Genomic DNA, 72,089 nt, shown 5'->3' with positions numbered 1-72,089 from the left:
TGGAAAATAAGGCAAAGTTTGTATGTTACAGTCTAGTGGCAAAATTGCTTCTTTTTCATCAAATCCTGTCTTTGCTTTTAAGTTCTTCAACTGATGGGATGAAGCCCATATACATTAGGAAGGATAAACTGCTTCACTCGGTCACCTGATTTAATTGTTGATATACTTTAAAAAATGCAACATCTAGACAAATATGTATATATCCTTGTAAGTATTAACCTATAATAAGTATTATAGGAAATAGAACTTCAAGGGTGATATCATTTTAATAACTTTACCCATTGCTTTTGGCAACCCACTACAATATTTCTGCCTGAGAAATCCCATGGACGAAGGAGCCTGGAGGGCTATATTCCATGGGGTCTCAAAAGAGTAGGACATGACTTAATGACTAAACAACATTGTTTTTTAAATGGAGAACCCATGGTGATAATATTGCTTTGTTATAGGTGGCAATCCTTAGATAGATATATATAACATATGAGGCTGGTGAAAGGAGGAAAAAGCAATTAGAGTTCAGATACAAAGAATCATCAACCTTGGTGAGTTTGCGCATATGAGTATGTGCACATGTTAGCATTTAGAAAAGTAATTTTGGAAAAAACATAACTAATGCTTGTTTTTAAAATGGGAACTTTACTTTTAAAAAATTTTACATGGGCCTGGATATTTTTTTTTTCCACATATGATAATATACATGTTTCAATGCCATTCTCCCAAATTATCCCACTCTCGCCCTCTCCCACAGAGTCCAAAAGACTGTTCTATACATCTGTGTCTCTTTTGCTGTCTCGTATACAGGTTTATCGTTACCATCTTTCTAAATTCCATATATATGTGTTAGTATACTGTATTGGTGTTTTTCTCTCTGGCTTACTTCACTCTGTATAATAGGCTCCAGTTCACATGAAAAGATGCGCAACATCACTCATAATCAGAGAAATGCAAATCAAAACCACAATGAGGTTTCATGCCAGTCAGAATGGCTGCTATCCAAAAGTCTACAAGCAATAAATGCTGGAGAGGGTGTGGAGAAAAGGGAATCCTCTTGCACTGTTGGTGGGAATGCAAACTAGTACAACCACTATGGAGAACAGTGTGGAGATTCCTTAAAAAACTGGAAATAGAACTGCCATATGACCCAGCAATCGCATTCCTGAGCATACACAACAGAGGCAATCAGAACTGAAAGAGACACATGTATTCCAATGTTCATCGCAGCACTGTTTATAATAGCCAGGACATGGAAGCATCCTAGATGTCCATCTGCAGACGAATGGATAAGAAAGCTGTGGTACATATACACAATGCAGTATTACTCAGCCATTGAAAAGAATACATTTGAATTAGTTCTAATGAGGTGGATGAAACTGGAACCTATTTCTTTTTTGTTTTTTTAAGTTTTCTCATGTTCATATTTTCTAACAATTTAACCATTTTAATGTAATCTCTGTGGTGTGTGCTAACTCACTTCAGATGTGTCCAGTTATTTGTAACCCTATCGACTGTAGCCCGCCAGGCTTCTCTGCCCATGGGAATTTTCCAGAGAAGAATACTCGAGTGGGTTGCCATGCCCACCTCCAGGGCATCTCTCGACCCTGGGATTGAACCTGCCTCTTCTGTGTCTCCTGCTTTGGCATGCAGGTTCTTTACCACCAGTGTCAGTTGTGTTACATAGAACTGAATTAATTTTTCTAAGTAAATTAAAATGAAATGGATGAATTACATTATGACTACAATTTGTTTTCCCTACTGTCAGACTTAAATTTTTATGGCCTGTATTCTTTCTTTCTTTGAGAAATGCTTAGCCACCCTGTGAAAGTTAAATCATTTTTAGCCATATTTTTGTGTGGCAAATCAGTGAACATCCCATATTAATGATCAGTGTCTTTTCTTTCTAGGAAAGTGTGAAGCAAAGGCTATTCATTTTGTTTATTATCATCTTCCCCTTTAGTATAGAGCCTGGTAATTGGGAAAATGTTCACATACGCCAAACTCATTTCACATGTGCTTTCTTTCATCACTGATTAGTGATTCTGTCTCTTTTCCTCTAATGTGTGAAATTAGGTCTCTTTACTTTGACATGGCTTGTTAAAAGGGAGAGAAACAGTATGTTCATGTGGGTTCATGTGGTCTGATGAGCTCTAAGTATTCCATGAAGCAATCATTTACAGGGCCAGGCGACATGGGTCAAGTCAGGCATAGGGAGAAGTGCGCTATGATAATCTGAACTAAAATTATATTTTTTTCAAAATACGTTAATTGCTTGATTTTATAAGTCAGTGAGAGCTATGACTAAGGCAGGGACTGCATCAAAATTCAGTTTTACATAGCATATTTAAGGAAAATGAAACGTCACAACATAAAAGTGCCTGGGGCATACCATGGTTTTAAAACCAGATGATTCTTAGAAGCTGTTGCTTAAAATGCATATGCTTCCATTATAAATTAGTTTTTTAAATAACAAGATATTTAACTTAAAATGAATGTATACACTTCAATTTCAAAATGGGTTTTAGGGCAAAGGATTTGTGATTCTACTAAATATAAGCTATTATTTTTGTGGGGTACTATGTTCTGAAAATATTCATTAAAATTTTGAAATATTCTGCATTCAGACTATTTAATCTTATCTTTTAATTTTTATTGGAGTATAGTTGATTTACAATGTTGTATTAGTTTCAGGTGTATTACAAAGTGCCTCAGTTATACATATACATATATCCACTCTTTTTCAGGTTCTTTTCCATATAGGTCATTACAGAATATTGAGTAGAGTTCCTAGTTTGTCCTTAGTTATTATCTATTTTATATATAGTATTGTGTATATGATGTCAATCCCAATCTCCCAATGTATCCCTTCTCCATGCTGACCCCCAAATAACCATAAGATTATTTTATACTTCTGTAAATCTATTTCTGTTTTGTAAATATGTTCACTTGAACCTTTTTTTTTTTTTTTAGATCCCACATATAAGCAATATCGTATGATATCTGTCTTACTCAGTATGACACTTTCTAGGTCCATCCATGTTACAGCAAATGGCATTATTTCTTTCCTTTTTTTGGCTGAGTACAAAATGCTACATTCACCCCTAGAGATTAGTGGTTTCAGTGCACTGGAAAATTAAGGATCTTTAAGTGTTTTTCAACAACCTTTTAAAATATGAAGTGACTTTCATTTCTATTAAAATAAGCTTTTCCTAACAATTTTGATTCACACAATGGCTATAATAAAAATAAAATTTTAATATGTGTTGCATTGTCTGTGGAGTATGTGTACTTGTTGGGAAGGGATATGTGTAGGTTGAAGCCTATGGGGGAAATAGGTGAATAAGTCCATATTTTTTCATAATAGAGACAAAAATCTAAGACCCATGAATTTGTAAATATCACTACAATTCCAAAGAAAACAGAAGCACAGCAGGTAAATACTATTTAATGAATCTCAGTATGTTATCTAAAAATGTGTGTCATATGATTATATCTATAATACTTTATAGGTACAGTATATAATAAAATAGCATGAGATAATATAAGAGCACCAATCTTCAGTGGATATTTATATCTATATAAATAGGTGAATAAAAATATTTGTATTCAAGGTATAAACTTGAGGGCATTGCTATAAACATAGTTTCTACAGCAGTAGTTCATACATTATAACCACTCAATAATGGGCTTTGAGCAATTATTATTTCCTTCTATCTCAATTTATTGTGATATTTTTACTCCATAATATACTGCTTATATCACTGACATGCACTTAGAGTATAACTGGCAACGATAGATTTAATTTTTAGTAACATGAATTCATTGCTTCAGGATTAATGTCAAAAGTCTTTACAGTACTTTGTCAAAAATCAAAATAAGTAGGTAGAGTACTAAAAAATTAATAATAATTGCCTCTCTTCAGTATTAAAAACATGATTCTGTCATGAGTGAAAGACACCAAATGTTGAAAAGAGATAATCAACCATTCATTCATTAAAGAAACCTGCTTGTGCACTAAGTAGCTTCAGTTGTATCCGACTCTGCGACCTACAGACTGTGGCCCACCACACTCTTCTGTCCATGGGATTCTCCAGGCAAGAATACTGGAGTGGATTGCCATTTCCTTCTCCAGGATAAGTAAACCTACCGTGGTTAAAAAAATAACAAAAGACATACTATTTCCTCAAGAGTTTTACAGCTTAGTAGATGATACAGACATACAGACACTTAAGTGGCTGGAAATGTTAGAAATGTGCAAAAAGACACAAATTGACTAACTAATCAAGATTTTGGACAGCAGTAGAAAGGAGGAATCATAGAAAGAGATGAATCTTGACCAAGACTTTAAAAATAAACAGGAATTAGCAGTATTATTTCAGTCATTTCAAGATATGTAGATCATAAAATATATATATTTTGAAATCTGAAAGAATATTCAAACATGCATCCCCCCTACTTCCTATTAATAAAGAATATTGAAGGCATTAGTGGAGAAGGAAATGGCAACTGATTCTAATATTCTTACCTGGAAGATGCTATGGACAGAGGAGCCTGGCAGAGTACAGTCCATGAGTTCACAAAGAGTCAGACACTACTTAGTGACTAAGCAAAAACATAGCAATGCACTAATCAACACTCAAAATTATTTTAAGCATTAAACACATGTATAGTTCTAAATAATTTTTGCCAGCCACAAATCTTGTCATCATTCTAGGTAATTTTAATGCTTTTATAGAAAAACAACCAAATAACAAAACAAACCTGCTCTTCATTCTTTTGAGCAATTAAATAGAAGATAACTCTTAACCTCCATTGTACTTAAGTCATCCATTTTGTTGATTACCATGAAACCCAAATGCTCTATCTATGAACTCTTAACTTGAAAATTTAATCTTGTTTATAAGCACCTACTAATTCTCTAGTATGCTTTTGTAATTATAGCTATTATCATGTTTATGAATTTTGCTTTCCTCTATTTCTTTATCCAGCCTGGGTTATATAATGTGAAACTTAAACCACTTTTTTGATAATATCATGTTGCTTGCTATATGTTAAAGTATAGATGAAGGCCCAGTAGGAGCGTAGACAGAGCAGGTGGAGAAGGAAAAAAAAATCAACATATAAGAGAATGGAATCCCATGATTTCATACAAGTGTTGCGGAGTAAATATTTGTATCCTCTTCCCAAATTCATGTGTTCAAGCACTAGTTTCTAACGTGCTGTGTTTGGAGATGGGGTCAATAAGGAAGTAATTAATATTAAATGAAGAAATGAGGGTAGGGTCTAGTTCAGAAAGGTTAATGCCCTTATAAAAAGGGACATCAGAGAGCTCACATTTTCCTCTTTGCATGTGAACAAAGATGTCACGTGAGTACAGGGCAAGAGGGTGGCCCTCTATAAGCCTGGAAGAGATTATCATCAGAGTTCTCATCAGAAACCTCTCATACTGGACCTTGACCTGGGAATTCCAAAGCAATGACAAAATAAAGGTCTGTGGTTTAAACCACCTAAAATACAGTATATAGTTGTGGCAGCTTAAGCCGACCAGCATAGCCAGCATCATATGAACAACTGAGCAAGAAATTTATAAATTATGAGGTTACAGTTGGAGAATAGTCTATGAGCTTAATGTTCAAGAAAAGCCAAGCTGCAAAGAATGCTTATGAGAATGAATGGCTGCTCACTTGTAGTGATGGTCACTGGATGTGACAAGGTCAAGAGGACAAGGGATCAGGATGGGGTGGGTGAGACTCATAGGGATAGGGAGATGAGAGAAAGGAAGAGAATTTACATTTCTGGCCAGTAAGCAAGGATAACAGATATGGCAAAGAGATATTTATTTATCCTAACTGTTGCCAAGAGAATTTGTGTTAGTTTTCCTTCTTGTGAAAGCAAATAAGTCTTCTGAGAATGTGGGCTCTGCCATGATAGATGGCATTTATAAGAGTGCCACTGCAATCTTCTGATAGTGAATATTTCTTCTCTTAGAGTTGGCAAGGCAACTGTCATCTGCTTTGATGGTGTGGATACTAGGGTCAAGCTATAAGATCAAGACTCCATGAGTATGTTATCCCAGGAGAGAGAACAGACATGGTCTGTTTGCATGCAGTAAGTTGAAAGTCATAATGCTGGTGGCCAGAAGTGTGACCTCTGTGATAAAAAGCCAGCATACAGTAATACAGAGTCAGAATATTCACATCCATCAGGAGCACCTTGAGATTAGAGCCCATTTGGGTAGCGTCAGAAAGATCAGAGTGCTGTCTCCAGGGGTGATGTAATTTCTCAGAATACTGCACACATATTCTTTACATAATAAGAAGGTTCATGCTGTGATAAACCTATTTGCAATGGAAACACCAAAATTTAATCTAGATTTCACATATAAGTGATATCATACATGGAATCTACAAAATAAAACTAACTAGTGAATATAACAAAAAAGAAAGTGAAAAAAGTGAATGTCATTCAGTGTGTCTGACTTATTGCAACCCCATGGACTGTAGCCTGCCAAAATCCTCTGCTCATGGAATTCTCAAGCAAGAACACTGGAATGAGTAGCCATTTCCTTCTCCAGAGGATCTTCATGACCCAGGAATTGAACCCAGGTCTCCTCAGTGTGTTCTCAGTCTTCCCAGTTGGGGAAGACAAAGGGGAAGAGCAGAATAGGGGTAGAGATTAAGAGGTAAAAAAGTTATGCATAAAATAGGCTATAAGGATATACTGTATAATATGGGGGAATATATCCAATATGTTATAATAACTATAAATGGAGTATAAACTTTAAAAGTCATGAATTACTCTATTGTACCTATATAAAATGTAGTATTATATAGCAATGATGCTTCAATAAAATAATCTCAAAAATCTCTTTAATCTATTACCTATGTTAAGCTATTTCTTCAGAGTTATCTTTGTAAATATGTCATTGGACATTATATTTTGCTTTTTGGTTGTTTTATTTTCAGGGCTGCAGAAAAGTTTTTCTTGAGGAATATATCCCAGCAATAAAAATTAAACAAAAAAAAAAAAGGAAAGAACTCAATAAGTCTATTTTTCAGACAAATTTCCTGTACACTGTAAGTGTAAAAACATGAAGCTAGTCGTTCATCATTAGACTTCCTGTAGACACATCCCAGGATTTCACTTTTGAATACATATTTAGATAACCATCTAGCAGTCAAAGCAACCATCTACAGTGTGACTCTCAGCTTCTGAGAATATAGATTTTCTCGTTATCCACAGGTAATTATAGAGGAGCCTGGTAGACTACAGTCCATGTGGTCGCAAAGGGTCGGACACGACTGAGTGACTTCACTTTCACTTTCACTGATTAAGTTCAGATACAAATACTGAATAAACAAGATGGCTGTTTATTAATGAAGAAGGTATACTTTTCAATTGATGAATACAAATGACTTTATCAAAAGCCTATCAGTCATTTCTCATAGAATGAAGTATTTGAGAAATCCTGTTACTTATCAAGGTTTCCTTGGTATAGCAGAATTTTTAAAAAGTTCCCATTTACAACACTTGCCTTCTTCCTCCCTCTATTAAGAATGTTATCTAAATATCCTTTTGCAGAAATCCTCTATTATATGTGTTCTTGTCAACATGACAATCTCTGAAACCTCTCACTACTGCCTCTCATAAAAGCTAAGAAGGAGCTAGACTCTCCCTCTGCTCCTCTGTATGGCGGACACAGGATGTCCAAAGTGAGTCAGAAGGATTAAGGAGATCTTCTGTCCCTGATCTCCAAATGGTAACTGATTAATGAAGAGATGGATCAAATGGTGGAGCACCAAGCCCATGGGGACATGAGTATTGGCACAGGGAGCAGTGTTCTTAAAGACCATCTTGGTTTGGCTCCTGCTGCTTAGATTGTAGACCCCCAGGGTATTTTATCTGTTTTCTGTTTCATCAGCCTTCCATCCATTTTGTTAGCCCACTATTGACTGAATCCATTTTATTTTATAGTGTTAAGATTTTGCTTAAAATCTCCTTCATAATACTCTTCAGTTCAGTCCAGTTCAGTCGCTCAGTCGTGTCCGACTCTTTGTGACCCCATGAATTGTAGCATGTCAGGCCTCCCTGTCCATCACCAACTCCCAGAGTTCACTCAAACTCATGTCCATTGAGCCGGTGATGCCATCCAGCCATCTCATTCTCTGTCATCCCCTTCTCCTCCCACCCCCAATCCCTCCCAGCATCAGAGTCTTTTCCAGTGAGTTAACTCTTAGCATGAGGTGGCCAAAGTATTGGAGCTTCAGCTTTAGCATCAGTCCTTCCAATGAACACCCAGGACTGATCTTTAGAATGGACTGGTTGGATCTCCTTGCAGTCCACGGGACTCTCAAAAGTCTTCTCCAACACCACAATTCAAAAGCATAAATTCTTCGGCCCTCAGTTTTCTTCACAGTCCAACTCTCACATCCATACATGACCACTGGTGAGCATAAAATCAAAATATGAGAAAGGAAAAATCAGATTTCTTTTAGCTTCCAGATTTAGTATATTTTTCAGCTGGACAGCAGGAGATGAATTCTGAAATCTTTTGTTTCTGTACTTTTGATTTCTGTATGGAGATTTCTGTATGGAAATCTTTTATTTCCATACTTAGTAAACATTTCTTTGGGTATTTTTTGTTTAGTTCTTAGGTAGGGTGTTCCTATAATCAAGTTCCCATTTTGCGCTAAAGTAAAATTTACCCTGATATTCATCACTGTTCATATGGGCAGAGAGAAAGCTAACTCTTCCCATAATGAGTTAATTTAATTCAATGTACTTGAAGAGATGGACATAATGTTCACTGATGTTTTCACAGTCATTAATGCAAATAATCTCTCTAGGTAATTTAAACATACACTTACTAACTTAAAAAAACTATATATATATATACATATATATTTTATAATATATATAAGAAAGTTTAACATTGAGAACTCTTTGAAAACCATCCACATATAGGACACAGTTCTGCAGCAAACAATTTTTATAGGTGTCTTATAAACAAGAGAGCATCCCCCCCACACACATTTTAAAGGTGCTAGTTAATTTTTCTTCAAGTATTCCTGCACCACAAAGTACACAAAAATTTATGGTGTTTTGTCATCTTATCTATCAAGTGATTACTTCATAACAATTTACACATGAAAGAAATCCCTCAATGCATGTGAGTAAAATGTTAATCTGATTATAAATAATAGATTTAAAGACAACTTAGAAATATATTTACTTATATATCCTGAATATTAGAGCAATATACATATATTGAAAAGTAAATGAAGCATTAAAAAAGCAAATAGAGTAATAAATATCACAAACAATTCTATCATCCAATAGCAATTACATGTTATTTATAATTCAGTTTTGTCAATAACATAATGACTGACCCACACACATCATATATATAAAACTTTAACAGTTTATTCATATGTCACAGAGCATATATACTTGCCATGGCTCATTGTGTAGTGTTAAAACTGCTTTAGAATCTCAGTACCTATATGAATTCTGTCTTAACGTGAGTGTCTACTTGTAACTTCTCTGCTTGCATGTTAGTAATGTTCAGTTTAGATGTCTCCAATTTTGTAGACTAAATACAAGATTTAATTATAATTAAAACTATTGGAATATTTCTTATATTTTCAGTTTTCTTATTTGTGAAGTATCTAATGACATGGTATTTATTCTTACCAATGAATGCTTAGAGTTGTTCATACATTAAATATATATTATATAATATATATTTCTATTGTTTGATTTTATTATGCATGTGTGTGTTCAGTCATGTCCAACTCTCTTGCAACTCCATGGACTTCAGCTCACCAGCCTCCCCTGTCCATAGGATTTCCCAGGTAAGAATACCAGAGTGAGTTGCAATTTCCTCCTCCAGAGGATTGTCCCAACCCAGGGACTGAACCAGCATCTACTGTGTCTCCAGCATTGGTAGGCTGATTCTTTAGCACCGTGCCACCTGGGAAGTCTCATCATTACTAATATCATAATACATTAAAAGAATAACTGAACTGTGGATAACAAAAAGTATTAATATAGCAGTGTATATTAATGCAATTTTCCTTGTTATTAATTGATTTAGTGCATATGTCAATTCACTAATATTAAACATTCTTGAAATACACCTGAGTACCGTGTACTTTTGATCTACTCCTGGAATGCACATCATATTTTGGACCCTATTTTTTTTTCATCTCAAATACAGAGGAAGGTTTAAGGTAAATCAGTGATGTGTATTATAGTAATTAGTATTACAAACAACTCAGGCACAGCTAATTTTCTATTTTGGTAGCAATCAGAATTTTTTGCCTAGATACTTTTAGTATGCTTTTTTTTTTTAACAATTTGATATTATATTGGTGTTTAACTCTGTATTATTTGCTCCCAGTAAAACTGTTTCCTCAAATGTGTGTAGAGCTTGTACAACTGCTGTAATTGTTATTGTATTTGTTGCTTAATTTTTTTAATATCTTGTTGCCTAATGTGTTATTGATATGGTATAATATATGGAAGAAAATCTATGCCAAGCTTAGTGTATTAAAAAGCAGAGATATCACTTTGCTGACAAAGGGTCCATATAGTCAAAGCTATGGTTTTTCCAGTAGTCATAAACAGACGTGAGAGTTGGACCACAGAAAAGGCTGAGCACTGAAGAATTGATGCTTTCAAACTGTGGTACTGGAAAAGACTCTTGAGAGTTCCTTGGACAGCAAGGGGAGCAAACCAGTCAATCATTAAGGAACTCAACCCTGAATATTCTTTAGAAGGACTGATGCTGAAGGTGAAGCTCCAATACTTTGGCCACTTGTTGGGAAGAGTTGACTCATTAGAAAATTCCTTTATGCCAGGAAAGATCGAGGGCAATTGGAGAAAGGAACAACAGATGATGAGGTGGTTGGATGGCATCACTGACTCAATAGACATGAGTCTGAGCAAACTCAGGGAATAGTGAAGGACAGGGAACCCTGGCGTGCTGCAGTTCATGGAGTTGCAGAGTTGGACACGACTTAGCAACTGAACAACAATAAATCTTGATTTATGAACATTTTCCAGAGAAGGTAATGACAACCCGCTCCAGTACTCTTGCCTGGAGAATCCCAGGGATGGAGGAACCTGGTAGGCTGCAGTCCACGGGGTCACGAAGAGTAGGACACAACTGAAGCGACTTAGCAGCAGCAGCAGCAGCAGCATGGACATTTTCTATATTTTAATTTTTTCTTCTGCCACAAAGCATCTTGTGTGTATGTACATCAATATGCATATGTATAACTATTTCCTCCATCTTGGCGAAGGAATAGATCCCCAGAAGTGCAATCATTAAATCAAAGGTACATTCAGTATTGCTTTTCAAGTAGGCTATAATATCTTTTATTTCCACATGAAAAAGTACTATTATTCCTACATATCTTATGAAAGGTATTTTAATCTGTTTTTAAAACTGCAAATCTGATTAGGTAGGAATCAGCAAATGGCTAAATCTAACTAACCACATATTTTATCAGTAAAGTTTATTGCAACATGATCACACCAATTTATTTACTATTAACTATGGCTACTATGACGGAGACATAATATAGTCAAACCTATGGTTTTTCCACTAGTCATTTATGGATGTGAGAGTTGGAATATAAAGATGGCTGAATGTCAAAGACTTGATGCTTTAGAATTGTGGTGTTGGAGAAGACAACTGAGAGTCCCTTGGACTGCAAGGGTATCAAACTCAGTTAATCCTAAAGGAAATCAACACTGAATATTCATGGGAAGGACTGATGCTGAAGCTGAAGCTCCAACACTAAGGCCACCTAATGTTAAGAGCTAACTCATTGATAAAACGCTGATGCTTGGAAAGATTGGAGGCAAAAGTAAAGTGGGTGGCAGAGGATGAGATGGTTAGATCTCATCACCAACTCAATGGACAGGAGTTCGAGGAAACTCTGGGAGATAGTGTAGGGGCCTGTTTTGCTGTTCCATGGAGTTGCACGGTCAGACATGACTTAGGGACTGAACAACAATGACAGAATCACAATATATGTCAGAGAATTCATGTGGACTTTAAAGCCTGAAATACGTATTACTTGGACTTTTACAGAAAAAGTTTACAAACTTCTAATAATTATTTTAATTGATTACCCTAATTGACTACTGTAAGTTTCCAATAACTTTATAAATGAATATATATTTGACTACTTTGATTAGGTCTTTGATTCCTTACCTATATCTTTGCCAATATTTATATGATAAGGTTTTCCTGGTTAAATTCTTAAAGATTATCTGTAATTGATTGCAAATATTTTCTTAATACTTTATTTTCTATTGACTGTGCTTTCGAAATTTTTAAGTTTTAATTTTTATAAATGCTCCTTTTTTTTTTTTTTTCTAAATAACTACTCTTCCATGCCTGGCTAATATATTTTACTAATCTGAGCAAACAAAGAGATTATAATTCAATGAAAAAAAGTCTTTTAATTCAATAAAATTTAATTTTAATGGTTTGTGATGAGTTATAAGGGTCCAATTTTATTTTCATCTGTGGTTTCATCTGGCTTTTGAAATAATCTGTTCATCTATTGAAATCACAAATAAACACAATCCCATATATACAACTTCTCTAAAACCTTATAACATAACATAACTCCTTTTCATATGGTTAAAAAATTACATGTAAAACCTAAAAATGATGTTTTTCAATATCATTTCCACATAAAGCCTTAAATTTTATTGACAGCTATTTTTCCCTATTGAAGATTATGTTATCTAAATTTTTATATAATTTAAATGTAAAGTAGCATATAATTTTTTCTACACAAGTAAGCAGTTTATACATTTGTTACATAAACACTGCTTCTGTGAATGAAAAGGACATTTGTTTTTTTACATTATTGACTCCCAAACACTTAGCATAATGTCTGGTATAGAATGAGCTTTTAATAGATTCATTTTCAAGCACTGTTATTGCATATCTAATATTAACAATCTCTCATGACCAAAAATACTGAAACACATTTTAAACCAAGCCTAGAAATATAATATGCTGTAGGAAGTTGTTGCCTAAAAAATTTAATGGATTTTAAAATAAATTTCCACAAAGGAGGTTAAAATAACGTCCTTTAAATCACATAAAATAAAAATATCTCTTATGAAGATAAAAGTTATTATTATAATAGCTATAAGTTTTGAACCCATATTTCGTGCCAGATGTGTGCTAGAAGCTTAATGGGAATTACACATGAAATTATGTGCAGCCAAACACTAATTGGAAGAAGAAGGCGGGGCAGGTTGGGTTATTAAAAAAATGGAGAAAGTGATACTTTAAATTTGGCAGCTGATTAACTGTATTAAGCAGATTAAAAAAAAAAAACAGTTTGGAGACTGGTGACATTTTTCATCTTTGTCCAAGCATGTGTTACTCCAGATGATACTAGATAGTGGGAAAAAACCTTTTAGGAATGTAGATTATCAGGTTTATAATCTGGTAAATAAGAAAGCTTGTAATCAAATTGGTTTTTCATTGCATTCTTTGTAGTATAAATATGCATATATTAAACATTTTCATGTCATAAATATGATAATTTCAAAAGCTCAGAAATCTAGTTTTCATCTTACATTTCATATTCTAGATGACAAAAAAGTTAAGAGTATCATTAAATATTATAATGGAACATGTTCAAGGTATTGTTTAGAAAGCTGTGAAAAACTGACATTAAAATTTGATTGTAGTTTGGATCTGAGTCTTTTTAAGCAAAGTTAGATTTTAAATAAGCAAGGGTTGGTGAAACATTTCACATAGAGTAAACTTTACAGTTTTAAATTTTAAATTCTAATGTTTCATAAATGTATTTAGTTACTTAACCACCACATATTCTCAAAACTTCCCATTTTTCACTCAGTCTCCTCAGTCCTATCCAAACCCTGTCAACCACTGATCTGAATACTTTCCAAATAGCAAGCATATGAATGGAATCATAAAGTAGTAGCCCCTCTGGGATTCTTTCACTATTTTTGAGATCCATACCTGTCAATATGTCATTCTGTTTGGTCTTCTTTATTGTCAAGTAGTATTCTACTGTATAGATGTACAAAAATTAGTTTATCCATTTGTTGGTTGAGGAACATTTAATTTTTCGCAATCTATGGTGATTACAAACAAAGTTATTATACATTCAAATACAGGTTTTTGTGGATATACGTTTTTATGTCTCTTAGGTAAACAATTAGAAATAAGATTAGAGGGTAACAGAGTAATTAAATGTGTTATTTTTGAGAGGCTTTTCCAACATTTTTTTCAAAGTAGAAATAAGATTTCAGGTACCTATCAGCAATATATGAGAATATCAGTTATATTATATTTCTACCAATGTTTGATATTTTGTAGTTATAGCCATTTCTATAATGTCTAGTGATATCTCATTGTGGTTTTATTTCTCATTTACTCAGTGCTTATGGGTGTGAACTGTCTCTTTATATGTTTATTTGCAATTATCTTCTTTCGTGAAATGTCTGTTCAAAGTTTGTACCCAAACTTTATCTTATATCGAGTATTAAATGTCCTTTTTCAGAGCCATAATCTGTGACTTGATTTTTCATTTTCTTAATGGGTTCTTGGAGGCAAAAAGTTGAATTTTGATGAACTATAATTTATCATTTTTCTTAAGATCTAAAATTATGAAATCTATACTCAAAGACACATACTTTGTAATTATTTCAGTGGGAAAACAAAAAGATCTAAAAGATGAATTTTGAGTGTCAACTTGTCACTTATGCCCAAATACATGCAAAGATGTCACTGTCTTTTGTCACAGTAATAGAATGTTTGCATACTATAAATTTATAAGTATATCTACAGTGTTAAACTTTAATTACAACTATTTCTCAGAATATTCTAAAGATTACAATTATAAATTCATAAGATTTGGTGGGCATATTGTATATATTTATTTTTTATATATTTTATGGTATAATAAGCACAGGCTTAGGGATTCAAAGATCTTGAGGCTATAATTTCAAGAAGTCATTTGAAAGACACACAGCTTTGGGAAATTTAATTATATTTGCAATATCTTAATCTGTTAAATAAGATGTTTCTAATTATCAGAGTTCTGAATGATCATAGTAATATTTTTTTTGTCCTGACACATGTAACGCAAAGGAAATATTTAAAATTTCAATTTATTAAGTAGTGAGTTCTAGCACAGTTAAAAGTATTTGTCTTGACAACTTTATGGTCGAATTATTAACTATAGCAAATATTTCCTTTTATTCAGTATATCAAATATTCCATTACAAAAACTACCAATACCTAAATACTGTTCACTCTCTAAGACTAACATTCTACAATATAGATAATATAGCCAATATTTTATAGTTTAAATAGGATATAATATATAAAAATATTGGATCACTATGTTATTCATCTGAAAATAATATATAATATTGTAAATCAATATACTTCAATAAAAAATGTAGATTTGAATGGAAAAAGATCAGATGTACATTGCAGTACATGATCTATGACAATGCCAGGCTATGAGACATTTTTAAAGCAATATTGGAAGCATCATGACAATAAGAGAGGGATGATTTTATTCCTTCTGAGCAATAAATTCATGAAGAACCTTGCCTATGTCCATATAAGGAGAGGAACTTTTGTTTAACTGCAACAGCAACAACCCTATGTAAAATCTTAATCTCCTATACCTCACTTTTGGGATATAGTAGATAACTTCTAATCCATGCTGATTAAAACTCTATATATTCTTTAAGATAGAGCTTATTTATAAAATTCAACCATACAGTAAAGATGAAATAATTTTCTGAGGAATATCTGCATAATCCAATATGAATTCTAATGTTAACATGTTGCCATACTTGCTTAATCACCTGTATGTATACTCAAGCTTCTATCCATGTATTTGTCCACCTTATTTTCTGAAGCATATCAGAGTAAACTAAAGACTGTCAATATGCTTACTCCTAAATATTTCAGAATGCATTTTTAAATTAGAGTTCAATAAATGTTGAACTTTTTTTTCTTTTGGTGTAAAATTGAGTATGAAAAAGTTCACAAATATCAAGTGTATGCTGGCTGAGTTTATATACATAGTTAAATACATGTAACTATATATATACATATGCTTTTTTATGTATTTTCTTCTCAGTTCAGTTCAGTCGCTCAGTCGTGTCTGACTCTTTGCGACCCCATGAATCACAGCACGCCAGGCCTCCCTGTCCATCACCAACTCCCGGAGTTCACTCAAACTCATGTCCACAGAGTCGGTGATGCCATCCAGCCATCTCACTCTCGGTCATCCCCTTCTCCTCCCGCCCCCAACCTTTCCCAGCATCAGAGTCTTTTCCAGTGAGTCAACTCGTCGCATGAGGTGGCCAAAGTACTGCAGCTTCAGCTTTAGCATCAGTCCTTCCAATGAACACCCAGGATTGATCTCCCTTAGAATGGACTGGTTGGATCTCCTGGCGGTACAAGGGGAAATAGATGGAAAAACAGTGGAAACAGTGTCAGACTTTATTTTTTTGGGCTCCAAAATCACCGCAGATGCTGATTGCAGCCATGAAATTAAAAGACGCTTACTCCTTGGAAGGAAAGTTATGACCAACCTTGATAATATATTGAAAAGCAGAGACATTACTTTGCCAACAAAGGTCCGTCTAGTCAAGGCTATGGTTTTTCCCGTGGTCATGTATTTTCTTCTACTAACTAATTAAATTGCACCTTGAAATATTTAATAGGAAATATTTTATCAATGTTCAGTTATAAATATGCCAAATTTATACTGTTGTTTCTTCTTTGAATACTGCATTATTTTGAAGTTTAAGTTCTGAGATTTAAATGTGTTTATTGTTTCAATTGCATTTTTATCAAATAGCAAATTCAGATGCTTGCTGTTATTTGAACACTGATAAGATTTTCTTTATGGTCTAGCTCATGTTAAAAGTGCTCATGTAATTGAAAACCATCCATGTTTCTATGCATCAAATGTAGTGATTTACCTATGGTACCTTCAATCATTTTTATTATTTTGTTGCAGTTGTCTAGTGTTTGTGTATTAGTTGCTCAGTCTTGGCCAACATTTGAGACTCCATAGACTGTAGCTCACCAATCTCCTCTGTTCATGGAATTCTCCAAGCAAGAATACTGAACTGGGTGGCCATTTCTTTCTCCAGGGGATCTTCCCTTTCCAAGGATAAAAGCCACATTTCCTGAACTGCAGACAGATTCTTTATCAGCTGAGAAAACAGGCAAGCTCACAACTGTCTAAATTCTTACCAATTTTTGTTTCTGATCTATTACCAAGAGACGGCTATTAACATTCCTTCATTCCCATTGCATTTTAATCAGATATCTTCGTAATTGCTTTTTTCCCCCTTTCCTTCATATAGTGTTGAGTATTATTAGCTAAATGTTAGATTTGGGTTGTTACAAATTTTTAAGTAATATTTTATTTTTTGTTGTTTTTCTTCAGTCACTCAGTCATGTCTGACTTCTTGCAACCCCATGGTCTGCAGCACCCTAGGCTTCCCTGTCCTTCACCATCTCCTGGAGCTTGCTCAAACTCATGTTCATTGAGTCAGTGATGCCATCAACCATCTTATCTTCTGTCCTCCCCTTCTGCTGCTTTCAATATTTCCCAGCATCAGGGTCTTTTCCAGTGAGTAGGCTCTTCGCATCAGGTGGCCAAAGTATTGGAACTTCACCTTCAGCATCAGTCCTTCCAATGAATACTCAGAGTTGTTTACCTTTCGGGCATGGTCTTCCCTGATAGCTCAGTTGGTAAAGAATCAACCTGCAATGCGGGAGACCTGGGTTCAATCCCTGGCTGACAATTTACAGCCTTGACCTGAACCTTTCCCAATTTGGAAGATCTCCTGGAGAAGGGAAAGACTATTTACTCCAGTATTCTGATCAGGAGAATTCCATGGACCATATACTCCACTCATAAAGAGTTAGACACAACTGAGCAAGTTTCACTTTCACTTGGGCGTCCCTGGTGGCTCAGATGGTAAAGAGTATGCCTGCAATGTGGGAGACTGGGGTTTGATCCCTGGGTCGGGAAGATCCCCTGAAGAAAAAAAATGGCAATCCACTCCAGTATCCATGCCTGGGAAATCCCATGGGTGGAGGAGCCTGCCATGGGCTCACAAAGAGACACAATTGAACGACTTTCACTTTCTTTCACTTTCCTTTGGGACAGACTGGTTTGATCACCTTGCAGTCAATGGGACTCTCAAGAGTCTTCTCCAATACAAAGCATCTATTCTTTGGCGTTCAGCCTTCTTTATGGTTCAAATTTCACATACATAATACATGACTACTGGAAAAACCATAGCTTTGACTATATGACTTTTGTCAGCAAAGTAATATCTCTGCTTTTTAATATGCTAAGTTTGTCATAGCTTTTCTTCCAGGGAGCAAGTGTCTTTTAATTTCATCACTGCAGCCACTGTCTGCAGTGATTTTAGAGTCCAAGAAAAAAATGTTTGTCACTGTTTTCATTGTTTTCCCATCTATTTGCCATGAAGTAACGGGACTGGATCCCATGATCTTGTTTTGAATGTTGAGTTTTAAGCTAGCTTTTTCACTCTCCTCTTTCACCTTCATCAAGAGGATATGTAGTTCCTCTTCACCTTCTGCCATAAGGTGGTGTCATCTGCATATCTGAGGTTATTGATATTTCTCCTGGCATTCTTGATTCCAGCTTGTGTTTTATCCATCCTGTCATTTTGCATGATGTACTTTGCAGAGGAGTTAAATGAGCAGGGTGACAATATACAGCCTTTGCATACTCCTTTCCCAGTTTGGAACCAGTTTGTCGGTTCAAACTGCCGCTTCTTGACTTACAGAAAGATTTCTCAGGAGGCAGGTAAGGTGGTCTGGCATTCATATCTCTTGAAGAATTTTCCACAGTTTGCTGTGATTCATACAGTTCAAGGCTTTTGCATAGTCAGTGAAGCAGAAGCAGATTCTTTTTTTCTGGAATTCTCTTGCTTTTCTAGATCCAGTGGTTGTTGGTAACTTGATCTCTGATTGCGCTGCCTTTTCTAAATCCACTTGTATATCTGAAAGTTCTTGGATCACACACTATTGAAGCCTAGCTTGAAGGATTTTGAGCATTACATTGCTAGCATATGAAATGAGTGCATTTATGCAGTAGTTTTAACATTCTTTGGCGTTTCCCTTCTTTGGGATTGGAATGAAAACTGACCTTTTCAGTTGTGAACAATCCCTCATCCTCACTGCATTTTTAAAAATTATCTTTGTAATTATGTTTTTTGTTTGCTTTACATATTTTGACTTTTATTAGCTAAATTTTACACTTGCATGTATGCATGCACGTGTATGTGCTAAGTTGCTTCAGTCGTGTCCAGCTCTTTTGCAACCGCAAGGACTATTGGCCACCAGGCTCTTCTGTCCATGGAATTCTCCAGGCAAGAGTACTGGAGGGAGTTATCATTTCCTCTTGCAGTGGATCTTCCCATCCCAGCGAACAAAGCCACATCTCCTGCATCATGAGCAGGTTTGTACCCACTGAGCCACCTGGGAAACTTACATTTGTGTCATTATAATGTTTTAAGTAATTTAATATTTTATTTAATTGTAAAGATTTTCTTCATTTTGATACTTAATAATATCAGTAATTGTAGAAGATTATGTTACTAATATTAATACAACTTATTCAGCATTGTTTGGTTTCTATTTTTTAACCTGAGGTATATGTGGTGGGTAGGTATGTGTGTGTGTGTGTATCTATCTGCCTGTCTGTGTATCTTATATCCCATGTCTTTAAACGTGTATCATTTTGATTTGGATTTGTCTTTAGTAATTTGAATATTAGTTAATTTACATTTTTATTCAGTTTGTTATTTATCTTTATTAAATATCATGGCATTTGTATTTATTATCACTAATGTAGTTTTAATAATGTATACATCTGACCTTGTACGACTATCACTCATTTTCCATATAGTTTTTCTCCTAATGGATTGATCAAGTTTTCTCTTTTCTTTTACTTGCTACCTAGTACTCCCAGCTCTAAAGATTTGGAATGTCTACATCTATCATGACTCATGTCAATGTATGGCAAAACCAATACAATAATGTAAAGTAATCAGCCTCCAATTAAAATAAATAAATTTTAAAAAATAAATAAATACTATTTATAGAAAAAATAAAGTAAATTATCTCTCATAACTAAAAAAAAAAAAATACATGCAGATTTTTCTTAAAGGTGAAAATCTAACTAGTATCTAGTCTTTACAGTTAAAATCTTTAAATCTGTTCATTATGTCCTGTGAGCCTCATAAGGGGTTTCCCAGGTGGCACTGGTGGTAAAAAGCCCTCCTGTCAATGCAGTAGACATAAGAGATGTGGGTTCGACCACTGGGTCAGGAAGATCCCCTGGAGTAGGCATGGCAACTCACTCCAGTATTCTTGCTTGGAGAATCCCGTGGACAGGGGAGCCTGGTGCACTACAGTCCATGGGATCACAAAGAGTCAGACATGCCTGAAGTGACTAAGCATGCATGCAGCCTCATAATGGTGCATATTACATTAATGATATCACTTTCCACCTCCAGAATTAATCTTTTAAAATTCCTCTATACTGAGCAAATTTATTTTCTCCAGATTTCTTCTGAAATTTTATTCCTTCTATCTGGTTTCATTGTTGCTTTTGTTGAAATGCCATCTTTATCAGTTCATGTAGTTCAGTTATCTTAGTGCTTTATGCTGATTTTTACTGAATATAGTTTATTTGATTCTAAGTTGGTAACATTTTGTATGAGGACTTTAAAGACATTATTTTATATTTTTATATTTTTCTGGCTTACATTTTTGCTTACATTTTTACATTTTTGCTTTTAAGAAATATTCTATCAGTCTAGTAATCTGCATTTTCTTTGGAGCTGCTTTTAACTTGATTTCCTCTGTCCTACCTGACTGCTGATACTCATTTACATTTACTATTGTTGCCTGAAACCACGTTTCCTTAGCCTGAGGACTCAGGTTTTCCATTATTTCTGAAATATTATTTTAATATTGCTTCTTCCCTAGCCTCTCCATCTAGAGTCTTTATTATATGCTTCAAGTCTTCTATTCCTTCTTTTTAAAAGATTCTGAAGCATGATCATTTGAATCATGTAACCTCCCTTTTTCAAACTCTTCCAGATTTCCCAAAGAACTTGGATCTAAAACACAGATCTTGGCTATTAATTGCAAGTCAGGGTCTGGCCATTTGCTCATTTGCACACTTCATCTCTCCTCACATCTCTTTCTAAGCACAGGACAGCACAGCACACACACCACAGCTATTTAATGATTGATACTTAATTTGGAAGATGAATTAATTAAACAATAAGCTAATAAACAGCAGAAATTACATCAAATGTTGTCTTATCTTTTTGGTCATGAATAGTACCTTGTACATTTTAAGTACTCAATACTGACTCAGAGAAATGTAATTGATTTTGATGGAATAGAATTTTTAATGAAAACTGTCTGCAGGTATCAGGAAACATGAGAATTTTAAAGGCCACAAATGCAGTTAATACGGGAAAATTCACTAAGCTTTGTGCATTTTTTTAATTGAAATAGATCTGACTTATTCTGTAAGTGCAAGGTATGTATCATTAAATTTTGAATTTTCCCAAAATACTCAACTAGTAAGTGTAATATTATGAGAAAAGCAAATAAAAATCTGAATATATCAGTCTTTGAGATGAGATAGACTTACCTTACTTTCTTTTCTATGGAAAATAATGAAATTTATATTATCCCATAGTTCAAACTCTGCTGCATAAACCGTACTGGCAATTACCATAAAAACATACAGTGCCTAATAAAAGTGAATCCACTGTTTGGAATAAAACTTGCCTTTTTTTGAAGTCAGAGTCATCACATTTCTTCTACCCAACTTCTTGAATAATAAGGATTTCTACTTTCTTTAATGTTCTGAGAATTTTCTTTCTGAACAATATAAAGGCTTATATTATCATGCAGAGGAAAAGGTATAGGCTTCTATTGTGAATGTGCTGCAATAGTCCATTTAAATAAAGTTGATTCAGCACAAGTTCTCTAGATACTAGCAATTTTACAGTTTGAATAAATGCAAAATGTTTGCCTGGGTTGAGGCTCACATTATATACAAGCTTTCTATCTTGAGACTTTCTTGGGATTTTTTTTTTTACAATACATTTGGAAAGAAAGACTGAATAAAAAGATATTATTGCTACTTTTTTTTATTTTGTGGATGTGATGTAAATATATTTAAATACACCTTTGGCAATGATCAAATAGTAATCATGGATTCAAGAGGCCTCTATTGTTTAATACTTTAAGGCCTCAAATGTTTTTGCATAAGATTAATTTGAGCTTTGAATATGTGTAAGGGTTTATAAAGTCATTAAATTCAGAATATTTTGAAGACTTCTTTATGTGGTATCATTCAAACCCATATAAATTATTAAATCTAATGCCAAATTATTTGTTTGGCTTAATAGTAAAAATGATTGGGATGTTTTGAAAGCAATTTTTTTCTCATAACTGAATATAACCAAGTTCATTCACACTGAAACATGAATATCTAAAAACATTAATGCATGGAATGCAGTGAATATAAGTAAAAGGAAAATCACAAGAGAATGTTTTAAAAATAATGAAGTGAAAATGAGATCTCTCTTACAAAAATCTATTTCTTTAAGGGGAAATTTACCTGTTTCAAATACCCCATTAGGCTAAAAGTTTAATACTAGATAAAATACTTTTAAATCACACTAGTGGTGTTATCAGAGAAGGCAATGGCAAGCCACTCCAGTACTCTTGCCTAGAAAATCCCATGGACAGAGGAGCCTGGTGGGCTGCAGTCCATGGAGTCGCTACGAGTCAGACACGACTGAGCGACTTCACTTTCACTTTTCACTTTCACACACTGGAGAAGGAAACGCAACCCACTCCAGTGTTCTTGCCTGGAGAATCCCAGGGATGGGGGAGCCTGGGGGGCTGCTGTCTGTGGGGTCACACAGAGTCGGACACGACTGGAGTGACTTAGCAGCAGCAGCAGCAGTGGTATTATATATAGTGCCAGCTGAAACATGAACTTTTGTGTCAGAAATTTCAAAAGTTCATTAATTACATGTATTTTACTAAGTTAATCTCAACCTGATTAGTTTTACATCCTTAAATTTAATAAAAATATTAGTACTATTTCAAAGGATTGTTGTGGAGTTTCTTTGAAATAATATTTATAAACACAATTATAAGGGGAGAATGGAATTGTAGCATGTATATTATCATAAGTGACCAGTCCAGGTTCGACGCATAATTTTTCCTCTGTTCATTTCTTTGCATTTGTGCTTTTTTAATAAAAATACTTTTAACTGTAAAGAAAAAAAAAATTATAAAAAATAAATAAATAAATTTTGAGAAAGTCAAAAAAAAATAAATAAATAAACACAATTAAAACAACACTCAGTTCAGTTCAGTTCAGTTCATTCGCTCAGTCGTGTCCGACTCTCCGCGACCCCATGAATCACAACACACCAGGCCTCCCTGTCCATCACCAACTCACGGAGTTCACGCAAACTCATGTCCACAGAGTCGGTGATGCCATCCAGCCATCTCATTCTCTGTCGTCCCCGTCTCCTCCCGCCCCCAACTTTTCCCAGCATCAGAGTCTTTTCCAGTGAGTCAACCCATCACATGAGGTGGCCAAAGTATTGCAGCTTCAGCTTAAACACCAGTCCTTCCAATGAACACCCAGGATTGATCTCCTTTAGAATGGACTGGTTGGATCTCCTTGCAGTCCAAGGGACTCTCACGAGTCTTCTCCAACACCACAGTTCAAAAGCAGCAATTCTTCGGCGCTCAGCTTTCTTCACAGTCCAACTCTCACATCCATACATGACCACGGGAAAAACCATAGCCTTGACTAGACGGACCTTTGTTGGCAAAGTAATGTCTCTGCTTTTTAATATACTATCTAGGTTGGTCATAACTTTCCTTCCAAGGAGTAAGCGTCTTTTAATTTCATGGCTGCAATCAGCATCTGCAGTGATTTTGGAGCCCAAAAAAATAAAGTCTGACACTGTTTCCACTGTTTTTCCATCTATTTCCCATGAAGTGATGGGACCAGATGCCATGATCTTTGTTTTCTGAATGTTGAGCTTCAAGCCTACCTTTTCACTCTCCTCTTTCACTTTCATCAAGAGGCTTTTTAGTTTCTCTTCACTTTCTGCCATAAGGGTAGTGTCATCTGCATATCTGAAGTTATTGATAACAACACTAGGTACAGATTAAATACTCAGTAAATGTGAGCTTTTTTACATCCTAATATTTTTTAAAAATCCACTCTGTCAGTTTATTCCTGGAAAAGGCAGTTAGTGCATATTACATAGATTAAGAAAAATAAGAAGGAGAAAGTTGAATCATGTAAATATTAGAGTCTCAGGGGGAATACTGAGTTGTTATGTATTTCAAAGCAGGAAAATGCTTGTAGCAGGTTCTGTTGTTCTTGTATAGAAAAGAGAACTCTGCTTCTGTTTATGGGGACCTCTGTGGTCAGTTAAACATATACTCCAATGTTTCCCTTCTTGTGAAATTAAATATGACCACATTGTAGAGCACTTGGCAATGGTAGGTGTTGGAAGCATTCTTTCCTATAGCCTCATTAAAAGACTGCTTTTACTTCTCTTCTCCTTCTTCCATCTCCAAGTCTGAAAATATAGCAGTCATCACAGAGAGGCAACATATATTGAGACAGCCTGGAACCTGGGACCTGGGACTCTACTACAACACATACACTTGAACACATGTCTCCTCAAACTAACTACTGAAAAACTATAACAGACTAAAAATAATTGTGTGTAGGCAGTTGGGGCAAATTGTGGACAATATACAAAAGGACCAAAAAGTCCAGCTGCCACTTCTGAAATGCCAGGAGCAAAAGCGGGCACTGCATATGCTCCTGCATTCAACACCACCAAAGAAGTGGGCAAACCACCTAGGTCATCCCACTGGCCTGACCCCTGGACACACCTCTGCTTTCATCCGATATAAGGAACCAGCTTATCCCCATTTGGAGAGTGATTGAGTGAGCAAGGGAACATGTGACATGTTCTTGCCCACTGCTCTGTCAAGGGCCCCAATAAAGCCTTGTCTGAATTTCTTCTCTGGCCTCCAATCAATTTCTATTTATTAAGAAAGTCAAGAACCCTGGTCAGTAACAGTATTAAGATGGAAAATTACAATACAAATGCTGGACAAAAGATGGAATCTGAGTCCTTGTTAAGACAAAGTGGCAGAGATGAACTATCTATAGCTAGACCTCATTTTATGGTAGTAAAGCATATATCTCTGTGATCAAGCCACTGTAAAAGTTCCTTTTCGTTATGTACAGTTAAAAGTAACCTGAAAAAATACAAAACTGATCGATGAAGGAAATAGCAAAGGTACAAAGATACCCCATCCATACCAAAAATGTAACCTTTTGTTTTATTAACAGTACTCTGGGGACTTCCCTGACAGTACCATGGTTAAAACATTGCCTTCCCAATGCAGCAGGTATGGATTCGATCCCTGGTGGGAAAGCTAAGATCCCACATGCTTTGTGGCCAAAATATTAAAAAAAAAAACAAAACATAAAACAGAAGCAATACTGTAACAAATCAATAAAGACTTTAAAATGGTCCACATTTAAAAAAAAAGTACTATTTCACCCTTACAATCTTCCTTTGTCATTTGCAATTATTTCTATTTTTTTCTCTAACACTTTAGTCATCTCTTTTCCATCTTTGCTGGTTTACTGTCCACTTGATCATTCAGGTTTACAGCAGACAGTTACTGAAGTAGCCCACAATGTATTATGTGTCCCTGTCTCCATACTCGTGTAACTTCTTCCCAGACTAGCTGTGATTGACCATGTGACTTTCTTTGGCCAGATATTTTAGCAAATATCATTCAAGCAGAAGCTTGAAAAATGTGGGTATTGAAATCATCTCTTTTTTTATTTTGGGACTATGTTCCCATGTAAAGAATCCCAGGCTAGCCTGATCAAAATGTGTGGTGTGGGAAATAGCTAGGATCAACTCTCAATCAAATGAGTAAGCTTATTTTAAAATATCTAGACAAAGTCACAGTGCTGAGTAATCTCATTTGACACCAGCCAAAAAACACCTAGCTAAACTCAATACAAATTGTTGACATGGATGAAAGTAAACAAAATTACTGTTAATTTTAAACTACTTAGTTTGGGTGTTGTTTACTACACAGAAACAGGTGATACAAGTTTCATACATGTTTTTATGTTCTTCCATTATATGGTTATATTCTCTTGCCATCACTCCCAGATAGATATCATCAAATTATACCTCTCATTCAATCCTCCAGACCCTCACTTACAATCCTCTTCTCAATATCCCTTCTAAGAGAATACCTATTTAGGGACTTCAAGCTAAACATTTTTGTTGTTTTTGTTGCTGTTCAGTCCCTGTCATGTCCAGCTCTTTGCAACCCCATGAACTGCAACGCGCCAGGCTTCCCTGTCCTTCACTACCTCCCATAGTTTGAAAAACTCATATCCACTGAGTTGATGATACCATCCAAACTTCTCATCCTGTGTCACCACCATCTCCTCCTGCCTTCAATCCTTTCCAGCACCAGGACCTTTTCCAATGAGTTGGCTCTTTGTTATCAGTGGCCAAAGTATTGGAGCTTCAGCTTCAGCGTCAGTCCTTCCAAAAACTACTCAGGGTTGATTTCCTTTAGGATTGACTGGTTTGATCTCCTTGCTATGCAAGGGACTTTCAAGAGTCTTCTCCAGAACTACAGTTCCAAAGCATCAATTCTTTGGCACTCAGCCTTCCTTGTGCTCCAACTCTCACATCTGTACATGACTACTGGAAAAACCACAGCTTTCAGTTTATGGACCTTTTTGGGCAAAGTGATGTCTCTGCTTTTTGATACACTGTGTAGGTTTGTCATAGCTTTTCTTCTAAGGAGCAACATGATAGTCGCTGGTCCAGCAAAAGTCCTAAGAAGTGAATAAATCCTGAACAGTTAACAATCTGTTCTCACGAGCTGCTACATGCTAGCTGCAGCATAACACTTTCTGCAGAGCCCTTCATTTCTCTGACAGAATGCCCAGTGCCCTGTTAATGTAATGGGGTCCCACAGTGCTCGGTCCATTTCTTTCCTCCTCACTGTTGTATTTTTAGTGGTGCCACAGTGCTCAACTTACAGAATGCAACTTAGAAAAATGTATTCAGTGGAAGAAAGAAGGAATACATGAATGTTGATGTTTCCCTGCCTTCCAGGGCAGCAACAAGGGATAGAGAGTGTCTGAAATTAAACATCTCCACCCTTCTGTTCTGTAAGACTCACATAAGAACACTTGGGGAAGATATTGAAATGTATTTGTGTAGGTGGAGAATGCGTAGCTGGTGATTTTGATTTGACCTGTGTTGAAAAACACTATTTTAAATTATGTATCCTAGGTATATACATATTAGTCAAAAAGAGATGGCATTGAGAAGCTATTTAAAACAGTTTTTAAACCACATTATGCAAAGGCCATGCTTGCATTAATGTTGAAACAAGTAAGCTTCACAGATATTCAATTGCACACCTAGCTAACTGGCAAAGAAAACATTGGAAGTAAATGATGATGGATGCATAACCCAGTCTTTTTCAACTGCTCTATCGTTTGTAGTCTGAAGTATTTGAAATAAAGTGACGTTGATTACTGTAGAAAAGTTGCTTAAACAAGCTATAATTTTCTGAAGATTGACTATAGAATAGGAAGTCAACAGGAAATTCAATGAATAAAAGCACATCTTAGAAACTTTGGGAGAATAATTCCAAGATAATTGCACATGGTCTGAGCTCCCATGAAGTTGATGCTGAGATATTAGTGGTCGTGCATGCAAGTTAAATGATACAGTTTCTTTCATAAACAGTTAAAATATTATGTATTAAATAACCATATTTTCATGCTTCTAAAATGAGAAGTAAAAGTTTTGGGTCTCTTAAATTCATTTGCAATAAGTAAAACAATTGAATTACAATTTAACTGGTAGCATTTGATTCCATCTTAGTAAAAACTCAAAAATAATGACATCATCAATGTGATAAACTACAGTAATGGTGTTATGCCATAGCAGATACATTTTGCAAATAGGAGATAAAAATATAAAAAGTCATTTTTCAAAATCCCGACCTTGAACAGCAAAACAAAAAAGTCAAAGCTAATAAATATTAGATTAGACTTAAAACTGTAAGGTCAAGAGGACTAAAAATATTACAATGCTTAAAATATTTCGTGTTTCCAATGTGGTGTTTTCTAAGTATTTGGTGTTTCCAACATGATTCTAAGGCATCAGAGTAAGAATTTACAAAAAAGTGCTTGTATTGTGGATGCAGAAAAATTAAGATCACTTAATTTGTTTTGCTCACCATCCAACTTTAAAAGGATTAACTCATAATCCACTACATCCCTGAACACAGTGCAGACTGAAAGGAATTCAGGGTGAAAATCAAGATGAGGCACTCTGTACTTTGGAAGAGCATGAACTTAGGTAGCTAGATGGATACCTCAGGAACAATTTGAATGTCCCCTGATATTTGTGTATTCCCATATATTAAAAAAAAAAAAAAAGATACTAAAATCATTAACATGAAAGTCTGTTCTTTGTATCAACAGGAATCTTTTATCAAGATGCACGTTTGACTGCATACATTTCCAAGTCAAAAATCATATATATACTGGCTTCTCCTCTACTTCTTCAGAGCAGTTTTCTCAATGCTGAGTAGCTATCTCCCAGGCTACAGACCTCAGCAAGAACCTGAATAAAACAAACTCACAACTCTTCTGCTGGATTTTTTCCTAAGTAGACAATGTATATAATCAATCAACATTCTACTTTTTTGCCACAATTTTTCTCAAAGCTTATCCCACAGAGAAAGAGAGAGAAAGACAGAGACAGATATGGAGAAAGAGAAAACAAGTCTGAAATTAAGTTGATGTTCAAAAGCATGAGCAACTAAGATAAATAATATTTTTTTAAATGTGGTCCACAAATCATATCCATAAAAACTTCTGGCAAGCCTGTTAAAAATGAAGATTCTTTGGTTGTGACCCAAACCTACAGAATCACAAAATCTATGGATAGAAACTCAAACTCTTTATTTTCAACAAGCTTTTCAGCATGTTTTATGCATACTAAAGTTTGAAAGAAATATTTTGTAGGAAAAAAAAAGATTGTCCAAAAAATACAATAAACATAAGATGTTACACCATAATTTTAATCTTTCACTAAGCAAGGAGATCCAACCAGTCCATTCTAAAGGAGATCAATCCTGGGTGTTCATTGGAAGGGCTGATGCTAAAGCTGAAACCCAATACTTTGGCCACCTCATGCAATGAGTTGACTCACTGGAAAAGACTTCGATGCTGGGAAGGATTGAGGGTGGGAGGAGAAGGGGACAACAGAGAATGAGATGGCTGGATGGCATCACCGACTCTGTGGACATGAGTTTGAGTGACCTCCGGGAGTTGGTGATGGACAGGGAGGCCTGGCGTGCTGTGATTCATGGGGTCACAAAGAGTCGGACACGACTGAGCGACTGAACTGAACTGAACTGAAGCTGTGTCTGACTCTCTGTGACCCCAAGGATGGCAGCATGCCAGGTTTATCTGTCCTTTGTTGTCTCCTGGAGTTTGCTCAAATTCATGTCCATTGAGTCGATGATGCTAGGAAATTGCTAATAATAAGTGTGCTGAGTAGGCACTTAAAATTGTAATGCTTTCCTATGGAAATCTATTTAAAATGTGGATATATTTCAACTGAGTCATGAATAATTGTTCACTGAAAGAGTGGTGGTACAGAAAGCTAGGTAATATTCAACTGTATATATTGTTGATAAATCTAATGTAGCACTATGTTTCATTCCCACTGAGTAAAGCTGAAAATTCTAATATAAATTGCTTTTTTAGTTTTAGGAAGATTTACATATACTTCACATATTTTATCCAGTTTACAGCCTATGCATTTTGTCAATATGAAGTTATCTACAACACCAACATTTCATTATAAAATTAACAGTTATTATATTTGTCATATTTTAAAACAAAAGTCTAGTCATAAATTATAGTCTTTTCTATACACATATATTTGCAGTCTAAAACTTAATACTAGCAACAAAGTTATAGTTAACTTATTAACATCAATTAATGTGCTAGCTTGAATTAAAAAAACTCTTAAAATTTGTTTTTCTTAAATAAACAGTATACTAGTATATTGAAAAACATAATTTAAATATTGAAATGTGTCTTAAGTTAATCAATTACATTTTGCTTAACTACTAAGGATTATTGTCTGAATTAGAAAAAAAAGCCCTGATTTTCTTTACTCATCCTCAATTGTTTGCTATTTTGCTGTAGTAAAGAGATAATCATTATTATTTACATATACCATTGAAATATTTCAATAAGAAATTGAATATCCAGCACATTATGGAGAAAATGCAATCAAAAGTAATTTTTAAATGAATTGATTATTTTTAAATACAAATTTAATCTTTTCTTTACCTAACTGCATATGTTACTAGTTTAAGTTTTAGTAGGGGAGAAAATATTTAATGAACATGCTGTAAGACTTCTCTACAATTCAGAAGATTTAAATTAGCATAGAAAAGAGTTAAGAACAAAATTAAAAACCAAGTGAGGAAAATAGAATATCTTTGGTCTACTTTTCCTGAGTGAAAAACTTTGGGACCACATATATATTGGTACAATATATCTCTCATTTTGCTGACCAGCTTCAAGGAAGAGAATATCTTCTCAGGTCAAGATTATACAAAGGTAACATATTAGCTATGAATTGATTCAGACAACTTTCCAGCCATTTAAAATTGTTCCAAAATACATAAAAGCCATGGTTATTCAAGGGAATGCTCTTTTCTAAGTTTGCTATGCTCTTGATTTATGAAGTAGAGTAGCTAAAAGGATGTTTACATTTAAACAAAATGTGTCTTTTTTTAACTTGAACTTATTTAGTAAAATTCTTACAAGAACAAGACTACAAATACAAGAAAAATGACAGAGATAAGTAAATATTGTTACATTTAAGTAAGTATGGTTTTTTTGATACTTGTAAGAAATTGATTTAATATAAATTAGGACTAAAGTGAGTGCCAAAGTCATTTTTGCAAAATTATGCTTTTGTTGATGGTCTTTTTCTTATATTTGCAATGGTAATTTTCTTATATTGTGTTATATATAAATCCATATACAAATATACATGTACAAACATACAGAAAGGAAAGCACTAGAGTCTTGTTATTTTACATTTTAACTTTCTATGAAAAGATATTTTCCTCTTTTCTTATCATCAGAAAACCTCACACATCTACACTGTCATTATCACACTGAACAAATTTTGCCTCTCTATGGAGAATTCTGCTTTGTTTTAGCAGATAAAATAGATCCATGAGCTTTCAGCAATTGTCATAACACTCTAGTCTTGCATGTCATTTGGATGAATATCCATGTCAAAAATTTAAGTTAAAATTTATTTAAAAAATAACCTCAACACGTATTTTATGTCATTTCTGGTTTTCCACTACAAAGATGGAAAAATCTTATTTTGTATCAAAAATAATAAAATACAAAATCCATTTTACATGTTACTCCTCTCTGGTTGTAACTGACTCCATGCAGTCACTCCAAAGTTGATTTATAAGAAAATGATACCTTTGAACTGTGAAAGGAAAATTACACCAGATGGAGTTAAATAGCCAAAGAAGACATTTTCATGGCTATTACAATAGGGAAGAAGGATTGAACTCAATTCCATTAAATAAAAAGAAAATTTTTAAGCTCCTGGGTATAGTAGTGAAAAAAATACTGGAGGACCTTAGAGAAGAGTTTGGTCACTGTGGTTAGGTCATCTGCATGTGCTAACTAGTGTTCAGGGAAAGCTAAGCTTCTTCAGGCAGATAGCAGCCCTATGTTTTTAATGACACATTTCAAGGGGATGGCTCCCAGGTACCTGACAGAAAATTTAGCTGGTTATAAAACTGGCCAAAGGACTGGAGATTTACATGTTAAAAGGGTGGAGAAATTTACAATAAAATATTGTCTTAGATAATGATTTTTAAAAAGGGAGGTAAGGGTCCAGGGTCAGGAAGAAGCCTGTGTAAAGTTTAGTCAAGCAGGCCATCATGGCTACAATAGGAGCAGTATCTATCTAGTCTACACTCAGTTCAGTTCATTTCAGTCGCTCAGTCGTGTCCGACGTTCCGCGACCCCATGAATCACAGCATTCTCCGTCGTCCCCTTCTCCTCCCGCCCCCAACCTTTCCCAGCATCAGAGTCTTTTCCAGTGAGTCAACTCGTCGCATGAGGTGGCCAAAGTATTGCAGTTTCAGCTTTAGCATCAGTCCCTCCAATGAACATCCAGGATTGATCTCCTTTAGAATGGACTGGTTGGATCTCCTTGCTACAGGTTCATTTAAGTTCTACCTATGGTTTCTCCAGCAATCATGTACAGATTGGAGAGGTGGTCCATAAGGAAGGCTGAGCACTGAAGAATTGATGCTTTTGAACTACAGTGCTGGAGAAGACTCTTGAGAATTCCTTGGATAGCAAGGAGATCAAATCAGTCAACCCTAAAGGAAATCAGTCCCGAATATTCATTGGAAAGACTGTTGCTGAAGCTGAAGCCCCAATACTTCTGCTATCTGATGTGAAGAGCTGACTCATTGGAAAAGACCCTGATGCTGGGAAAGATTGAAGGCAGGAGGAGAAGGCAGTGGCAGAGGATGAGATGGTTAGGAAGCGTCATCGACTCATTGGACATGAATTTGAGCAAACTCTGGGAGATAGTGGAGGATAGAGGAGCCTGGAGTGCTACAGTCCATGGGGTCGCAAAAAATTGGACACAGTTTAGCAACTGAATAAAAGCAAGTAATACTGGGTGGGGGCAATGTATCCATATAGACAGGTTGGACAGCTAAGCCTTGAGGTCCTATCCTCCACTGTTTTTCCTTTGTAAGTCAAATAGTTTGTCTTCTCCAAGAAACTTTAAAATACTACCTCCACTCTTCCCCATCTGACTTAGAACTCTTTTGTCTGTTCCCAGGTAATCCAGCAGTATCTTTTTCAAAATACGTATCATCAGAGATTTAATTTGGGGAGGTAATTTTGTCTTCCCCATCACACTTCAGCCATTTCTAGGACAAGATGTTGTGATTTTTATCTCTGTTATCCAAGAAACAAGCTAAATGTCATAAATAGAACATAGAACACTGCTAAATAACAGAAACATACTTTTTTCATAGTAAATAGTTTAAAGTCAGCTAGGGCTTTGCAGGTGGCACTGGTGGTACAGAACCCACCTTCCAATGCAGGAGACAAGAGACAAGGTTTTGATCCCTATCCCTGGGTCAGGAAGATCCCCTGGAGGAGGGCATGGCAACCAACTACAGGATTTTTGCCTGGAAAATCCCATGAAGAGAGGGGCCTGGTGGACTGCAGTACATGGGGTCTCAAGGAGTAGGACATGACTGAAGCAACTTAGCACACAGGATAAAGAGAATCATTGATGGACAAAAGGTTTTACAAAGTCCCTTAAATCTTGAATCTTAAAGCATTTATTCTGTCTCTTTGAGCAGTAAGGCCAACCCTATTAGAGAGCATTATAAATGAAAAATATGCAAATTTTTAAAAATAGCCCAGTTTTAATGGGGATTATAACAAAATCGAATATGAGCTTAACTTTGAATTTCCTGGCTTTTATGTTTAACTTAAATCCAAGATACCATTTGAAACTAACTATCTTTTGGAATGCAAATCAGCACCAATACTGCTGAGCATAGTGAAAATGAAGAAAATGATAACAGAAAAAACTTTACAAACTATACAGAATCCTGTTTTAACATAATAAGTAGATTTAGGTTTAATTATTATTATAATTAATGGAATACAGACTAAATCTTACTTATCATTTAATTTAAATTTATATATAAGGAAGACTGTATAATATTGGCAAATAAAAATGAATACAAAATACTCTAAGCAGTCAATATATCACATTTAACATATTACCAAGATGATCTTAAGAATAAATATTTCAAATACTTTGTTTGTTGAGAAAATACTCATTTGCCCTAAATTCACTTTTAAACACTTTTTTCCCTTTAATTGTGTATGAATTTTAAGTTACAGAAAAAAAATCATTGAATGTTAGGTCAATGTTTTGCATTGGTATTCTCATAAGAAACAGTAAATGACAAACAAGATTTTTCCATTGCATTTATTAATTTTCAGTTCAGTTCAGTTCAGTTCAGTCGCTCAGTCGTGTCTGACTCTTTGTGACCCCATATATCACAGCACGCCAGGCCTCCCTGTCCATCACCAAATCCTGGAGTTCACTCAAACTCATGTCCATCGAGTCGGTGATGCCATCCAGGCATCTCATTCTCTGTCGTCCCCTTCTCCTCCCGCCCCCAACCTTTCCCAGCATCAGAGTCTTTTCCAGTGAGTCAACTCGTCGCATGAAGTGGCCAAAATATTGGAGTTTCAGCTTTAGCATCAGTCCTTCCAATGAACACCCAGGATTGATCTCCTTTAGAATGGACTGGTTGGATCTCCTTGCAGTACAAGGGACTCTCAAGAATCTTCTCCAACACCACAGTTCAAACGCATCAATTCTTTGGCGCTCAGCTTTCTTCACAGTCCAACTCTCACATCCATACATGACCGCTGGAAAAACCATAGCCTTGACTAGACGGACCTTGGTTGGCAAAGTAATGTCTCTGCATTTTAATATACTATCTAGGTTTCTCATAACTTTCCTACTAAGGAGTAAGCGTCTTTTAATTTCATAGCTGCAATCAGCATCCACAGTGATTTTGGAGCCCCAAAAAATAAAGTCTGACACTGTTTCCACTGTTTTTTCATCTATTTCCCATGAAGTGATGGGACCAGATGCCATGATCTTTGTTTTCTGAATGTTGAGCTTCAAGCCAACCTTTTCACTCTCCTCTTTCACTTTCATCAAGAGGCTTTTTAGTTCCTCTTCACTTTCTGCCATAAGAGTGGTGTCATCTGCATATCTGAGGTTATTGATATTTCTCCTGGCAATCTTGATTCCAGCTCGTGCTTCTTCCAGCCCAGCGTTCCTTATGATGTACTCTGCATATAAGTTAAATAAGCAGGGTGACAATATACAACCCTGACGTACTCCTTTTTCTATTTGGAACCAGTCTGTTGTTCCATGTATAGTTCTGACTGTTGCTTCCTGACCTGCATACAGGTTTCTCAAGAGGCAGGTCAGGTGGTCTGGTATTCCCATTTCTTTCAGAATTTTCCACAGTTTATTGTGATCCACACAGGCAAAGGCTTTGGCATAGTCAATGAAGCAAAAATAGATGTTTTTCTGGAACTTGCTTGCTTTCTCCATGATAATTTTAGATAATCACAAATTTGAAAAATGAATTTAATTTTAAATAATTATTAAATCTATCATTAATAACATGTAGAAGCCCAAATGATTATTTTTAACAACTATTTTTCATGAAATTTCACTTTCTTCTCAGATGTTGTATTATAGTCTTTCAAAGTAAACATAAATGATTTTTAAAATACAGACTTGATTTAAAGTTTTCTTTTATAACCAACACTATTTTGTGAATATTTGATTTCAATGAGACTGAATTCAGACAATGAGGCTATCCCCCGACATGATCATTTATTTACATAGTTTTATTTTAGAAAGAAATTTAATTTGTATAAACGTCTGGTCTTAAAATGATAAAAAAATATGTCATTTTAAAAAAATATCATCCTAGATAGAGAGACATTGAGAGAAACAGAAAATGTATCTAAAACTCTATAGGTACAGATATAGGGCATATATCTTAACTAGGTTTTGGTTTTGAACTGTTTGCTCTCACAAATATTTTCTAAGACATTAAAATTTTTAGATATCAACATTTTAATGCCTTCATATTATTCCATATAATAAATAAATAATGCCTATTTAATGAGTCCATTATTGTTCGGAATTCATATTGTTAACAGGAAATTGTTACTATGCTTCCACTAATAGTGTATGCTAAAACTTACATAATCAATGACCAGCAAATAATAGTTGTTAAAATAGTCTGAAACAATGAGGCCAGAGGCAGTGTAGTTACACAGTGGTTGATTCTATATTTCGGAATGTCATGGACAACTTATTGCCTCTGTGACACATTTTTTTTTATTTTAGATTCCAAAAGTGACTACAATAGTTATAGATAGCATATGCTGATAACTGCATTAACCAGTTATAAACATTTCCAGCAAAAAAGAAAGGAATCTTGCTGTTTTGTCTTCCTTCAAAAGAATAGCAAAGAGCATCCCAAAAGAACTCAAAAAGGCTTCTGTTTATATTATATTGAAAATACTCTCAATACTGACCATACCTAAAGCTTCCATGTCATGTGAATGACTCTACAGTAACAGTTTTGCAATAGTAAGATTCTATACCTGGAATAGGACAGAAGCCTCATATCTGCAAAGAGTCAGTAACAGGAGAGTGAACAAAATCAGAGTTCTGCTGGGGCTGTCACCTTGGATTTTGTGGCTGCTATTTTATGTGACAAATTTTAATAGGTGATAATGTTGTTATACATACTAAACATAGAAAATTCATATAAGTTAATAAAAAATAAAATATTAATATTTTACCATAGAAAGTGAGGGAATTTTCTAGGAAACTAATATTTCTGAATTCTACTGTTACACAGAACTTGGCAGGCTCTTTGCTTATAGAGTTCATACAAATCACAACAAATGACTCATTTATTGCATTAAAAAATACTTTCACTAATAATCATCATAATTGATTTATTCATGTTTTAACAGAAATACTTTCATATAGAAAACAGATTTATAGGGAGAAAATGACTTGTGTCCAAGCTGGGATGATGTTAAGATTGCTGGTTAATTTGAGATTCTTTCTTTGTCACTATCAACTAAAAAATGATGCACAATGTGAGAGTTAAAGTTAAGTTTTATTTAGGGCAAAGCGAGGACTTCAGCACCAAGCACCGCACTTGGAGAGTTGGAGAACTCAGGCCCAGATGAATTAACACTCCAAGCTCTGAGCCCCGAACAAAGGGATTACAGAGTTTTTATAGACACACTACAGTGGGCAACAGTTCAGTTCAGTTCAGTTCAGTCTCTCAGTCGTGTCCGACTCTCTGCGACCCCATGATTCACAGCACGCCAGGCCTCCCTGTCCATCACCAACTCCGGGAGTTCACTCAAACTCATGTCCACAGAGTCGGTGATGCCATCCAGCCATCTCATTCTCCGTCGTCCCCTTCTCCTCCAGCCCCCAACCTTTCCCAGCATCAGAGTCTTTTCCAGTGAGTCAACTCGTCACTAGCTGTTAATAGGCTGGTTTAAACTAAGGGGTTTCGCACAAAGCAACAGCAGTCAAGGTGGGGAGGGGGATGCCTGACCTTTACAGGGACAGGCAGGATTAAGCAGGTTTGCAGGGGCTGGGTGATTGCAAAGAGCAGGACAAAGGTGAGTGAGATAAACTCCAGTTCCTAGTCAAGTCCCCACTTTCTGAGATTATGTGACCTACATGATCCAGACTTTGCAAGGGGCAAGGTAAGTTACAGAGGCAGAAGCAGGTAAAATTTTAACTTTTCCTCTTCAGTTTAACAGTCAGGGAGAGGGGCAGGGTCCTTTGTGAGTGTGTGTTAGTCTCAGTCATGTCTGATTCTTTGAGACCCCATGGACTGTAGCCCACCAGGCTCCTCTGCCCATGGGATTCTCCAAGCAAGAATACTAGAGTGGGTTGCCATGCCCTTCTCCAGGAGATCTTCCCAACCCAGGGATTGAACCTGGGTCTCCTGCATTGCAGGCAGATTCTTTACTGTTTGAGCTATAGTGGAAGAGGGTCCTTTGAGGCAGGCCATTATGTATGACTGTAATAACAAAAGCAGCTAAAGTCAAAGAAACAGTTCCAACGTGGAATCAGAATTGGCTTCTTCTCTGCAACATGTATATATATTTTTGAGTATTTTTTGTGTCATTAAAATATTAAATTTGTCACACATTTTCTGAGCAGGTCGTAAATTCATGTGGTCCTATTGTAACTTTTTTAAGTAACCACAAAAATCAGCAACAAAAAACATGGTTTTATGAATTATATATAATTATATATACGTTATTTTAAAGGCAGTAAAGCAGTAAGTTTACTGATATAAGAATAATGTTAGCATTAGCTTCTGAGAATAACCCACTAATGTCTTTCAGTCTTCCTGAGCAATCAATCCATAAAGCTGAAAGATTTACTTATAGCTTTTATTTCAACTTTTGAACTCACTATGAAGGTGATAAAGCTATAAAGAAAGCTGTGTCAAAGAATTGATGCTTTTGAACTGTGGTGTTGGGGAAGACTTTTGAGAGTCCCTTGGACTGCAAGGAGATCCAACCAGTCCATCCTAAATGAGATCAGTCCTGAATATTCACTGGAAGGGCTGATGCTGAAACTGAAACTCCAATACTTTGACCATTTGAAGGGAAGAGCTTACTCATTGGAAAAGACCCTAATGCTGGGAAAGATTGAAGGCAGTAGGAGAAGGGGACAACAGAGGATGAGACGGTTGGATGACATCATTGACTCGATGGACATGAGTTTGGACAACTCTGGGAGTTGGTGATGGACAAGGAAGCTTGGTGTGCTGCAGTCCATGGGGTCGCAAAGAGTTGGACATGACTGACTGACTAAACACTGTCTGCTTATCTATTAAATTATTTTAATTTTGTGATAAAGAGTTAATTGGTACCCAATGATATGTTTAGTTTCTAAAAATGTTTTTTAAAATAAAATTACCAGGAGATATATATATATATATAATATTTATAGAATAAAATATGAAGTAGGAAAGTACATAGTAACAGTCTTGATTTTTTGATAGTACATAAGCAAAGGAAGTTGAAACAGGAAGCATGAATATGTTAATCCTTTGCTTTGTTCTAAAGATGATGTTTGTTTCTTGCCCTTCCACAAGCTTGTTCTGTCAGACAAAGACTGAAAAAAGTGCAATGTTCTTATGATTTTCGTAGTTTGAGAACTGGAATTAAAAATCTGGCAAATTGGCTAGCCTGAGTATAGATTACAATGATCTACCTGGATAGTTGTCTAGTCAATTCAGGCACGATAAGAAAGTTATATTAAATTTTGAACTCCTTCTTCATTTAAGTTCAACAGAATGTTTAGATAGCATGCTGTTGTACCTGAAAAAGTGAATGAAAGTCAACATGCAAAAATGCTGTTATATGGGTTCGCCAAAAAACATATTCAAGTTTATGAAAAACCCCAAACAAACTTTCTGGACAACATAATGTGTATGAATGAACATAAATATGAATATGAACAAATGTAAGTATAAAAAGTGAGTGTAGAAATCTGAAGCTAATGCACACAAACGCATAGAATTAGTGAATGGAATTTTGAAGAAAGCATTTTATATTTTTTATTTTCTGTCCTTAAGTAATGAAAGTTCTTGCTTTGTATCTGGCCATGACAGATAAACCGGTATCAGACTTGCCCTTGAACTGTAATGAATTAGAAAACTGGATAAGTCATTAAGAAAAACAACAACCAAAAAAATCTGTTTTCATACATTTAGTAATTAGAAGGAAGCTCAGAAATGTGATCTCTGAGAGAAGGGAAACAAATGAGACGAACATTATGATTTCACAATCTTTGTGGGACATTTCCTGAATTGTGGCCAAAGGAGGCATTCCAATCTAAGTAGTCTCCACAGTGGAGAAGAAAGACTGAAATTCCAAGAAGCTGAGATAGTTGAAATTTGTGGGGCAGAGTATCAGAGACGTGAAAGCTACACTGTTCTCTGAAATATGTACAGTGACTACTTGATTCTTTGGATCATTTCTAAGCTGTGTGTTCATAGAGTGAGAACAAACAAGTATGAGTGGTGCAATAGATTCTTAAATTCCCAGTATCAATTTTAAGAACAACTAATAGGAAGCTGGTACCTAAAATACAGACTTCCCTGGTAGCTCAGTGGTAAGGAATCTGCCTACCAATGCAGGAGACACGGGTTTGATCCCTGTATTGGGAAAATCTGCTGGAGGAGGAAATGACAACCCACTTCAGTACTCTTACCTAGAAAATCCCATGGACAGAGGAGCCTGGCATGTCAGTGTCTGTGGAGTTGCAAAGTCACACACAACTTAACGACTGAGCAGGAGTACACACCGAGAAAATGACCATAATACATACAAGGATGAGAGGCATTCAATTCACAGTGAGAGTGGAAACACGTTGTTGAACACTCAGCGTATTTATTCCATCTAAAATCTTAACTCATTGAATATTTTATGAGGGCAATGTTCTATGTACCCATAGCTCCTGTAAATGTAAACTTACAAATTTAAAATCAAACATTGAGGGTTTCAAATAACTCAAGTAATTTGGATTCATGTCAAAAGAATATAAAAAAGCTTAAAAGATAGAAAATAATTGTATGCCCCCAAATTACCAACTTTAGGAATTAAAGAGGGCATCACAAATAATCCAGATATCAAAGGGAAAATAAAGACTTATAATGAAAATGTTTAATGCAACACTGACTTAAGAAATAGGAAACTTGAATATCCTATAACTGTTTTGAGAAATGAAGTCATAATTAGTAACTTTCACATTAGGTAATAAACTTTAAGACCAGAAGACTACACCAGTTAATTCTATAAAATATTTGACAAGGAAATGGTACAAATCCTACACATTTTTTTTTTTTTTTTAGAAATCGAAGAGGAAGGAAACGGTGTCTTCTTTCACGAAAAGTGATGATAAATTTTCAAAGACTATAAGTAAATATCCTTAAAAATCCTTCCAGACAGATCAATAAGATGGAAGACCATGCCAAAAAAGTTCTCTGCTTTCATGAAAAATGAACCATTATTAAAACAATTGAACTTCAATGAAAGATGATGAAAAGAGGTTATTAGATTTTTAGAGAAGTTAGTTCTTTGTTGTTGTTCAGTTGCTATGCTGTGTCCAACCCTGCTGCACCTGCATGGACTGTAGCACACCAGACTCCTCTGTCATGGGGATTACCAGGCAAGAATACTGCAGTGGGTTGCCATTTCTTTCAGGGCATCTTCCTAGACCGAGGATCAAACCCTTGTCTCCTGCATAGGCAGGTGGATTCTTTACAACTGAGCCACCAGGGAACAGATAATAAAGCTAATAAAATGGATAGCTGAGCACATGTGCAACAGGAGAACTCAAGAGCAGAGGGGCAAGCATGTTTGCATGAGGTGGCATTTCTCTGAGATCTGCATCCAGATCTCTGCCTGTAACATCAATTTGTCCAAAGGTAATAAAGAAGGAATGGGATTAAATCAGACTATGTCATATCTTGTAAAAGTCAAATATCAAGCAATAAGATAAATTGTAACATGTGTCAGACAAGCCTAAATTAAGAACCACGGCATAAATTTAGGAGCCCCTTTGTGTTCCCTTTATTGATACTTGGGAGAAAGGTGAACTACTTAGGTCTTCAGGTGGAAAGAGAACAGGTCTAACTATTAAAGAGTTTTAAGAACAAAGAATGCAAGAACAAGCTACTACTATCAGGCAAGAGAAATAACGACAGTATGTGTGTGTGTTAGTTACTCAGTTGTGTCTGACTCTTTGTGACCTGAGGGACTGTGGCCCACCAGGCTGCTCTGTCCATGGGATTTTCCAGGCAAGAATAGTGGAGTGGGTAGACATTCCCTTCTCCAGGGGATCTTCAGGGATCTATCAAGGGACCAAACCCGTGTCTCCTGTATTGTAGGCACATTCTCACATCTGAGCTACGAGAGAAGACCCAACTATAATAGATAAGGATCCAGTAAATTAGTCACAAAGACTCCAGCTCTGTTTCAAAGGTAAAGATTAGCTTGACATACATTCTTGAGCCATTTTCTAGAAAATAAACCTCCCTTGAACACTCAACCACCAGACTACCTTGAGCCAAAAAGAATGATGATGCTGACCTTCTTTGATCTCATACCTTCACTCAACAAGGTGTCTAGATCTTGTCAACCTAGAGAAAACTTTGTCTCATTTTAGAGCTAAAATCCCCACCCCTAGGATGGGAATAACTGCCATTTGGGGACATGCAACATACGTCTGAGCACTGTGCAAGCACATGTAGAACTCAATTCTGCATGAAAGATTACACTCAATCTTTCATGAATACACATACACCTTTGATTGAAAGTACTTGTTATGTTCACTGGCTATGCATTCCAAGCAACAGACCCAATGAGCATCAACACAACCCCTCTGGGGAACTCACAATTTCTCATAACTTAAGTCTACACATACTGTACAGCCCAGAAATTTCAGTATACACAAGAGATGAAAACATATGCATTAAAAACATGCATACAAATGTTCGCAGGGGTTTCATCACAATAGCAAAAACTTGAAAACCTTAAATCATTACCAGCATTTAAATGGATAAAGAGTGATGATCTATACAATGGAATACCATTCAGTAATAAAATATAATGAGATATGGATAGAAATAAAAACATGAAGGAATCTCAAAACCGTAACACTGAGTAAGAGAACCCAGATGAAAAGGGACTTTCTATAATTCTATTTAAGTGAACTTGTAGAAAAGGATCTAGGGAAATAGTAAGCAGACCATTGCAACTGAGGATGATGGTGTTGGGAAACAGTGATTGCAGAGAAAAACAAGATAAATTCTGGGGACAACAATCTTGATTCCATCTAATGCCAGCTTATCTCATAGCAGGTAATGACAATTCATCACCACTTATGTTTAACAATAAATAAGTCTTGACACAAAAGAAAATGCAAAATCAAGTAAAAATCAAAAGAAAAATATTTCCAATAGGAAAATATGTTAAGACCTAAAGTCACTAATTATATAAGAAAAATATTTTTAAGAAGTAAAACCTCTGTATTTTGATTATATAATTAAATGTAATTATAAATTTATTTATACTATTAAAATATAAAGCTGAAAGCTACTTCTTGGAAGAAAATATTTGCCATATCTATATTTCAAATACAAATTGCCCCATGATATTTAATATAACACAATTTAATGAAAAGAGGAAATCAAATAAAATTTAGAAAAATTATTTGAGCAGTTACTTCATAAATTATGGCATTCATGACCAATACATGCATAAAAAACTCACTGTAATTATTCCTCAAGGTAATGAAATATAGAAACACAAAGTACTACTACTAAACATACACTGCTGCTGCTGCTGCAAAGTCACTTCAGTCATGTCCGACTCTTATGGCAACCCCATAGACAGCAGCCCACCAGACTCCCCCGTCCCTGCGATTCTCCAGGCAAGAACACTGGAGTGGGTTGCGATTTCCTTCTCCAAAACATACACTAGAATGGCTAAAATTTAAAGGAATAATAACATCAGATACTGTCAAGGGTAGGTTCCAATTTGAAGTCACATTTTGTTCTTTGGAATGTACAATTAATTTATATAACTATGGCATTTTCCTGTGAATATACAAAACCCACATAATATTGTAAATACATGTGTTGTATTACCATTAATCCATTTGTAGGTATTCTTTCAAGACAAGTGAAAACATTTGTCTACAAAAATTAATCATATGTGAATATTCATAGGTGCATTAATCATAAGAAAAATATTACAACCCAACTCCATCAATAGATAATTGGATGAGCATATTTCCATATATTCATCTATTCAAATACTGCTGCTGCTAAGTCACTTCAGTCATGTCCGACGCTGTGAGACCCCATAGACGGCCACCCACCAGGCTCTCCCGTCCCTGGGATTCTCCAGGCAAGAATAATGGAGTGGGTTGCCATTTCCTTCTCCAATGCATGAAAGTGAAAAGTGAAAGTGAAGTTGTTCAGTCGTGTCCGACTCTTAGTGACCCCATGGACTGCAGCCCACCAGGCTCTTCTGTCCATGGGGTTTTCCAGGCAAGAGTACTGGAATGGGGTGCCATTGCCTTCTCCGATTCATATACTACTCAGGAATAAATCAAAATGTTTAGGCAATCAAACGAATGAATCTCAAATCTTATGCTGAGTGAAACCAGTCATACAAAAAAGAATGAACATTCTGTAGCTTTACTTATTTCAAATTTTAGGCCGGTGAAATTTATCTATAACAATAGAAGCAGACTAGTGCTGGTGAACATAAATTTGATTATAAGATAGCATATTCATGGTGACAGCATTGTACTCTATCTTGATTGGTGTAGTTGTCATACAAATGTAATACATTTGTTGAAGGAGTCTAATGATTCACATAAAATGTGTTGTGTTTCCTGTAGAATATGCCTTAATAAAAATTTAAGAATAAATAAATAAGGAAAAAGTGGAGAAAAACAAGTAAGTGCTTTCATGGAAGAATATGTGATTAAATAACTGCAAGTGAAAGAAAAGCTTAAATGAAAGGAATGGATTATTTGTGAAACATCACATGGAGAACTAGAAACATCATTTATTTGTTTTTTTATTGATTGATTTTATACTTGAAATTATAATAAAATTTGGAACTTTTTTCCTAGAAAATAATTCGGGTAGTATATTTTCCCTCTGTTTCCTGTTGAAGTGTGCTGAAACCTGGAATAATTCATTCAGAAACAGAAGCCAGCTAGAGAAAATACGTTTTTAAATGAATTTTCTCCAAAAATTAGCCTGGAGAGATCTTGTCCAAATTGGCATACACAACCCCATGAAAAACAAAGCAGGTTAGTCTTCTACTAAAATAATGTTTTATAGCATGTGTTGTTGCTGTTCAGTCTCTAAGGCAAGTCACACTCTTTGTGACCCCCTAGACTCTTGCCTAGAAAATCCCATGGAAGGAGGAGCCTGGTGGGCTGCAGTCCGTGGGGTCGCTAGGGGTCGGACACGACTGAGCGACTTCACTTTCACTTTTCACTTTCACACATTGGAGAAGGAAATGGCAACCCACTCCAGTGTTCTTGCCTGGAGAATCCCAGGGAAGGGGTAGCCTGGTGGGCTTCCGTCTATGGGGTCACACAGAGTCGGACATGACTGAAGTGACTTAGCAGCAGCAGCAGACTGAAGCATCTCAGGTTCCTCTGTCCTTCACGATCTCCTGGAGTTTGCTCATATTTATGTCTACCGACTCAGTGATGCTTTGTAAGCATTTCATCCTCTGCCAGCCCCTTCTTCTTTTGCCTTCAATCTTTCCCAGAATCAGGGTCTTTTCCAATGAGTCTTCTCTTCACTTCAGGAGGCCAAAGTCTAGAATTTCAACTTCAGCATCAGTCCTTCAGGATTGATTTCCTGTAGGAGTGACTGGTTTAATCTTGCTGTCCAGAGTCTTCTCTAGCACCACAATTCAAAAGCATCAATTCTTCAGCGCTCAGAATCCTTTATGGTCCAACTCTCACATCAATACAGAACTACTGGAAAAAGTATGAAAATGAAAGTGAAAGTCACTCAGTTGTGTCTGAATCTTTGCAACCCCATGGACTGTGGCCCACCAGCCTCCTCCATCTATGGGATTTTTCCAGACAAGAATACTGGAGTGGGTTGCCATTTCCTTCTCCAGGGGATCTTCCTGACCCAGGGATCAAACCCATGTCTCTCTCATTGCAGGCAGGCTCTTTACCATCTGAGTTACCAGGGGAGTCCCACTGGAAGAAGTATAGCTTTGACTATATGGACTTTTGTTGTCAAAGGTCTATATAGTCCATGGTCTCCAGGCCAGAATACTGGAGTGTGTAGCCTTTCCCTTCTCCAGGGGATCGTCCCAACCCAGGGATTGAACTCAGGTCTCCTGCATTTCAGGTGAATTCTTCACCAACTGAGCTTCAGAGAAACCCAAATCCCAATATAGGGGTGAACAACTAGTGATGTAATTACATTATAAACTTGTTATGCTTGACAAAATAATTTTAAATTTTTGTAAACAAAACTTCATAGTAAAAAATACTTTAAAAAGGTTGGCTATTAATTTCTTTAGTGAAATATGCTGAGACATTTTATTTTTCCTCCAAAGCAAATTTCGATTCAACTTTCATCATGTAGATAGCAATTTAGTTTTCATTATGTAAGTTGAGGATGTAAGATGCATTTAGAACTAATACCTGTGACTCAAATAAATTGTGTCAGACAGTGTTATGAAATTGACAGGCAATAATTGGCATTTTTATACTGGCTTTAAATACTCCACAATATTGAAACCCTTACTTCTCCATGAAATGAGTTTATTTAGATGCCTACTAAGATGATAGCTTACATCACAATGAGTTATTCATTAAAAGTACAGTTTAACACATGATACATATCACTATGAAGTTTCAAAATTTTACGTAAGTATGAATATGAATTTGCAATATTTATTATTTAATATGTAATATGAAGTTGAAAAGTGAACGTGCCAGTAGCTCAGTCCTATCTGACTCTCTGATTCCCCATGGACTGTACCCTTCTTGGCTTCCCTGTCGATGAGAATACTCCAGGCAGGAATACTAGACTGGGATGCCATTTCCTTCTTCAGGGGATCTTCCAGACCCAGGGATCGAACGCAGGTGTTCTGCATTGCAGGTGGATTCTTTACAGTGTTAGTTGATCAGTTGTGTCTGACTCTTTGTGACCCCATGGACTGCAGCATGCCAGCGTCCTCTGTCCATGGGATTTTCCAAGCAAGATTACTGGAGTGGGTTGCCATTTCCTTCTCCAGGGGATCTTTCTGACCCAAAGATTGAACCCTGGTCTCCTGCATTGCAGGCAGATTCTTTACCATCTGAGCCACCAGGGGAACCTCAGATTCTTCATAGTTTAACAGTAATTAGTAATCGAGAACTTTTATGTCAGACATCGTACACAGGTTCTTCCATATGACCTTAAAAATGACTCTTAGTCACAGTCATATTGTACACTTTCCATATGAGACAAATGAAGTTCAAAGTTAAGTCATTCACCCAAGGTCAGTAAGTCGGTACCCAACTCCTGAGCCTGTGCAGTGTTGTTCCTCAATCAATATGCTGCCAGGTTTTGTGTTTCTGAAACAAAATTACTAGGGGGCCCAAACATGGACCAAACCATTTCTGGGGATTAAGCTGACCAGCCAGAATTTGCTGCAATGGGTATCTTTCTGTTGTCTACAATACTAGATTAAGAATGTAAAACAGTTTGCCTAACAGAATGTGCAATTAAAATTAGGGAAAAAATGAGAGCAATGACTCATGTAAACCTTTTAAAAATTTAACTAACCACAAGAAAATTTGCAATTTTGTTTAGAATTAGTCTATTTGGATGTTCGTTCGTTCGGTCGCGTCCGACTCTTTGCGACCCCATGGACTGTAGCCTACCAGGCTTCTCCGTCCATGGGATTCTCCAGGCAAGAATACTGGAGTGGGTTACCGTTTCCTTCTCCAGGGGATCTTCCCGACCCAGGGATCGAACCCGGGTCTCCCGCATTGGAGGCAGACGCTTTAAACTCTGAGCCACCAGGGAAGCCCATATTTGGATGTTAGTTTATTCCTTTTATTGATATCTGATAATATCTCACGTATCATAAAGTGTTAGTCGCTCAGTCCTGTCTAAGTCTTTGTGACTCCATGGGCTAACCCAACAGTCTTCTTAGTCCATAGACTTCTCCAGGCTAGAATACTGGAGTGGGTTGCCATGCCCTTCTCCAGGGGATCTGACCCAGGGATTGAACCCTGGTCTCCTGTATTGCAGGTGGTTTCTTTACTGATTGAGTCAGTAGAGAAAGGGAAGACCCACACACGTATCATAAAAGAGAAATTAAATTTAATTCAACAAGTAGAGTTTTAATGTACTTATGTACAACTCAACTGTTATTCATTTAAGAAAGATACAAGTAAATGCAAAGCTTTCTATCTACTAGTGCTTTAGAATAATTATTATCTTCTTAAAGGTGTGGTACATACTCTAGAGGAAATTATTAGTAATTAGAATTTAAATTACTGTAAGAGTTACAGACGCTTACCCCTTGGAAGGAAAGTTATGACCAACCTAGATAACATATTAAAAAGCAGGGACATTACTTTGCAACAAAGGTCCATCTAGTCAAGGCTATGGTTTTTCCAGTGGTCATGTGTGGATGTGAGAGTTGGACTGTGAAGAAAGCTGATCGCCAAAGAATTGATGTTTTTGAACTGTGGTGTTGGAGAAGACTCTTGAGAGTCCCTTGGACTGCAAGGAGATCCAACCAGTCCATCCTAAAGGAGATCAGTCCTGGGTGTTCATTGAAAGGACTGATGTTGAAGCTGAAACTCCAATACTTTGGCCACATTTATGTAAAGATTTGACTCATTGGAAAAGACCCTGATGCTGGTAGGGATTGGGGGCAGGAGGAGAAGGGGATGACAGAGGATGAGATGGTTGGATGGTGTCGCTGACTCAATGGACAATAGTTTGGGTGAACTCCAGGAGTTGGTGATGGACAGGGAGGCCTGGTGTGCTGCAGTTCATGGGGTCACAAAGAGTCAGACACGACTGAGCGACTGAACTGAATTGAAGTGTCACAGAACACTTGAGTCATTAATTTTACTGGTGGCACAAGGGAATTTTAATGGAGGAGACAGCATGTCATCCAAGGTCAGTAAGCTGGTCCTCAACTTTTGAGGCTGTGCAGTGTTGTTCCTCAGTCAATATGCTGCCAGGTTTTTTCTGAAACAAAAGACTCTATTATTTACCTCCCTCATTTGCTTGTACAACCATAAAAATAATTTAGATTTATGAGTTCTAAGCCTATGGTACTTGGTTGAATTTCTTCTTACTTTTCTTTGTCTTTCTCTTGAGTTTGTTGTCAAGTTTTTCTGCCTGTTACTCAATCATAGTTTTAAAATTAAAAAAAAAATTTTTTTTTAACAAATACTGGTGACCAGTAGATCTAATATGTGACAAACGGGTCCAATGTGAATGGGATAGCTTCATAGTTTCCTGGTACTGATAGAATTTTTTTTTTTCAGAAGCAGTGAGTACAATCATAGCCTGGACACACTCTAAAATGTCTCAATGATCACAGAGAACTGACTCAAATCTACAGGGAGTTATGATGGCTGACTGTGTTCCACAGGACTATTTGGAGATTCATTCATATTGTAGTGTGTACTGCTAATCCATTATTTTATTATTGAGTAGTATTCTCTTGTGTGGATATAATGTAGTTTATCCATTCACCTATTGATGGACATTTGGATTGCTTTCAGTGTTTGGCTATTACATATAAAGCTTCTATTAATAATATTTGCAAGCCTTTGTACAAACATGTGATTTAACTTCTCTCAGAAGATTCATTTCTTAAGAAACTGACAGATCATTTTCCAAAGTGAATGTAATTTTTTTATTATTACCAGCAATGTATGATAGCTCTAGTCATTTCATATCCTTGCAAGCACATGGTTATTTTTTTCAATTTTAGCTCTTTTAATAGATTTGTGGTTCAACCTCAGTTGAGTTTTTATTTGCTTTTATTAATGCCAATGATGTGGAGCTTCTTGCATGTGCTTACTTCAGATATTTTAAAAATCTAGGATTTTTATTTAGGTGTATTTTTCATTATAAGTTATTTTTTGTATAAGTAGTAAGATATATAAAGTTTATATTTGTCATTATACATTAATATTCAGTTGCTTCAGTATCACTTCTAAAAATATTATTCTTTCTCCACTGACTCAACTGTTAAATAAGTAAAACTTATTTTTCCCCATATACAAAGTCTAACTCTGGATTTTGTATTCTCTTCCAATAGTTATTTGTCAATACTTATACAAATGATGGAGGAGGGTATGCAACCCACTCCAGTATTGTTGCCTGGAGAATCTCCATGGATAGAAGAGCCTGGGGGGCTACAGTCCAAGGGGTCGCAAAGAGTAAAACACGGCTGAGCCACTAAGCACAGCACAGCACATGCAAATACCACTTATCTTGATTATTATAGCTTAATAATAAGTCATTTAAAATTGAGATGTAACTAACATGAAACACTGTGTAAGTTTAAGGTGCACAACTTGTTGATTTAGCACATTTATATATTGTAATATCATGACCACCATAGTGTTAGCTAACACTACTATCATGTAACATAATTATAATTTCTGTTTTGTGATTATAACATTTACTGTTATGATTACAATAATGTGCTTTCCCAGAATGTATTCATCCTCTAACTGCAAGTTTACACCCTTTGACAAAAAACTCCCCAAATTCCCCACCATCCCTCCTCCCCTGAGTCCCTGGTAACCACCATTCTATGTTTTGTTTCTGCAAGTTTGACTTTTTCAGAGTCTACATACAAGTGATATCATACAGCGCACCTCTTAACATTATGCGTTCTTACCACCTCTGTCTGGGTTTCCCCTCCCTGCTTATGGCTTGGATTTTGCTCAAAACAGCTAACTTTGGCAAATGAAGGCTCATTTTATTTGCTCCTTCTCTCTCATCAATCATTCTTCTTAACCACCTGATATCCAATTTCTTGAAAAGCATGGTCTCAGATATTTGTCTATTTAGTGGATAAGTTGTTAGGTAAAATTGGTCCCTGTTAACCCATTTTGTCCAGAGAGGGCAAGGTTCATTTTTAGGTCCATGTTCAGCTATATTTTAGACTGTTTAATTACAGGTACATTAAATATTATACAAACCCAAACTCTCTAGATTATCGACCTAAGAAAAGAAACAGTTCAGTAATCAAGGTAATGAGATAAAACTAAAACCTCAATATTAATTGGCTTAAAAGAGTGAAGTTTTATTTCTTATTCATCTAAAATCAGATCAAGGTTAGTGACCCTCAGATTATCTTAGGTTATGCAAAATATCACCTTCATACTCCAAGTGGGTTGTATGAACCAACAGCAATAGCATCATTTAAGAGCTTGCTAGAAATAAATGATCTCAAACCCCATCACAAGTATGTTTTATCACAACCTGGCTTGTAACCAGAACCCCGGGAGGCAGTATGAACATTAAGTTTGAGAAGCACTATTTCTCATTAAAGTAACCAGAGTAGGTGTATCAGGGTTAACAATGAATTAAAGAAAACCCACAAAATACTTTTTAATGATCCATTCTGAAAGTGGATCATTCTGACTCTTACCTAGTTTGCCATAACACAATCATAAGACTTCAACCCATATGCAAGGAAGGATGGAGATTAAAATGACAAATGGATATTTGGTAATATGATTGGAATTATCACATTTGTCTCATTGGAAAAGACCCTGATGCTGGGAGACATTGAAGGCAAAAGGAGAAGAGGGTGGTAGAGGATAAGACAGTTAGAGAACATCACTATTAACGACTCAGTGGACATGAATTAGAGAAAACTCTGGGAGATAGTGGAGGACTGAGGAGCCTAGTGGGCTACAGTCCGTGGGGTCACAAAGAGATAGACATGATTTAGTGACTAAACAACAGCAATCACATTTATCTACCTAGCTGATTCTTTTAATGTGAAAGGAGTCTAAAGTTTATGTCATATAGGAATACATGGAGTTTTAAAAAAATATTGAGTTATTAAATCTCAAGTCTGCATATGCACAGAAAATATTTTTCTGACTTTCCCTCCTCAGTTGGTAAAGAATCCACATGCAATGCAGAAGACCCCAGTTCAATTTCTGGGTCGGGAAGATCCACTGGAGAAGGGATAGGCTACCCACATCCGTACTCTTGGGCTTTCCTTGTGGCTCAGCTGGTAAAGAATCCGCCTGCAATGTGGGAGAGCTGGGTTCGATCCCTGGGTTGGGAAGATCCCCTGGAGAAGGGAAAGGCTACCCACTCCAGTATTCTGGCCTGGAGAATTCCATGGACTGCATAATCCATGGGATTACAAAGAGTCGGATACGACTGAATGACTTTTACTTTCACTTTCCCTCCTATAATATTGATCATGCATAGGTCAGTTAAGACCTTCATTTACCCTCTATAAAAAAACTAAAAAAAGGAAAACATAGCTTTGCAATCTTATTAACCATTTTCCAGGCTCAAAGTAGATTAAAAAGAACCATTGGGAAATATAGAGCTCAACACAAGAATAATAACAAACTATCACAATTTGCAACTGATGACTAAAAGAGTAAAATAAGTTAAACAAGAATAATAAAATACATAAAGGTTGGTACTACTTTGTATAAGAACAACAACAACAACAAAATAAGTTTTTGAAATATTTTCCTCCTAAACTAAAAGGATTTGATGTTCAAAATAAAAGTTACAAAATTGAAAGATTGAAACATGCTGATTAAACACAAAATTTCTTCGTTAAAAGATTATTAATACTTGTATGTAGTCTTATAAGAATACTCTAAAAATCATTGTATAAATGTTTAGTTTTGAAAAACACATTTACTATTAAGGCCAGAGTTGAATATATATTAAGAAAAATCAATTTTTCTCAAGTATTGTTCACTTAAAGTAATAATTGCAAAGTAAAAATTATTCTGTTTGTTTTTCTCTAATAAATTGTAAAAAGTCGGTTTTTTATGTCTGTCTTTTAATGTAATTGAAAGTAATCTTCTTTAAAATGCTCAATATAACTATAATCAGTGAATCCAAGTTCTAATTTTATATAAATATTGTATTGGCACACAGAATGTTTTACTGACTACTTTCTCAATCATCAGACAATATTAATCATGGATGAATTTATGTTTCTATATCTTTCTCTTTTTTTAATATAAAAAGAGCTCTAAGTATTGATTGAAATGTATGATTTTACAAAAGTTTTCCTTGGAGATAAATAATTTAATTTACATTACTTTCAGTTATATCAAGCAGGGATAGTGAACTAAAGCAAAAAGAAATCAGAAAATAACATTTATTAGCTAATATTCACTTTTGAAAATTATGATAAACATTTATAGTAGAAAGTAAGCAAATTTAAAACTAGAGACTTGTTGTTGTTTGAAATAATTTTCATTTATTAATTTGTTTTCAGATGCCTAGATTTTAAATCTGTTGAGTACACACATTTTACATAATAGTTACTAAAAATCATTATACAGTTCATTTTACTCATTAACCTCTATTATGTGAGATTCTATTATTAACACTATCATCACTATAATGTTTATTTTAAAGGACAATAGGGTTAGCAAAATTTCTCAGCTATCATGTGTAATTTTTGTACAAAAATTTATTCTTAATTTACCATGAGTTGTGGAAGTGATGTTTTTATTACTTGCAATTACTTATAAAAAGAGTCTTTCAGTCTCATTATTTGCACATGTGGCAGGTAAAAGAATATCTTTATAAAATAATAGGGAAAATTGCTATAAAACCACTAGCATATAACACCGCAAGTCTGCATGGTAATAAGCCAATTTTTTGTGGAAATGAACTCATTAATGCTAAATTTTTGCTGACTTCCAACTGATCAGAAAACTGCCTTACAAGATTCAAAAGGCACTTCATGAATTGTAGAAGAGATGAGGAGAAAAGGAATGAACCAACCATAACCAAGCATATTTCACTCATCTGGCTTCCAGCTAACTCCCATATAATCTATAGCTGTGATCTAGCGGGGGAAATGAATAAAATTGTTAAGAGTGACAGAAGGGTTCCATCCAAATGACACAAAAAGCTTGTTGATGAGCAGTGCAAAGCAGTTTAGACATGAAGTACAGCTGGGATTTGAGTGTTTATTATATTTTATTTTATCTCTCCTTGCACTTGAAAATATTCTACACATTATTTATAAAAATGTCAACTTGCTATAAGTGGGCTTTACACAGTGGAGGGGGAAGATTGAGAAACAAAATGGGATGTGAAACAGATAAGTATACAAGAGACAGAAGGCTAGGGAAAAAATGTTTCTCATGTTTGATTAGAGTACTTATCTAAAATGACCTCTAAAAATACTTGGTAACTGATAATTTTTATAAACATCCATAGTCTTATGAGCAGAAAAACAATTTATTTAAATAAAGGTTTTTATCAAAGGGGCTTATTTCTATGGTAATGATTATTTTTATTTAAATGGCCCTAGATCTCTATGGTTCATTTTAAAATCACATGAAAAGTCAATACACATTGAGATGCAGATCTTAAATACACAACACTGTAATAATCAAAGCTATAAAAACTTAATTTTTCTTTTTCAACTTATCTGGAAAATGTGATGGCAAATCATTCATCTACTATAACTATTCGCAATGAATCTCCTGAAAAAAAGTAAATTCAAACAAGCTTAACTGTATCCTTTTAGTTTGGCCCAAGTTATGACTGATTGAAAACTGAGAGAAGCAAAGCGGTTTTCAAACTGAAGATATTCTGAGTTAAGGGGCTGATATATTTTTACTTATTGTTTATATTCTACCCCTATCAAAGATATACACTACAGTTAAAAAAAAAAGATGGCAAAAACAAAAAGCAATTATTTAAGCAAAGGAAATGCCAAATTTCAAGTAATTAATTATGGCTGTAAAGGCAAATATTACACAATAGAAGAACCCTTAAAATTAAACTATGACCTCCAAGAAGCTATTTAAATTACTAGGGGAGCCCAAACATGGACCAAACCATTTCTGGGGATTAAGCTGATCAGCCCAGAATTTGTTGCAATGGGTATCTTTCTGTTGTCTACAATACTAATTAAGAGTGTAAAGCACTTTGCCTAATAGAATGTGCAATTAAAATTGGAAACAAAAATGAGAATGATGACTCATGTAAACCTTCTAAAAATTTTACTAACTAAAAGAAAATCTACAATTTGTTTAGAATTAATCTATTTGGATGTTAGTTTATTCCTTTTATTTATATCCAATAATATCTCACATATCATAAAGTGTTGGTCACTCGGTCCTAAGTCTTTGTGATCCCATGGACTATAGCCCAACAGGTTCCTCTGTCCATGGACTTCTCCAGGCAAGAACACTGGAGTGGGTAGCCACGCTCTTCTCCAAGGGTCTTCCTGACCCAGGGATTGAACCCTGGTCTCCTGCATTGCAGGTGGTTTCTTTACTGATTGAGCCACCAGGGAAGACCCACACATGCATCAAAATAGAGAAATTAAATTTAATTCAACAAATAGAGTTTTAATGTACTTATGTGCAACTCAACTGTTAGTCATTTAAGAAAGATAAAAGTAAATGCAAAGCTTTCTATCTACTAGTGCTATAGAATAATTATTATCTTCTTAAAGGTGTAGTACATACTCTAGAGGAAATTATTAGCAATTAGAATTTAAATTACTGTAAGTGTCACAGAACACTTGAGTCATTATTTTTAGTGGTGGCACAAGGGGATTTTAATGAAGGAGATGGCATGTCATCTGACTGTAATAGTAATTGGTCAATCAAATACAATGGTGTGTGAAAATAAAATATATAATGTTTTAAGAAAATATTTATTCAGATTATAGTATTTAATGGACATCATATATGTTGTTGTTTAGTCGCTAAATCATATCAGACCCTTTGGGACTCCATGGACTATAGCCCACCAGGCTTCTCTATCCATGGAATTCCCCTGGTAAGAATACTGAAATGGGTTGTCATTCCCTTCTCTAGGGGATCTTCTGACCCAGAGATCAAACTCAGGTCTCCTGCACTGCAAGCAGATTCTTTATCATCTGAGCCAACAGGGAAGCCTGGCATATATGCATATGTGTGTGTGTGTGTGTGTGTATAGATATATATACATACATATATATATGTATATGATTTTGAAGAACTTGTATGTCATACAATTAAAATTTTATCCTTGTGTCACTGGCAATTGACAGGATCAAATGGTCAAACGTGATTTTAGGTGATTCATTCCCTCATCATCTATTTGTCAATGATTCTCCTTTAACAACTGGAAGAATTTATCAATGGGGATAGCTGGGCCTGGTACTTCCTTTTTACTGAGTTTCTGTTTGGTATTTAAATATCTTTATTTATTATAGGTACATATTAAAATTTTATATTTCTCCTTAAGTCATTTTAGAAAAATTGTGTCTTTCTAGAAAAATTTCATTATATCTGAGTTATATATTTTTGATACATATTTCTCATATTTTTAAAGTGGGTAGTAATAGACCTGTCTCTCTCCTGATTTTAATAATTTGTCTTCCCTTAATTTTAATTTTGCTTGCTTTGGTTATTTTTTTTTTCTAATTTCTTATGTTGAAAGTTTAGGTTATTGATTCATTTCCTCTTTTTTAACATATTCATATATAGTTATTAATTTAACTCTAAACATTTCTGTGAGTTCACACATATTATGGTTTTGTTTTCATTCAACTCAAACCATTTCTAACTTCCTTTGTGATTTCTTCTTTTATCCATTGATTATTTAGTAGTGTCTTGCTCAATTTCCATCTGTTTTTGATTCCTAATTTTACTCCATGTGGTAAGAGAACATATCTTGTCTGAGTTTTATCTTTTTAAATGGACTGAGACACTGTTATAATCTAATATATTGTTTTTCGTGAAGACTGTTCCATATGCATTTTAGAAGAATATGTAATAGGCCATTGTTGGAGCCTTTATGGATGGTTGTTAGTTGTAATTAGTTCATAATGGTTTTCATGATTTTCCCTTCCATACTGATTTGTTTTATCCATTACTAAGGGTGGGTCATTGAATTCTCCAATTACTATTTTATTTTTTAAAACTTGTTATTTTGTATTGGGGTACAGTGATTAACTATTGTGGTAGTTTCAGGTGAACAGAGAAGGGACTCAGCCATACATATACATGTATCCACTATCCTTCAAACTCCTTTTTAAAAAACTGTTTCTTCTTTCACTTATCTCACAATTTTTCTTCATAAAATATGGGGGCTTTGGTGGTTTAGGTGCTTATGTCTATAATCGTTACATCTTCTTAATGGGTTGACCTTTTTATTATAAAATGCCCTTTATCTCTAATAATGAGCTTTGTCTCAGGATCTATTTTATCCAATATTTATATAGCCACCTTTGGTCTGCTTTGCTGACTGAATACATTTGTGCCTTTGAATTTAGTGTTATTTGTAGTTAGCATTTAGTTGGATAGTGTTTTTAGCCATCTGTCGACCTTTAGATTGAAGATTTTTTTTTCCTCATCTATAGTAAAATTAACTGATAAGCTACAAGTTAGGATTTAGCCTCTCTTATTATGGTTTTCCACATTTCATTTATATATATATATATATATAGCTCAGTTGGTAAATAATCTGCCTGCAATGCAGGAGACCTGGGTTCAATCTCTGGGTTAGGAACATCCCTTTGAGAAGGGAAAGGCTACCCACTCCATTATTCTAGCCTGGAGAACTCTGTGGACACTATAGTCCATGGGGCCGCAAAGAGTCGGACTCAACTGAGTGACTTTCACTTTCACTTTTATCCCTCTTACTGCCTAGCTTTGTGTCAAATAAGTGTGCTCTACAATGACATTTTTAGTCCCTTATTTTTATTTTAACTCTATTATTTGAATTATTTTGTTAGTGATTGCTCTTGGATTGAATTTCCCTGGTGGCTCAGACAGTAAAGAATCCACCTGCAACGCAGGAGACCCAGGTTTGATCCCTTGGTGGGAAGATCCCTTAGAGAAGGGAATGGCTACTCACTCCGGTGTTCTTGCCTCGTGAATTCCATAGCCAGAGAAGACTGGTGGGCTACAGTCCAAGGGGTTGCAAAGAGTAAGACATGACTGAGCAACTAAGCACATGCAGGCACACACTCGGATTGCAATTAACACCTTAACATATATTGATCTACTTAAGATATATTGATCAACTTAACTTCCATATTAAGGACACCTTAACATATATTGATCTACTTAAGATATATTGATCAACTTAACTTCCATATTAAGGACTTCCCTTCTTGTCCAGTGGCTAAGGCTCTTAGCTTCCACTGCAGGGGGCTCAGGTTTGATCCTTGGTCAGGGAAATTGGAAGGACTAATGCTGAACCTGAAGTTGAAGCTCCAATACTTTGGCTATCTCAGGTGAAGAGCCAACTCATTAGGAAAGAACCTGATGTTGGGAACAATAGAAGGCAGGAGGAGAAGGGGAAAACAGAGGATGAAATGATTCAGTGGCATCACCAACTCAATGGACATGAATTTGAGCAAGCTCCAGAAGATGGTGAAGGACAGGGAAACCTGCATGCTGCAGTCCATGCTGTTGCAAAGAGCCAGACACAACTGAAAAACAGCAACTACTTCAATATTATCTCTCTCTTAAGTGTTAATATTTATATAATATTATATATGCATACATTATAAGCCAATCAATGTAATTTTTTATGCATGGAGTAATGTTTTACATCAAATGGGAGTATAAAAGTGTTTCCTCCCCAAATACCAAAAACATGTATATGGGTGTGTGGCTACTTACTCGCTTCAGTCGTGTCTAACTCTATGTGACTCTATGGACTCTAGCCCACCAGGTTCTTCTGTCTATGGGATTCTCCAGGCAAGAATACTCTTATATTTACCAATGTAGTTACTTTTACTAGTATTCTTTATTTCTTCTAGTATATTTAAGTCCCTAGTGGTCCTTCTATATTGTTTTTCCAAGGTAGGTCTGCTAGTAACAGATTCTCTCAATTTTGTTTAACAAGGATGACTTCATTTTTCATTCACTTCTTAGGATAGTTTTTCTGTTTACAGAATTCTTGGTTGACAGTCCTTCTTTAAGCACTTTGAAAACATCAATCTATGAAGAGCTATAAAGGTTTTTTCATACTGGTGAGAAATTCACTATTAACCTTACCTTGGATCACTTGTACATGGTGAGTCACTTCTCAACTGCTATAATGTGTCTAGGTGTAGATATGTTTGGTTTTACCCATAACAGTCAAGCTGAATGAATAGCCACAGTATCCAACTTGGATCAACTGAAATTTTTTGATGTGTAGAATAATGTACTCAATCAAATTTAAGAAATTTTAGGCCATTATTTTTTCCCAAATATTTTTCTATGCCTTTCTCTGTCTACTATCCTTGTGGTATTCCCATTTTGCATATGCTGTATATTTTATCATGTTCTAAAAGTCCCTGAGGCACTCTTCAGTTCTTTGTTATTATATATATATTTTTTTATTTTGTGATTTATCTTGCAAATTTACTGATTCTTTACTCTGCTGGCTCGAATATACTGTTGAGCCTTTCTAGTGTATTTCTCTCTTTTATTGATATTTTTGAGAAATTGCTTTTATAGTTTCCTATAGTTCTTTATACATGGGTTTTCTTTAATTCTTTAAAGGCATTTAAAATAACTGACTTGGAATATCTGTCTAATAAGTGCAAAATCTGGACTTCCTGATGCACAGCATCTACTGACTTCATTCGTTCCATGTATATGCACATTTTCTCATTTCTCTGCATGACTCACATTTTTCTGTTGTTGAAAAATTGACATTTTAAATAAAATAATGCGGTCATCTGGAAAATAAATCTCTCACTTTTCCTTGGGATTTGTTTTTCTTGTCTCTCTGTCATGTTTTTCTGCTGCTGCTCTTACGTGTTTTGTGACTTTCCTAAACTAATTTTATAAATTCTATATTCTCTGTTACATGTGCCCTGAAATCTCTGTTTAGTTTTATTAGTGGGCAGATAACTATTAGACAAAAACTTCCTCAATGCTTTGAACTGAGATTTAGCTGAGAGGCTCTGTGTGTATGCTGGGACATGTCTTCAAAACTCCAGCTGGCAGATTACAATTCTGTCTTAAACTTCCCTATCTGCTTATGTAGAGCTTCAAGGCAAGACAGGAGTGAGAAATCAGAGCCTTTTCACATCTTTACTGAGAATGAACACAGTCCTGCACATGCACATGGCTTCTAAATTTCAAGGAATATATGGGAGCTTTTGAAGCCTGTTACACATATCAAGATACCAACTTTTCCTTTTAAGTCTTCTTCTTGTAGTTTTCTCTTGCACCAGTGGTTATCACTTCCTCTGGAAATAGCAATGTTAAACAATTACTATTGTTTGTTTTGATAACCCTCTTCTCACAAATGAAAATTCATTTTCTTACAATAATTATAAACTCTGAATCAGGTAAAAGAAACATAAAACGGGAAGCTGGGCTTTTTGTGAGTTTTCCACACATGAGGCTTTTGGAGAGCTTCAAAACCGTTCTGCCCCTCCTAGTGAATTCTAGAATGCTTGTTTTCCTGGCTACTGTTATTTCTACAAAGTTGTTGGTTTTCAAGGTTATTACAGAACTCATATGGGAATGGAATAGGCAAGTAAACATGCCATAAAACTAGCTGTTTAAATTCAGCAAATTCCGTTTACTTTTCTTAAATAAACTCTTGGAAGATTATTGCAACACTTTGGTAAATCTTTACCACAGTTTGAAGAAGTTGATTTTTTTCTAGTGTTCTCTTTACTTTTCTGGTGGAACAGATTTTCAGAGAGCCCTGACCTACTATTACCATTATAACCACTTGGCATTTCTTTTTAAGAATTTTAAGGGAGAATTTAGGTAAAAGTCTTTCTGAATTTTCCTAGCATAGGAGAGGCCAAGAGGCTAATTTCATCTACAACAAAAATATCACTATATCCTTTGTGATTTTTTTTATGAGAATAATGCTGCTGGTTAAGATAGCTGAACAAATACCTAGGTTGTCTTTCCTTCTTTTTCAAATAATGCATAGTGATCAACAATTTAGCTGCAAGCAGCATTGATTTAAAAAATCATTAGCCTTATCAGCTTAATTACAAGTTATCTGTGTACCTATGGTATAGAAATTGCAAAGGCTCCATAAAGTAAAATATGAACAAAAAGAATGAGAGTAAATATCAGGATAAGCATTTATATAAGCATGTGTTTCATGTAATGGCAAATATGTAACAAGGAAATAGGATAATATGGTGCCTGAAATTAAGAGCTATGAATTGAGACTCTTTGGAATAGAGTTCTGACATCATTAGTTATTGATTTGGAAAATTGACTCTCAGTACCATTATTGGTAAAATGAATAGGATGATAATATCTTTAGACAAGGTTGCAGCAAGAATTATATGCTGTACTCTATGTAAAGCACTTAACACAGAGTTGGATACAAAACAAAAATTCAAGAAATCTTTACAAATTATTGGTATTAATTTATATTAATATATTTACACCTATTGACTGGTGATGGCAAACTGAACCTTTCTATAACAGATTGTCTTACTAAAAATGACTATTGCTAATAAGTCACCAAAAATACTGTGAAGTATTGTAATAGATATTTTTATAATTTTCATATTTTCTTATCAAAATGACCCTTACATCATTCTGTTTTCTTTTGTAAATTTGATTTAAGTAAAGAAATTATGTGAAGGTACCTATCACAAAATCAGAGAACAAACAAATCATGAATCTAAAACAAGTGTGTCTGGCCCATGTCTTGATTCTATAACAAATTGTTAACCCCTTCTCAGTCACACACTGTGTTAATAAATATTTACTTTTTTGTAATTCTTTCCTGGAGTTACAAAATCAATGACAAATAATTTTTGTAAATATTTCAAAATATATAACTACAATTTGAGGCACTTTTCTCAATTTCAGGACTTTTCATCTGCCTATATTCAAGAATTGTTTTCCTTGTGTTACCAAGATGAACCTAAGTAAAAATATAATTTTCAAATCATATAATCTTGCAATTATTTAAGACTTCCTGCAATGTCCCAAGAAATACATGAGGTGACATTTAGGTACCCTTAATCCCAAAATTCTCTGAGGAATATTATCTGAGCTGAAAGAGTGTGGAAGGTTCAAACTAAGTATGTATCAGTAGAATTATATGTCTGTGGCAGTAAAGCAGACCCCTGCTTACTGCTGATTGTAAGGATGTAGACTGTCACAAGAGACCCTTATTTCTGCCCTAATGGTTAAATTAGTCCAGAAAATTTACAAAATAATTAGTTTTTAAAAAATCCATTTGAGAACTGAGGATGCAAAAATACCTAAATAAATTAACTTCAGAAAGAGACACATGCTTTAGGAGAGATGAGCCATACAGTTCATTTCATCACATAACACAATAAATAGAAGCCAGTAAGGAGACTAGTAAATAACCCATATTTTAGTAAACTTTCAGTGACTGCACATAGGCTGACATGACAGATTTGATATTTAAGAAACAACATCCTACAGTTTTCCATTGCTGCTGCTGCTGCTACTAAGTCGCTTCAGTCGCGTCCAACCTTTACCAAGTGCTTGGGGATTGGAATACTGCCAGAGGCTGAGAAGATTCCCCAAAAGGAAATAGCTTTTTCCTCAATGCAAGGCAGTAACCTGTTGAAAGGAGAGTCAGGGAAGGACAGATGAGAGAGAACCTCAAAATGTGTGCATGAATTCAAAATCACCCACGTGGCAAACACACACAGACACACACAGACATACAACGTAGTGACCTGACACAAGATGAAACATATCTTCTTTGGGGGTGGGAGGAGTGGTAAAAATATTTATTTCAATTTCTACTGTCCTTTCCATACTGTCAGGCAAGTAGAGATATTTTGTAAATGTCACCAATGGTTCAGGAATTCTGACTTCACATATTGGTCCCTCTAATACAAATATATTCAATTTTATCCACTGTCAACAAACCAAACACCTGTCCATATTTTAATTCAATCAGTACATTATGTTGTTTCAGTGATTCTCAATTAAAAAAAAAAAAAGCCATGTCATTTGGGATGGAAAGGAAGTTAGAAAATGTTTTAAAATGATTTATTTTGATAAACAATTTATATCTTTATCAATATTCTTTAAATAGCTTGTTGTATGGCTATTTCACTACAATTTGAGTGTACCCAGTACTTGCTTCCTGGAAATGAAGTTTTATGGTATTTCAAATTTATCATTTTTCTCTGTTTGATACATTTTTGAATTTTTTATTCTTAAGATAAACTCACTCATTGTATTTAATTAGTTCATTTCCATGTTTCAAGAGAGTCTTATTGACTCTAATTTTACAAACTGGAAAGTATATAATTTACAGGTTTCAACATTTTATATCTATGAACTATTGGTGCATGAGGTACATTTCTTTCTCCTCAAGCAAAAATAAAATTTGAAAGGCATCAAATTTTATCTTTTCTCTAATTTTATGAGTTTATGCAAATTTTAACTTGAGAATATAGTGGACACTGTCTTACCCAGGAATGTCATTGATAATTGATGTGGAAGGAAAATTCTGAAAATAATGACTATATTCAATCTATTGTCTTTTGCCAAAGAGAAAAGCATAGGAAGATTAAAGACTTTGAAGGGTAATTTAATTAGGTCTAGATTTTATTATATTTTGAGCATAATGAGAATATTTCTAAATTTCTAAGTAAAAAATTCATGTACTTTTTTCTCCAAATGATGGAAGCTCTATTTCCTTACAAGTCCCATCAAGGCTTTGTTAGAGTCCATTCTTAATTACTATCCATTCAGAGGACGAAATGGCAACCCACTCAAGTATTCTTGTCTGGAAAATCCTATGGATGAAGGAGCCTGGTGGGCTACAGCCTGAGTGGTTTCAAAGAGTTGCACATGACTGAGCAACTAACACTTAACTGTCATCTCAGAAAGGGGTATTTCTCGGTCTCATTTTGATTGAAGACTGGCCCATGGGACTGACTTCTGATTGCCTGACACTGTCTCCATGGAAAGAGGCTTTATTGATTATTTGGTGTTTGAAACTCTCTCTTGAAGAATCCTCTTTATTTGGCTAATTCTTCAGTAATTTCCAACCCAACACAGGTGATCTGAGTCAAAATTCCTATAAATGTTTGCATTTCATGTAACCAAGTTGATATTCTGTCCCTAGATCACAGAGGTTTTGTCTTGTTATATGTAGAAGTGTTCTTCAGGTAAGTGGGACGAATCTCCAGATGTGTTCAGATTAAATCCAGGGATTTATATTAGGAACTCATTCTAGTGACACATATTTGCCAGTGAACTATGATATTTTGTTTTCCATAAGCTAAATCCTGTATGTCTTAGTTCCCCAGTTGTGTTGTAATTTGACCTTCTGCTGGATATTTGAAACTTCACATTTACATTTTCATAATTATTAATAGCTCTCTCACCATATCAACATTTCCAGGAAAAAAAAAAAAAAAGAAATGCTGGAAGAACTGAGTAGCTGACTTTAACTCTGAAAACTTTAAGAAAATGAACGGATCTTTTTAGTTTATGAGCCTGGAGCTTTCTCACTAGACTTGTTTTAATTTCCTAGTAAGCTGGAACTGATTGGTTTAACATAGCGAATCTCAGCTTATTAAAATCACCTCAGTTGCTTTTTAAAAATACCTAATTCACTGCATCCTACCTCAGGGTGATTAAATCAGAGTCTCTGGGAGCAGAGACTAGACATTATAACATGATTCATATTGGAGAACTATGAACCAAAGCACATTACTGTCTCTGAAGTAGTATCTCTTATTAAGAACTCTTTTGTTATTATTTTGAAGACTTACTGCAGGGCAGAATTGATCATAATTGGGGATTTAAATCCTAATATTGGCGAAAGTACTGGATACCCTTCATGCAGATGATCAGTTTAGATATGTGTATCTAATAGCATTTTTAGATGACAATATTTTTGAGTGAAATCATATGGTATGAATACAAAACATTTTAAACTGCATCTCTATGTGGGAAGTGAATATTGTATATTACTTTAATTATTCTATATAAGTTGCAAACTGTGAAGGATTACTCTAGACTAGGTAAAAAGTGGATCCTTATTATATTTTTTAAAAAACCTGTGGAGAATTCTTTTAGGAATACTATGAGATTGGGGATTTTTTGACTTTTCCTCAGACTTTGATTTTGTGGTAAAACAATCACAATGAATTAAAGAGCCAGAGTTGAATTTGTTGTTGTTGTTCAGTCGCTAAGTCGTGTCTGGCTCTTTGCAGCCCCATGGACTGCAGCATGCCAGGCTTCCCTGTCCATCACCATCTCCCAGAGTTTGTGCAAACTCATGCGCATTGAATCAGTGATGCCATCCAACCATCTCGTCCTCTGTTGCCCCCTTCTCCTCCTGCCCTCAATCTTTCACAGCATCAGGGTCTTTTCCAAAGACTCGGATAGGTATGAATACAGACCTCTAGATACTGATGCTTATGAAAGACTTTAATATTCATGGGAGAAGCAGGGTTGTTGGAAATTGTGATCAGATAAACTGGTGATCCTACATCTTCTTACACTCTCATAAATCAAAATCAACAGAAGAGCTGCATATCAAAAATTATTGAGTCAGTGTCATGGGGTTTAGTATTGCTTTTGTTGCTGTGATAATTGCTATACTCCCACGTTTTACTGGCTTATGTTAAGAGATATGATGAAACCTTTTAACTAGTGGAATTAAGTAGGTACTCTCAGCAACAGTAGAAAAAAAAACGTGCACTGCCTTTTTCTGACTCATTAAGAACTGACTTTACGGAATTTTAACTGAAAGTTAGTTTTAATGATGGTGTAATTCTCTTTCTCCCATGTAATAAATTTGATTTCATTATCATCATGAATTATTTAACAGACATCTTTGCATTATATGCCATATATTTTGCATTACATTTGAGATTGGTCTGAGATCATTTTTAGCCCTCTATTAGTAGTAATTGTGGCAAATAATTTTGCTAAAGCATGTATATTGTGCTCTGCTGGCATTGCCTTTTTCATTGATTTTTTTTCCTTCATGTCACTTTTTTCCAAATAATTTTTTCAACACCTCTTTTTATACTGAATGTATTTAAATCACTTTAAATCATTTCTGAAACAAAGTGACACATCTGTAAATTTTTTAAAAAGTACAAAACATAAAAAAAAATCTTGAAAGAAACATGTCATTTCTTTTTTTTTAATTTTTTTAATTAATTTTTTTTTTATTTTACAATATTATATTGGTTGGTTTTGCCCTACACTGACATGAATTCGCCCCAGGTGTACATGAGTTCCCCCTCCTGAACCCCCCTCTCACCTCCCTCCTCCCTTACACGTCATTTCTAACTCAAAATGATGAATACTTGACAAAAGTGTAAGGAATTGTTTCCCATCCTTTTTTTTTTCCCCTCTCAGAATTACTCTGTCAGTAAGCACTGCTGAGCATTTGGCTTGGGTTCTAATTCTATATAAGATACTTACATTTGCCCATCTACTGCTAGTATCAGCTTGTTTCCAGTTGCAAAATTATCCATGCATGTTTTATATGTATATTTTAGTAATTAATTGGATATGCAATTTAATTTGATCTGTGAAAAAATTTTAAATCTCCATTCTTGGGAAAGTTATCTATTTTCAGTGTTGGATTTAGGAAGGTGATGGAGATCTGAGAGTCAATGAATCAAGTCAAATGGCAAAAGACTCTGAAAGTAATAGAAATAGCAACAGAAGGAAAAATGATTTTCCTTCAGCACAACAATTTAAATAAATTGAATACACTATCAGCAAGGCAGTGTGCTATTTTCGGGAGTTAGAAATTGTCAGAACAGCCCTTTCTAGATTTGCTTCAAGCTGCTGGCAGTCTCATTCCATCCCCCCATTAGGCTGAGGATAAAAAGCAAGCCAGGTGGTTTATGTATGCATTCAAAACCAAAATTGTTTTATCCAAATGTGAGAATGGACAGGAAACAAAAATAGTTCTGTGATCTACAAATGAGAATAGGACTATTTTTCAAAAGATTTCTCACGCTGAAAAAATCTTGAAAACTACAGAATTTTTGCTGGCAAACAACAGAACTTGCTCATTTTGGCAGAAAAAGAACCTACTTGCCTGCACTGCCTTTTTAAGCTTTTGAAAGCTGAAACATGTAGACTGTATTAAAAAGTATAAAGAAGTAACTTTTTAAATACTTGCTCACTAACTTTCATTGTGTCCTCATGTGTGTCCATAGGAGGCAAAAGGAAAATTACATCCAAATAAAATATATTTCCTGCTACCAATAACCACAACTATAAAAAGAGGGTGAACTGTGGAGTTATATTAAATGTGATATGCACACTGCTAATGAGGTTAAATACTGGAAGTCATTCTTTTCCTTCACAATTTTACAAAACAAGAACTTGTGAACTACCTGGATTTTAGAAGACATTTTCACTAGGAACATATTTCATTTAAAGACTTGTGCTTTTTGGCAATAATAGCACAGTTGAATTGTGACTGTCTTCCTTTCGAAAAGTTTATATACTGCTTGGTGTAAAAGGTCAGAGTGAAAATTAGGGAGGAAACTGTAGATCTGATTCCTAACTCATTAAACATAAAATGAGTAGCTTTTACAAATGTACACTTTGCAGTCCTCCTATCCCCTCCTCTATTATACAGGCCTCAGGTACGCTTTCCAGACAGGAAATGATCATGGCTCGTCCTGCAGGAGATGTGAGGACATATTTAATAATGTGTGATCATCTACAAAGGGAAAAAAGTATGCTAAGCAAGAGAAAGATGAAGAAGAAGCCAGAGGATTTGCAGACAGGAAATAATTTGTTCTGTTTCCTGTTTTAGCCTTGTAAATATAAGTCACGTTTGGCATTACAGCTCAGACTTTCAGTATCATCTTTGAAGGAGAGAAAAAATTTCACAGACTCTAACTCATAATATTATGAAATACTTCATAACATGTCACAGCTGTAGAAACAAATTAAGAAACTGAACATTTCTTTAAGAGGGCAAAATTAAACAGTAGGGTTAGATGCATTGGCATTTTAGTTGCTACAAAGTTAAATACTTAGTAGTGGGGGTGTATCCAATTTCAGGTCTGCATTGTACAAGACATTTTGTATGTTTTCTTCTGCCACTCTGCTTTTTTGATCTTTGATTTGCCTATCTAATTCTTGGTCAAAATAAATGCAATACCAAATAACTAGCATTGAATTGTTCAGAATTTCTATTTCCTAATGTATTATTATACATATTATATAAAGTTTACCTCACCTCAGATTACACCATATCATGAAGGAGGGAAGTGGACACCCTTTATGTTTCACTGTTTTTTTCATGTCATAAAAAGGACTTGAATTTGTTTTAAATTTTTTTCTGGAGTGCGGTTGCTTTATGTTGTCTTAGTTTCTACTGAATAGCAAAGTGAATCAGCTATACATGTAACTTTTTGATGACACTGGAAAGTGCTGAATGTAGCATCCACTATCCCTGGGTTTGCCTTTTAACCATTCTCCATTAGTTTTTACCACCTTTCTAAGACATAACCGACAAAGGTCCATATAGTCAAAGCTATGTTGTTTATTTTTTCCAGTAATCACATATTAATATGGGACTTGCACCATATTGAGTGCTGAAGAATTGACGCTTTGGAGCTGTGGTGCTGGAGGAGACTCTTCAGAGTCCTTTGGACAGCAAGGAAATCAATCCTAAAGGAAATCAACCCTGAATATTCATTGGAACGACTGAAGCTGAAGCTCCAATACTTTGGCCACCTGATTTGAAGAGCCAGTCCATTGGAAAAGACCCTGATGCTGGGAAAAATTGAGGGCAGGAGAAGGGGCTGATAGAAGATGAGATGACTGGGTGGCATCACTGACTCAATGGATATAAGTTTGAGCAAATTCTGGATGATAGTAAAGGACAGAGAAGCCTGGTGTGCTGTAGTCCATGGGGTCACAAAGAGCTGGACATGACTTGGTGACTGAATAACAACAAGGTATACCCAGGAATCAAGAATTATGTCATCACAGATGGTGGGAGTCACAGCTCATAGTCTTTTTCTAAATACTGGAATTTCTTTTTTTGTAGTAACTTCCCCTAAACACTCTGCACCTCTTCAACCACTCTAGGACAGATTTCATTATTCCTGCACTGAACTGGACATTCATAAAAAGCATTCATTTAATATGAGCCTCTTCAAACTCTATGACACAAAGAATTGCAAATCCCAGCTACATGTTTAAAATGAAGAAGAGAAACTTATGAGAAAGTCAAAGATAGTTTAATATTTTAAGTAAGTCTGACACAAATATATTGCATTTTGAAAATAAGATTTCACTTTGCAGCCAAAAATTGCCACACCTCATGTTTGAAGTTTTATAGAATTATTTAGCTCTAAGAAAACTTGAAGATGCATTAATTTTACTCATTTTGCTTCCCAATACTGTAATTATTATTTTAGATATTTCATGAAGAAACAAAAAATGATGAAACAATATTAGTAGTAGAACCTGACTCCTGTCATAACCATTGCTTTCTTTCCCCTACATTTTTTCTTTTTAATCTTTATATACGTTACTTCCCAAGTGGTGCTAGTGGTAAAGAACCTGCCTGCCAATTCAGGAGACATAAGAGACTCCAGTTTGATCCCTGGGTCAGGAAGATCCCTTGGAGGAGGGCATGGCAACCCACTCCAGCACTCCTGCCTACAGAATCCCATGGACAGAGGAGATTGGCAGGCTGTAGTCCATAGGGTCACACAGAGTCAGATGTGACTGACTGAAGTGACTAAGTAGCAGCAGCATACTTAAAATATTATATTTTAATATAATATTATATAGTGTCAAGTTTACAACATACTGATTCAACATTTATATACACTGCAAAATGATCACTACTTTGAGTCTAGTTACTCTTTACTCTGTGGACATGAGTTTGAGTGTACTCCGGGAGTTGGTGATGGACAGGGAGGCCTGGCGTTCTGTGATTCATGGGGTCACGGAGAGTCGGACATAACTGAGCGACTGAACTGAACTGAACTGAACTGAACTATTTGTTGCCATTCAAAAATATCACAAAATTATTACTGTATTCTTTAAACCATAAATTACAGCCCCGTGACTTATTTAAAACTGGAAATTTTTACCTCTTAACTCCTTTCAGCTGTTTCAGTCAACCCCCACCTTGCTTGCTGCTATTATTCATTAGTTTGCTCTCTGTATCTATGAATCTGTTTTTGTTTGGTTTTGTTTGTTTTGTTTTATATATTCTGTTGTTGTTTAGTCACTAAGTCATATCCAACTGTTTGGGACCCCATGGACTGTAGCCCGCCAGGCTCCTCTGCCCATGGGATTTCCCAGGCAGAATACTGGAGTGGGTTTCCATTTCCTTCTCTGGGGATCTTTCCTGCTGCTGTTGCTGCTAAGTCGCTTCAGTCATGTCTGACTCTGTGCGACCCCATAGATGGCAGCCCACTAGGCTCACCCATCCATGGGATTCTCCAGGCAAGAACACTGGAGTGGGTTGCCATTTCCTTCTCCAATGTGTGAAAGTGAAAAGTGAAGTCACTCAGTCGTGCCTGACTCTTAGTGACCACATAGACTGCAGCCTACCCGGCTCCTCCGTCCATGGGATTTTCTAGGCAAGAGTACTGGAGTGGCTTGCCATTGCCTTCTCCGGGGATCTTTCCTACCCGGGGGTTAAACCTGTGGCTCCTGCATTGGCAGATGGATTCTTTACCACTAAGCCACTAAGTGAAATCATATGACATTTGTCTTTCTCAGCATAATACAGTCTAGATCCATTCATGTTGTTCCAGATGACAAGATTTCTTTCTTTTTTGAGTAATATTCCATTGTGAAAGTAGCTCAATCGTGTTTGACTCTTTGTGACCCATTGGACAAAATCTCCAGGCCAGAATACTGTAGTAGGTAGACTTTCCTTTCTCCAGGAGATCTTCTCAACCCAGGAATCAAACCCAGATCTCCCACATGGCAGGCAGATTTTTTATCAGCTGAGCCTCAAGACTTCAGCCATGAAATTAAAAGACGTTTGCTCCTTGGAAGAAAACCATAATCAACCTAGATAGCATATTAAAAAACAGAGAAATTACTTTGCCAACAGAGGTCCATATAGTCAAAGCTATGGTTTTTTTCAATAGTCATGTATGAATGTGAGAGTTGGACTATAAAGAAAGCTGAGCGCTGAATAATTGATGCTTTTGAACTGTGGTGTTGGAGAAGACTCTTGGACTATAGGGAGATCCAACCAGTCAATCCTAAAGGAAATCAGTCCTGAATATTCAGTGGAAGGACTGATGCCAAAGCTGAAACTCTAATATTTTGTCCACCTGATGTGAATAACTGACTTATTGGAAAAGACCCCAATGCTGGGAAAGATTGAAGGCAGGAGAAGGGGATGACAGAGGATAAGATGGTTGGATGGCATCACCAAATAGATGAACATGAGTTTGAGAAACTTCAGGGAGTTGGTGATGGACAGGGAATCCTGGTGTGCTGCAGTCTCTGAGGTTGCAAAGAATCGGACACGAGTGAGTGACTGAACTGAAAGTGAAAAGTGAAAGTGAAGTCACTCAGTCGTGACCGACTCTTTGCGACCCCATTGACTGTAGCCTATCAGGCTCCTCCGCCCATGGGATTTTTCAGGCAAGAGTGGTGGAGTGGATTGCCATTCCCTTCTCTAAGGGAGGGCTTCCCTGGTGGCTCAGATGGTAAAGCGTCTGCCTGCAATGCAGGAGACCTGGGTTCGATCCCTGGGTTGGGAAGATCCCCTGGAGAAGGAAATGGCAACCCACTCCAGCACTCTTGCCTGGAAAATCCCATGGATGGAGGAGACTGATAGGCTACAGTCCATGGGGTCACAAAGAGTCGGACATAACTGAGTGACTTCACTTTCACTTTTCTCTAGGGGATCTTCCAGACCAAGGGATCAAACCCAGGTCACCTGCTTTGCAGGCAGATGCTTTACTGTCTGAGCCACCAGGGAAGCCCCAAAATTAGGATTAGTGAAAGTCACTCAGTCATGTCTGACTCTTTGAAAACCCATGGACTGTACAGTCCATGGAATTCTCCAGGCCAGAATACTGGAGTGGGTAGCCTTTCCCTTCTCCAGGGGATCTTCCCAGCCCAGGGATCGAACCCAGGTCTCCCACATTGCAGTCAGATTCTTGACAAGCTAAGCCACAGGTGGCTCACACAGTAAAAAATTTGCCTGCAATGCAGGAGACCTGGATTCAATCCCTGGGTTGGGAAGATCCCCTGGAGAAGGGACTGGCTACCCACTCCAGCATTCTTGCCTAGAGAAATACATCAACAGAGGTGACTGGCAGGCTACGGTCTGTGGGGTTGCAAAGAGTTGGACTGAACTGAACTGACTGAATATTCCATTGTGTGTGTGTGTGTGTGTGTGTGTGTGTGTATTT

This window comes from Moschus berezovskii, chromosome 18 (genome assembly GCF_049115385.1).
Source record: "Moschus berezovskii isolate FMDL1 chromosome 18, NW_MosBer_1.0, whole genome shotgun sequence".
NCBI classification, from domain to species: Eukaryota; Metazoa; Chordata; class Mammalia; order Artiodactyla; family Moschidae; genus Moschus; species Moschus berezovskii.
This window is presented reverse-complemented; position numbering follows the sequence as displayed.